A 72089-nucleotide genomic window follows, 5' to 3' on the forward strand; every position below is an offset into this window, starting at 1 on the left:
CTCACCTGTTCGCCTGGCACTGGCCCCCCTCCTGGCCTGATTAACCCGCCCCCCCCACCCTGGAACTCCCTAAAAAGGATAAAAAACATTTCGTTAAAAATCCCCTTAGCTTCCGCTTCCTCCACCTCTCGGGGTTCACAAACCCGTCATCAAGGCGGGCCCTTGAAAGAGCCGAGGGCCATGCCTGCGAGAGAGGGGACTCCCGCAGGCGGAGCAGGTCTGACCTCAAATAAATGTTGCTAAAAAACACGGTGGAGTCAAGGTGCTGCAGATGGTGAATAGTCAGTCAGTGGGCCAGGGTCTCAGCAGAAGGTGGAAGGCAGGGCCCTGTTTATACTTGGGTAAAGGGGGCGGAAAGTGACCAAATGTCCGAGTGGTGGAAAGATGGCAAAGGGTGGGTGGCAGTCCTAGATGGTCCTAAGTGGGTGGGAGCTCATAGATGGTAATCTGAGGTCCTCAGTGGGTGGGGGCAGGCGTTCTTGGCCCGGATGCCGCTCCGGCCTGTGTGTGGCCCTAATGCAGGGCTTCCGGCGGCCTCCGGTGCTCTGGGCCTCCCCCAGCCTCTATTCCACGTCTTCCTGCTCTCTCATGGCTCTCACCCAAAATCCTGGTGTTCCTGGCTCTCACCTAACGTCCTGGTGTTCCTGGCGTCCATGGCGTTTCTTTTGGCGTCCATGGCGTCCATGGCGTTTCTTTCGGCGTCTCCTGCTGGTGCCAGCGGGCCTGAGGGCACAGGAGCCGCCGGGGGGTATCAAAACCGCAGCGGAGCTCCCTGGCAGCGGCGTCGCTCCTCTCGCTCTTCCCACCGCCGCCGTCGCCCCCATCTGCATCGCCATTGCCAGCCTCTCTCTCTACGTCGCCGCGCGCCAACAGCTGACCAACAGCTCAGCCGGCCGCTGCTGGGCCACAACAGGCACAAAGGCAACTGCATGACTTGTGGCCAATCACTCTCTCAACCCTACAAAGCAGGCAATGGCAAACCAGGGTTAGAAAACCTTGCCAAGAAGACTGCAGGGACTAGTACAGGCAGTCAACAGGAGTCAACCCTGACTTAAAGATGTGAGATCATATGTCCGCACGCCCTTGCGCACAAACAAATACAGGTTTACTTTATCATGTTTATTAAAAATATGGTATGAATCTCAGCCAATCCCCTTTGTTAATTAGGCTTTCAAGTGGGGCAAACAAAATAAACATGATAAAAATGGATAAACTTGAATAAAGATATATAAGAACCCTATCTTAAATCTTATTATGGACCCCTGGCCAACGCCTTAATGCTAGGTCACAAAACTTTCCAACATTGTGAGTTGTGCAAGTCTTAGTCATTTATCTAACATTCAATTATTGCACCATCTTCTATCCCAGGGTTTTTCAAACTCGGTTTTGCAAGGACCCTAGGGTTCCATAAGAAATTGATGAGGTCCATAAGAGACTGCGGTTCGGTTGAATGCAGCTCAATTTTTGTCCCCGGAACTTTGCCTTTTGATCAAGGATTCTGGCAATTTGATTGTGTTTTTATAACCCGCAGGTTCCACAGCCTGAAAATAAATTGGATACTCCCTGCTCTAACTGACATGTTTGTTTGTACACTAATCTGTGTCATACTGGGTGATCAATTGTTGTCCACATCCAAATGCTGCACCAGTCTGAAAGCAGCTCAGGATTTCTGTGATCCTGTGGTGTTAACTTTATTCAGAAGCTGAGCAGGTTTATTTCTGTCTCCGGTTTGAAGCTATTGTGGAACTAAAAGTTCCTTTGAAATGCAACCCGTTCTCCAGTCTCCAGGAATTCTAGCCTCACTGTGGCTCCTGATCTTTGATCTTCACAGGATTGGGAAGCAAAGAATGTGGTGGCCTTTCTGTTCTCCTAACAGGAACTGTCACATCAATCAAAACAAGTAAGGCAGTCTTCGACTTACACTGGTTCATTTAGTGAATTACAACGTTCAAAAAATACAACAGCACTGAAAAATATGACTGACAACAGTTTTTCATGGGATGCTGCAAAGACCGAGTTACAGCCTTTTGCAGCATCCCGATGATCATGTGATCAAAATTCGGATGCTTGGCAGCAGGTTCATGTTTATGACTCACTATGCCCCAGGGTCATGTGATCACCTTTTGCGACCTTCTGACAAGCAAAGTCAATGGGGAAGCCAGATTCACTTAACATCTCTGTTACTAACTCATCAACTGCAGTAATTCACTTAACAGCTAATAATAATAATAATAATAATAATAATAATAATAATAATAATAATAATAATAATAATAATAATAATAAATTTTATTTGTTAGCCGCACCCTCTCCAGAAGGACTCGGGGCGGCGTACAATAAAAACACATAAAATATACAAATATAAACAGTACATATACATATATATATGCATGGAGGAGGTAAACAGATGAATAAAATAGAATTAAAATTACAATTTAAAATCCCCTCAATTAAAATACAAAATACACAATTACAAACCCGTCAGGAGCGATATGGTAAAATTATGGTTGAGCCAGGCCAGCTACTTGGAAGAGGTGGGTCTTGAGCTTTGCGCGGAAGGAGCGGAGGTCAGAGGTAGTCCTGATATCAGGGGGGAGGTCATTCCACAGGGCTGGGCCCGTCACAGAGAAGGCTCTGCTCCTAGGCGTTGCCCCCCAACACTGTCTGGTAGCTGTGGCAAGAAAGGTTGTAAAATGGGCCAAAACTCACTTAACAAATGTCTCACTTAACAACATAAATTCTGGGCGCAACTGAAGTCATAAGTCGAGGACTACCTGTGAACAAAGTAAAGAGGTGGATGTCTGAACATCTTAACCATTGCATTGTACTGGCTCTTTAAGACACGTAACTTTTTTTTCCCCTTTTACAGGAAGAAAAACTATATAATGTCTTGTTAGTAACCAACATCAAAATATACTCTGGACCTAATGAAAATGGAAAGAATAGAGCTTTAATGTTGCCTACAGGTCTTATTTTAGAATCATTCTTTTTTTTTTAATAACCGTAAATGGATTTAGCAGCCCATTATTTCTCTTCCTGGTAGTTAGTGAGCTCAGTAAATATGTAGACAAAAGACTTCAGGGATATGAGGTCTAATTAGATGAGCATTTAGAAAGCACAGAAATCTTCCCATAATAACTAGGACATTGTATCATACTATGATGTACCTAAATTAGAGTTACTAGTCTTCCACACTGCGGCATAGTTCTTGCTCTAAAATGATTTTGTTTTCTATGCCAATTACCGGTAGATTGTTTATTGGATTAAAGACTTTGGGCTTGGCTTAGATAATTTTTTTCTCCTAAATCGACATGATGGTTGTTCATATTTAGGTGGACATGAAGAATTAAACATTAAACAGACTGAACTGTAAGAAATACTGTGTCTAGTTCCTCATCCAAGATATTCCAAAACTTTGGGAAAAGAAAGCAAAAATAATACCAATAGTAATTGGTACTTGTGGAGCACTACTTGAACACCATCAGGACTGACAAAATTACCAATCGCAAAAGGTAGCTTTACTTGTCAGCTTACATCCTGTGATGATACCTTTAACACCATCAAACAGCAATATCTTTCCAGCCAAAGTTCTTGGGAATGACTTGATAGGTAGATAAAAATGCCAAACCTAAATATCTGGCTGACAGTGCAACCAACATTAACAATAATCCTGCCCATGGCTACCCCTTTGTGATATTTTGATGAGGTTGAAGGCTATGCTGGCAGTAACATATTCTACCAGAAAGGTCACTCATGTCAGACAAATCTCAGAAGAACTAGACCAAGCCTTTCCATTCACCCATTTACTGGGAAAACAATATTTTTTTTATATTGGATCAGCCATCACCTGTCAACAAGGACTGCACCAGATGTTAAGAGTTCCTGGGCATCTAGACAATTAGGGAATGGGACTCAGAAGTTATGTCTTGGCAACTAAGGCTCAACCCTGTGTGATTTGTTCAATGATCCATCTATTTTGGGGGTCTTTGGGGATATCCATAGTATACTATGGAGTTTTCTCTAACACTAAAGTTCAAATGTGAATATGTTTTCTGTGCTGCTTGCTCAAGTCCCAAGTCTCACTTTCACAGAATGTCAAAGGTAGAAACCACTGCCTACATGATTCTAATCCCAAGGCCTTCAGAACTGCTCTACCATGTCCTGTCAATTCATTTACTGTTGACAGTTCATCCTAAACATTGGAAGCTATTCACCTTTTTCAATATTTGGTCCCATTTTTTATTACAGGTTTCATTTTGATTACCGTGTTTCCCCCCAAAATATGACAGGGTCTTGTTTTCTTTTTACCTACAAAATATGGCTTGGGCTTTATTATGGGGGGAGGGTTTATTGTTTTGGGGTTGCCGGGTGGCTGCTCTCTTGCGAGCGGGCTCCCAAAGAGCCGGGCACAGCCTCATGGATGAATGGCTGTGTTGCGCTGTCGCAGCAGCGCAACACAACAGCCGTGAAGTGACCACGCTCATGAGCAGCCACTCGGCAAACCCGCTTTGCAGCCAGGCATAGCGCCATTCACTGACCTAGGGGTATCGCCAAGCCGCGTGAGCACCTGTTCGCTGCCGCCTGGCTCCCATGGCTTGGCGCCTTCCAAATGCCAGTGAATGGCACTCTGCACGGCTGGAGAGGGGTTGTGCGAGCGGCTGTTCTGCTCTCGCTCACCCGCCTCCCAGCCTCACGATGCATGGCCCAGCTCTCATTACAGAGCCAGGGCACCTCCGTCGCCATCCCAGCCTGGCTTTTTCCACGGCTTCCAACCTGAGTCTTTAGGCAGTGGCCGCTCTGGGCGCACGCTATATGGTTGTCGGCCATCTGCCTGCAGAGTGTACAACCAAAGAGCGTCCGCCAGAAGCGGTCACTGCCGAAATACTCGGGTTGAAAGCTGCGGAAAAAGTCAGGCTGGGAAGGCGGCGGCGGAGGTGCCCTGGCTCCGTAATGAGAGCTGGGCCATGCATTGGGAGGTGGGTGAGCGAGAACGGAACAGCCGCTTGCGCAACTGCCCTCTCCAGTCCTGCAGAGTGCCATTCACTGGCATTTGGAAGGCGCCAAGCTACGGGAGCTGGGCGGCGGCGAACAGGCGCTCCTGCAGCTTGGCAATACTCCTAGGTCAGTGAATGGTGCTGGGCCCGGCTGCAAAGCGGGTTTTCCAGGTGGCTGCTCGTGAGCGTGGTTGCTTCATGGCTGTTGTGTTGCGCTGTTGCGACAGCGCAACACAGCCATTCGCCCATGAGGCTGTGCCTGGCTCTTTGGGAGCCCATTTGCAAGAGAGCAGCTGCCCAGCAAACCCCCTCTTCAGCCGGGCACAGCGCTGCTCACCAACGTAACAGTATGCTGAAGGCGCCAAGCAATGCGATCACCTTTGCCTCCCCCCAGGTTCCTGCGGCTTGGCACCTTTGGGATACTGCTAGGTTGGTGAGCGGCGCTCTGTCTGACCGGAGGTGGGGGGGTTGCCCAGGGGGCTTATATGAAGGGGAGGCTTATATTTTTGCCCACCAGAAAAATGTGGCATGGCTGTATTATGAGGACATGTCGTATTTTCGGGGAAACACGGTACTAGAATGACTAGTGAGCAAGACTACCTGTGTTTCAATACAAAAAACAAACAAACCAGCCTTTGAAATGAACTAGTAATTATGGATATAATTATAAAAATCTAAGAAAATAGCTGTATTACAGAGTTTTCGTGGTGAGCAAATTATATCCAAATATTAACCTTTTTAAAACTTTGGTTCGTTATAGAAATTGAATTCAATCAATCCATTATATCTTCCTAGTCATCAATATATAGCATTATAAAACTGAAGGCAATCCACGTTTACTTTATTTGATTCCCACATTTCTGAGATTTCTTTTCATAATTTTAATTACAGAACTTCATTCAACCTGTAGTGTGCAATATGGAAGAGGCTTCTGTATGATCAATTTTCATGCTCTCTTGGGGTTTTTCTGGCAGACTAGAGTTGGAACACAGAGCTTTCCATCTATTGCAATAGTTTTCAAGCATGTCAGTATGATGCAGAATTGATCCATACAGAGAGATTGCTCAAACTCTTTCAGAAAATACAAGAGTTACATACAGCTTCCTTTTTGAGTATATTTTCATTGATCCTGAGTCCAATGGTGCTTTTAACACATTTTATTTATTGTTTCCGTCACATTTGGGATTTTGTCCTAAGATGGCACTCTAAAGGAAATTTCTCTCCAGTCTCTATTCTGGGTATTTTCAGCCTATTCAGGATCATTCTGTTTTTGTTTCAAGGAATAACAGAATAACACAATAACAGAGTAGAGGGTACTTGGAGGTCTTCTAGTCCAACTCCCTGTTCAAGCAGGAGAGTCTAGTCTATACCACTCTGGACATATACTGTATCTGTCCAATATCTTCTTTAAAAAACCCAATGACGGAGCATGTATAACATCTGGAGGGGAGCCATTCCAATGATTAATTGTTCTCACTGTTATGAAATTTCTCCATAGTTCTAAATTGGATTTCTTTTTGATAAATTTCCATCTGCTACTTTTTGTACTGCCCTCAAGTGATTTGGAGCATAGGTTGACCCCCTTTTCGGTGTGACAACCCCTCAAATATTGAAAAACGTTTATCATGTCACTCCCCCCCCACAACTAACCGTTTTCTTTGTTAGGCTAGAGCTAGACATATCCAGTTCCTATAACCATTCAGCATATGTTTTAGCTTTCAGCATCCTGTTGTGGTCTGCTGGCGGCCTGCGGAGCTGGCAGCAGAGTCATAGAGTGAGGAGGTTGGGGAAGAACATGGGCCAGTCCTGGAGCCTGGGGAAGGCTCGGATGAGCGCTCTGCGTTGGAGGCAGAGAAGGGACTAAAGCCATATGGGAATTATGTGCTGCCTCCGGAGCCTCCAGAGTTGAACATCAGCAAGGCAGAGAAACAGGGGGAGCTATTCCCAGCAGTGTGGTCAGGGGAGGCAGGGGAGGCAGAGCCTCACCGCTCTCATCATAAAAAAAAAGGGGGGGAAAGGGAAAAGGCGCTGAGGAGCCTCGTGGAATGGGACCACGTGTGCAGGAGGGAGGTGCAGGAGGTTCCACTAGCCTCAACCTCCCTCCTGCACACGTGGTCCCATTCCCCGCCTTCTGTTGGGTACCTAACCCCGGAGCTCATGGTTCCAGGGCGAATGCGCATGCGCAAGCGGCTCCCTTCCTCGCACTGAGCAACGGCAGGTTTACGGGAAGTTGCTTGAGAAAGCGGAAAGTGCGACGGACTTTTCGGACTGGCAGCTACTGTTTCCCTGCCAGCTCGCTCTCGAAAAGACCCTGGAAACCGAGTCGTGGCCGGTGCCTTGTTAAGAATTGTGCTGCTGAAAGAGACAGAGAGAAAAAGCAGATGTATTTTTTTTTTACAATTATTATTTTGTGATACGATATCGAATGTAGCACTTAGAAGGCCATGGCTGATTCCAAGAAAACCAAGCGGGGTCAGATTTGATTAATCTTTGGTTAGGATGGGGACCCAGGAAATCCTAGGCGGGGAATGGGACTACGTGTGCAGGAGGGAGGCTGAGGCAGTCTCAGCCTCCTGTACATGTGGTCTCATTCCCCACCTACCTGATGACATCACCAGCCTCACCAGCTATAAACCTCACCACACGTCACTGGTTCCCAGTGCACACATGCACAGAGCTGCCAGAGGCAAGAACAGTTAAAATAAAAGGGATGACTCAGGAGTAAGGCTTGGAGTTGATTGGCCCCTCCCATAGGACATAAAGGAGGAGCAAAGGCATATGAGCCTTTGCAGGAAGTAACTTTGTTAGTTCTGGTTGGTTTAAATTCTGAAGTTGCTTTTTGACTCTGCTCCATGTAGTCTTGCAAGCTAATTGCCAATTAGGTATTTGGCAGTGTTTCAAGGGAGATAAAGGTGGGTGCTCATCAGCCTTATCCCAAAAGACTTTGGCAGACTTCTGTTGGACTCTTTACAAACTACCTGTGACTCATTAAGGGTTGTGAATGAACATAATTCACAGCAATTGAAATAAAGAGAGGGTTTGGGGGACTAAGCATGTGCTTTTTACTGTATCAGAACACCCCCTAATATTATGTGTTGCTTTTCTCTGCCACGCTTTCTAGATCTCAACATCTTTTTTGTATTGTGGTGACCAAAACTAGATGCATTATTCCAAGTGTGGTCTTACCAGTGCAGTATAAAATGTACTAACACTCCCTGTGATCTTGATGCTATCCCTCTGTGGATTCATCCTAGGACTGTGTTGGCTTTTTTCATTGATGCAGCATACTGCTGGCTCATATTTAAGCAATGGCCCACTAGTACGCCGGACGCGTCGCTGGAAGGTAAGACGCATGCGCACGCTAGTTCATCTGGAGGATGCCGGGCCCACCACTGAGCTAAGAATTCAGCAAGGTGGCTAACAATTTGTCTGTAGGAAAGAAACATGCTGGTACCTGCTTGACTTTAGAAAGTAAGAAAGATAGCCTTATTCTCCTATAAATTAAGGCTTCCAGAGACTTTTGCCCAATGGATGTTTTTGTTTAAACAAGATAATGAACCCTTCTAGATAAAGGCTCAGTGCTCGTAAGAAGAAAATAAGCACAGCCCTGTTGAATCATGCCTGAAGCCAATCTAGCCTAACACCATCTAGAACAGGGCTCTCCAACCTTGGCAACTTTTAAGACTTGTGGACTTCAACTCCCAGAATTCCTCAGCCAGCAAAGGTTGGAGACCCCTGCTCTAGACGCCCCTCTGTTGGATAGCCACCAAATTACATGGCTTGAATTCATACTGCTGATTGGCAGTAGACTCAAAGGTAGATCCTTCTCATCAATAGATGTGGGGGAGAAACAGCAGAAAAGAGATTGTGCCTTTGTCTGTGGTTTTCCAGAAAGCATTTTATGACCTACTACAGGGTTTTTGTGTGAGGCAAAATGCTGGACTAGACAGACCAGCTTCTCTTATGTTCTTAAGCTCCATATGATTGCCTGAGCTCAATTGCAGACATGTAGAAGTATTGGTACATCATTTTTTCCTGCCGTGTTATAGGAAAGGGATCAAGGTGACTTTTGACAAATTAAATACAAAAGTGCATACCACGGCATTCTGGAGACAGGAAGGTCAAGAAGAGATTCCTTTCTCTTGAGAACAGGTAAATACATGGCTATTTCCTGTATCAATAACATTGCTAACTGCTAAAAATTGGTAAATCTGTCAGTATGAGTTGTTTTATATGCGCTGCATCCTAAACAACGAATCAACTCAACATAAAACCACAAACCACGTCAATTCCTAAAAGAACGCATCTCAATGAGAAAATTGATGTTTTGCAAGGCAGCTAAGGGAGGCGTAGTTTATAAATACTGAATACCATTAATCAAATACATTTGAACCCAGCAATAGTTTTAACCACAGAAGCCAAACCATTTTTTCTTTTGGACTGCTACTGGCATTTTCAGGATTTAATGCTTAAAGTAGGATCATTGATAATGTCCCAAATGGGTAACACTTAAGTTCCTAAAATATAAATATAATTCCTGAGTGCCCATGAAGTATGAGCACTTTGCATAGAATAAAAGACATTGCAATGCCAATGGTGAGTTATGTTAATGGATTAATGGTGCTAAAAAGGTTACATGAGATTTATTAACCATCTCAATGGATTCACATGCTTAATATTTATTAGTCAACTGGTTACCAGCAATTTAGCATTGATGTATTTGTTAGCATCACTGCTTCAGCTCCAGTGGTGGGTTTCCATTTTTTTTTACTACCGGTTTGCTCGTGCACGCATGCGCAGAAGCGTCCTAGCGGGTGGGCGGGGCCTCCCACTGCCTCCCCTACTGGTTTGCCTGATCCGGGCTAAACTGGGAGCAACCAACCTCTGTTTGGCTTTACTGTAGATCATCATGTATTAGATTCTCAAAGAAGCGCAAACCCTACTGTAAACTGCACGTGTGAGGGACCTAGGTTAACCCATCCATTTACTAACTCCTGTCCTAGGTCAATGGATTTTGATATAAAAAGATCTTATATCTTAGAAATAAGTGCTGTCTACCTATACCCTCTTTGTACCAACTTTAAGTTGAACCCCGTCAGGAATCCAAATTAGATATCTTTCACTCATTCACTCACTATATAAATTGGAGCTTTATTGTTCTACAGTACAAAGCCCTAAAGCTATGAACACAGAAGAGATTCTCTGCCAAGAAGTTTCAATTCTAGATGGATGAAGTGTCTGAATGAATAACATAGGAATTGTGCGAAGCGTCCTTCAGTTTCAAATATTATTTTAGAAACTTTATTTGAATGCCTATGGAGATTCTCAGCCATCCAGGTCCTGGTTGTCTCAAAGATGCTTTTTCAAGAAGCAACTGCACTTTCTTGTTTTCCTTTGAAGATGTTTCGCTTCTCATCCAGGAAGCTTCTTCAGCTCTGACAGAACTGAAGAAGCTTCTTGGCTGAGAAGTGAAATGTCTCCAATGAAAAACACGAAAGTCCAATTGCTTCTTTAAAAAACACCTTTGGGATAGAAAGTTAGTTGCTTCCTAAAGTTCAGTTAGTTGTGAATAGTTCTAAAACAGTGGTCCACAACTTTTTTGGCACCAAGGAATGAAAGACAATTTTTGTATCGCGGGGGGGGGGGGGGGGGAGAATGGCTTTGGTTCCACTCGCTTGCCCAATGCTTACATCCGGGTGTGATGTCCCATGCCTAACAGATCCATGGCCTAAGGGTTGGGGATCCCTGCCCTGAAAGATGGTACCATATTGTCTTGCTTTTAGCATTTTCAACATGTCACACACAAATCAACATGTCACACCCAGGATAAGAAGGGCATTTTATTTTATGCTCATACCCTATACGAAATAATTTTCTCCCACTGATACTAATTAGAGGAAAACATCTGACAAAATAATTGTAACAGATTCCACATACTATCGCTGGCTGTTCGTCTCTGAACATAGAAAGGGAAGGAAGTACCAAATCAGTTTAGCTATTTCTACTTAGCTTGGTTAACCATTTGTCTGAAGTGGTGTAGAGTTTTTTGCCTAACCAGGGGGTTGGACTAGAAGACCCCCAAGGCCCCTTCCAATGCTGTTATTCTGTTATTCTTTTGTTCCAAATTTCAGTAATTGTAAAATTAGATACATTACCTGTTGTGGCCCAACAGTGGCCGGCTGAGCTGTTGCTGGAATCTGACAGCGATGAACACTATGGGACTGCCTTGGAGGCTGAGGAAGACTCTGGGGGGTGTTCGGAGTCAGAGCAGGGACTAGAGAGGCCTGTTGGCCACCAGATTGCATCTGAGTCAGGGAGCAGTGAGGAGGAACAGAGGGAGACTGTCCCTGACGTGAGTATGCGTAGGGCTGAGAAGAGGAGGGACCACTTTGGAAAAAGGCTCATAGAAGGAAATAGGAAACAGGTGGCTACTGATTGGCCCCTCCCAGAGAGCTTATAGGTGGGATGACGGGAGGGGAATTTTTCAGGAAACAACAGTTTACTAATCCAGGTGTAGCAAATGTTTGAAGAATTCCGTGAGTTTCAGCCTTGTTTTCATAAAAATAATTTTCTGGGCTCCTAACCAAGGGGTTGCTTATCTCCCTCCTTAGTCGTGGCAGACAGCCAAGCCTGGCGTCAGTATAAATTAGAGGCTTGGGACAGAACATTACCAGAACAAGAAAAGCAGAAGATTGTAGGATTTCATGACAGATAGTGACATTTCCTGTTTTCCGTTTATGCAAAGAAGAAAAACAACAGCTTTTACTGAGGTACACTATTAGCCAGTCTATTTCTGTGATACACCTTTAATACCTATGTCAGTGAAAATATTATTTTCAAAGTTGTTAACTATAAATAACATATTAGCAAAAACCATGTAGAAAATTAATTGTTTTATGACGTAAGTAGGTAATTCAGTACTAGCGCACTGAAATTTTGGGTGAGTTGCTCTTTTGGTAGAAAATTAGTATAATTATTTCCTAAAAGCAGTGTTCCCACTCTAAAAATTAACGTGTGATTTGAAGGAGATGTGAAATAAAGTACAAAGAAGATTCTGGTTTTCTTTTTAGTAAGAAGAACTTGGCAATTATTTTGTGAAAACGGTAGTAGGTTAGCCCCCCTTTAAAATCTATAATTCAAATATTCAGACTACTGTTTCTGAATGGCTGCTTATAGTATTGCCAGCATGGGAACATTTTATTTTCATTTCTTTTATCCTCACGATTCCTGTACTTATGACCTTGTGAAAAGATTTCATTGCTATATATGGTTTTTATGTGCACAGTAGCAGCTTTTAGAAACACTTTAAACTTAGTACAGTATGTGTTTCCTGCAGTCAGAAGTGTCTGCAGTGGATCAAAAAAGTTAGAATGGTTGAGTTAGCCTGCAATATTGCATTCTGACCACTGGGCCACCATGCCTCCAATATAATATAGGAGATAATATATTAAATTAAGATAAAACCATAATAAAATCACCATAATGGTGGAGCTATAGAATTGCAATGGAATAGATGTTATCAGAGGTGGGCTGCTATGGGTTAGCCCGGGTTCAAGGGAACCCGTCGTTAACATTATGGCTGGTTTGGAGAACCTCCACATTTCACCCCTAGCTGCCCCCCCTCAAGATTGTCCACACAGCCCATTTTGGATACGAGGTAAGTGAAGGACCCACGTGGAGGCTCAGGAAGGGGTAAGTTCCAGAAGGCCGGAAACGTGCCGTTTCCAGCCTCTGGAGGGCCTCTGGAGTCTGGGGAAGGCAAAATGGCTCCCCCTATGGTACAGGAGGCTAACTAGGCTATGCCTGCCATGGTTACGCCCATCCAGCAACCAGGCAGAGAACCCGTTGCTGAAATTTTTGAAGCCCACCCCTGGATGTTATGCTTCAATATATAAGGAAGCTAACCATCCAACTGCTTCTGATGAGATCATCCTAGGTGCCTTGAAATTTCCTGAGGAGACATTCTTGAACTATATCCATGTGAATTATAACCAATGTAAAAAGGGGCAAAGGTTGGATTATGTGGCTGGGGCTGTCATGTTTTACCTCCCTCCTTGTGGACACCCTTGTCTATGGTCATTGCAGATGGTACAAGGAGCAGCTGTGCAGGCCTCAGACAAGATCAAGCTGCTTTTAAGATGCTGCCCCTTTAATCTTCATTCTCCCCTGGAATTCAAATCACAAACAGCTGTATTGTTAATTTCCTAAAGTAAGCCAAACTGCATTTTTTTCGTGCAAATTCATAACAGAGGGAAATAAGGATTGTGTCCCACAATGTTTGCAGGGGAAAGAGGGAATGACATTGAAAGACCGGAGGAAGAGCGGCTGCTAAGCCAATGGTCAGATAAGTGGGGTTTGAGCCTAGGCCAAAGGAACTAGTTTGAGTAAATCCCTCAGACAAGCTCTTCCTTAATTCACAGGAATATTAAGTGAGGAAAGGAGAAGCACATTCAGGCTCAAGCAAGATACTGTTCTCTTTCTCAATCTTACTTCCTTATCTTCAAAATATACTTTAGATAGAAGCAAGACTCTTCAGTCCCCATCTGTATCTTAATACACGTACCTTTTATTCAATTATAATTAATGTTGTTAATATGCATTGTTAACTGATATAGTGCATCCAAGGCAACAACTTTATGCATATTTTATTGTTTTCAGCAGAACATTCTATTGTTCTTAAGTTCAGCAGAGGGGGCACGGTGGCTCAGTGGCTAAGACGCTGAGCTTGTCGATCAGAAAGGTCGGCAATTCGGCTGTTCGAATCCCTAGCACCACGTAATTGAATGAGCTCCCATTACTTGTCCCAGCTTCTGCCAACCTAGCAGTTCAAAGGCATGTAAAAATGAAAGTAGAAAAATAGAAACCACCTTTGGTGGGAAGGTAACAGCGTTCCATGTGCCTTTGGTGTTTAGTCATGCTGGCCACATAAGCACAGAGACATCTTTGGACAGTGGTGGTTCTTCAGCTTTGAAACAGAGATGAGCACCGCACCTAGAGTCAGGAACGACTAGCACATTTGTGCGAGGGGAACCTTTACCTTAAGCACAGCAGTGGATCCTCTAACAAGATGAATTGAAGCGGGTGTCAAACTTGATTGCGTCACGGGACATATCATGACTTTTTTGCCTCTGCGGAGTTGGGATGGGCGTAGCCTGCGCATGATGCATCTGCCCACGGGCCGCCAGTTTGATACCCCTGCATCTAGTATTAAGGATTATTATTAGTACTGGTCACTTGTTTTTAACAGGAGTGAGCAGTGAGGTATCCAAGTTTGCAAATGGGAGTAAGTTCAAAAGCAAAAGCGAGGTTATAGCATGAATTGTTTTGCCTTAATGTTCTTGCTATACACTGCAGGCATACCTTCTTTCAAGTTAATTAATTTTTCTCCCTTTGCAAGCTTTGTATTGTGGCTACTAAATATGTCGAGTCCTTATTGGGCAGTTTTAGGCTTTGTATATCCCATGTATATTCTGTTTGATAACGGAAAAGTATCTTTCTTGGAGTATCTACAAATGTGTTGTGATATAGTATGCTTTGGCTGAAAGGTTCAGTTGATTGTTATTAGGGTTTCCTATCTTTTTCTTTCCTTCCACTAGCTAGCTTTCCATGATTACTGAATATGTCAGTCTTTGATTTTTTATGCTCCCATAGAGTTATATTTATAATTAACCATCCTTAGTCCTCCTCGTGTTGGAGCATGAATCCAATGGCACTGACTCTTCAGCAGCTCATGAAATATTGATCTCTTTGTCTATTACTCTGTCTGCTCTTTGTCTGAAAGATAACCAGCTGAGGTTATTTCCTTCTGCCTTCCTTCCCAGGCACTAATACACAGAACCCATGTGTTGACTTTCGCCAGGATAGGATAAAGTTATCTAAGAGGTAGACTATGTGTTCCTTCTAATATATTTCCTGTAAATAAATCTGCCTCACTGTTTGACTGAGATTCCCACTTTAAGAACGTTAACATGCATATAACATTCAAAACTGAAACCCTCCAAATTTAAGCCCAAGGCCTATAGGGGCTTGCAAACATCCTCAGGCAACCTATATTTTAGAAGTGAAACCTGCAAGCATAAATAAATATCTAGGGAATAAATTTCACTTGACACAATATCGCATCTCAAATAAATTTCCCAGAAATACATATAAAATAAACTAATCTATACATTCAATGAAGCATTTGAATGCAAGTATTCATAAGGGGACACGGTGGCTCAGTGGCTAAGACGCTGAGCTTCTTGATCAGAAAGGTCGGCAGTTTGGCGGTTTGAATCCCTAGCGCTGTGTAACAGAGTGAGCTCCCGTTATTTGTCCCAGATTCTGCCAAACTAACAGTTTGAAAGCATGTAAAAATGCAAGTTGAAAAATAGGGACCACCTTGGTGGGAAGGTAACAGCGTTCCGTGCGCCTTCGGCATTTAGTCATGCCGGCCACATGATCACGGAATTGTCTTCAGACAGCGCTGGTCTTCAGTTTTGAAATGGAGATGTGCCCCTAGAGTCAGGAATGACTAGCATGTATGTGCGAGGGGAGCCGTTACCTTTACTTAATATATATGCAATATTTTGATTAAATGTTTACCACTATCTAGAATTAGTATATTGCTGAGATGTACTGCCTATTCGCCCAACCACTCTGAATAATCACAACAGTGATTAGAGGGTGGAAAGAAACAATTCAAACAATCCATGTGTCACATGCAGAAGATGGGGGGGGGGAGGGATGGAAGGAGAGGGAGAAACAGAGAATCCTGCAAGTTGCATATAAATATTCCTATGCAAAACATGACTATAATGCAGACATACCGTATTTTTTCGGAGTATATGATGCTCCGTTTTCCCTCAAAAAAGAGGCTGAAAATCTGGGTGCATCTTATACACTGAGTACAGCATTTTTTTGCCTCCTGAAAACCCACTCCCTTCGCCAAAATGGCTGTGAATAGCCTTTAAGAAGCTTTCAGAGTGCTCCTGGAGGCTACGTAGGGCAGAAATGAGTGAAAAATGGGCTGTTTTTTGCTCAGTTTTGCTCCCCCAGCCCCCAGGAGCACTCTATAAGCCTCCTAAAGGCTATGCGTGCCCTTTTTTGACAAAAAAAAAAAAAACAAAAAAAAAAAACAACGGCCCGTTTTTGGGAGGTCTGCAGAGTGCACAAACTTTTTTAAAAAATTTGCCTCTTCAAAATCTTGGTGCGTCTTGTACTCTGAAAAATACGGTACTTCTGACATCTGATAGCAATGTTATTTTTGTACTATTTTTTTCCCCTGAAAATAATTTCTCAAATTGGGCTCCAACTTGCGCAGAATTTTATTTTGTATTTATTTTATTCTCAATATTATGAATTGAAATGCAGTGAAAAACACTTTTTTTTTTGCACAGGCCAGCTTACAGAGATAGAAACTTGTATAGTACTCCTGATATTTTGACTATTTGTGCTAGCCCTGAAACATATGCCTGTTATCAGCCTTTAGGAGTGTCTTTTCTGTAATCTGGTTATTATCTTAGGAAATTCTTCTACAAGTGCTAATACACTTGGCATGACGGCTTTAAGAACCCTCTTCTGGTTCCCACATCTGTGAAATGTACTCTTGAGATAATCTATCAGGCCACTATACATATTTCATACACTAAACTTTCTTGTAGTATTTTGCCTTTGTTTCATTTTAATTGCTGACTTTTTTATATTTATCAATTTTAATATTTATATCAGTTTATTCCTGTTTTCTTATTTATAAACTTATTTGACAATATTTGCTACTTAGATTGTATATGCATTTCCATGTTAATATCTTTTAAGTTCTGAGAGCCATCTTTTCTTTGGGCATCTACTTAGTGTTCATCTTAACTCTAAATCTATAGTGGTCAATCTATGGATCTTAGATCGCTGATGGCGCATGAGGATACAAAAGGAAAAATATCCCTTGAGTCAAGTTTCCATGAAGCTTTCTTCCTTAGTTCATGAAAACTAGACTGAAGGGATATTTTTCTTTTTGAATTGTGAACCATCAGCGATCTAAGATCAATAGATTGACCACTCTCTTCTTCTTTACCCAACATTGAAGCATGCGATCACCTTTTCTGTTCAGGACTCAAGCCATGTGGTCCTGTCCACCATTAAACCATCTTTCCAAGCAGCCTCCATGTCTCCAGTGTCTTTTCCCCCACTTGGAGCTGAACCCAGGAGGACGTTTCTTACAACAGGTCTACATAATGTTCATATTAGTATGTAATGGCTGTCAGAAACAACACGGAGCTATAGACACACTCTTAATACTGTTTTTTAAGTTACGAGATTCTTTAAACTCATCCCACGTGTTTCGTCATTGCTTTATTGCTAGGCTGAGAAAGTATGACGCGCATGACTAGGAATTTTAAAAAAGGAGATCCCTCACACTAATTCGATCGCTACGCTCATCCTTTCACTCCTACCGCCGCATGATCCTTTTTAACACCCTAAAATTGGAGCAGACCGTCAGCGTGTGAGTTGTCCCGGGCCGTTCCCCATTCTTAAAGTATTAGCTAGCAGGAAAGGAAACAATCTACAGATCTTCTGCTGTCCTGGCCCCGCATTTCTTTTTTTACAGCATCCGGTTTCTTCATCCCTCAAACCACCCGAGTGAGTTAGAAAACCGAGAGCGGAGAACGTTTCTCCCTACTTTCGCGTGCTTTGCGCATGTGCACTCCCGGCACCCAGTCCGGCCTTCCTGGAACTGGTTCCAAAAGCTCTCCTACTACGAAACGGTGATTCCCACGCCCGGGCAAGTGTGAGCATGCGCATACTTCTTCTCCCTCCCCCCCCCCCCCGCTTGCAAAGCTTCTAAGGGAGGCCGGGGCAATTGCTTGTAGCTCCTCCTTTGTCGAGAGCGTGGCGGCCTGTGGGTTTTGGAGCCGGCTGTGAGTAGGAAGGGATGCCCTTTGGCAACCGCAGAGGTAGATGAAGCGGCTGAGCGCCGGGGAGGAGCGAGCGTAGAACTATCGGAGGCAGGAGCGGTGCCAGGGCTGCTGCTGCGGGTGGGGGAGAATCTTGGCTGGGACTGGGAGATGTCGGGTACCGGGTGGGGCATTTCGCTTTCTCCTAGAGTAGGGAGTGGCCATAGTTTCCCCAGTAGTGCAGAGGATTGGTTGAGCAAGTTTGGGGTGCGGTGGGAGAAGGAGGAAAGAGAAAATGGGGCGCCACGTGTTGGAAAATGAGGCGGGTTTTTTGCAAGGTTTCTTTCAGACCCCTGTGTTCTCAGGAGGTTAGGTGCTTGTAGGTCCATTGTGTGTATATGAGAGAGAGATGAAAGAAAGGAGATGTTGTGAAAACCTACTTGCAATATTGCCCAATCTACCTATTGAGCTTGGGGTTTGTAGGGGCATTATTGAAAGGGCCTGGGCTGTATTGGTTTCTTTATATTCAGACACTGCTTTTTAAAAATCGGGGATAGGTATTTTTACAGAATGAAATGTGTCTCATGATGTCTGAACTTGGGATATATTTGCAAGTAATTGGGCCAAGGCCTTTTTAGGAATCATTTCACAACAGTATATGGAGATTGGTTGTGTTAATCTATGGCAATAAAAACAACAAAAGAAAAACATGGCATCTTCAAAACCCAAACACATTTATTATACTCATAAGTACATCTACTTGGATAGTCTTCTCAATTCATACTTCACTCCTGGTGATGAAATGACCACATATGTGAACATCACTTGGCCAAAATCTGGAAGTGGTTTGTTGTTGCCTTTTCTTTTCTTTTATTCTTTTAAACATTTCCCAATCTAGTCTACAAACTGGATTTTCTGGTGGTCTCCATCAGTTTACTAACCATGTTTGATCGTGCTTATTTTTTTCTGAGCTGAGGTCAGCCGCAATCTGCTAGGTGGGTTGGGTGGACACTTTAGATGGGTGAATATTTATATGGGAATTCTGGTCACCTCACAGTTCACCTGTGTTACACTGATGCTATATGGCCTGCTCTAGTTCCCAATTGTTTTCTGGGTGCAATTCAGGATACTGGTTATCACTATTAAAGCTACTGCCTGGCACCAACCAGGTTCTTTGCAGGATTGCCTTTCTCTGAGGGAACCTATCTGTGCCACCAGGTTGGATAGGTCAGTGGTGGGCAACCTTTTTTTTCAACTGAGCCAAATCTCGCCAAAACCACGATTGAAATTTACTTTGAGAGCCACATTTTTAAAACCGAAAATACATAGGATGGTACACTGTTTTTAGTTTCAATAAGTTTTTATTGAGAATATTCTGCATGCAAGTATCCACATAGGTCGGGAGGATACAAATAACACAACTAATAAAACAAAAACTTTAGAACGATATTATTTATCGATAACGTTAAATTCCGTAAAATTTGCCTTACAATGTAGAGAAAATTACATCCTGACATTGACTGACAAAGTCACAACCACTAATGTGAACATTGGCCTTGCATTTCCTTGGATAGTTTGAGTAAGTCAGGTTTGTATGTTGTTGTTTTTAATTTCATCTCTCTCTCCCACTTTCTTTTTTTCTTTTTCTTTCTCTCTCTCTCTCTGGCTCTTTGTCTCTCTCTCCCTCCCTCCCCCATCTCTGTCACTCTGTGTGTGTGTGTGTCTGTCTGTCTGTCTCTCACTCACTCTGTGTGTGTGTGTGTCTGTCTCTGTCTCTCCCTCTGTCTCTCTCCCCTCCCTTCCTCTCTCTCTGTCACTCTGTGTATGTGGGTGTGTCTGTCTCTCACTCATTCACTTAATCACTCACTCTGTGTGTGTGTCTCTGTCTGTCTATCTGTCTCTCTCTCTCTGTCTGTGTGTGTGTGTCTGTCTGTCTGTCTGTCAGTCTCTCTCTGATTCCCTCCCTCACTCCCTCTCTCTGTTCCTCTCTCTGTCTTTCTCACTCACACACACACACACACACACACACACTGTGGTCACCTTGTTGAGTGTTCCAATCACATTTGAAACACTCAACAACTGGCCTGCATTTATGGTATTTTGCAGCATTCTGCAGTCATAGGACCAAAATTGGTTGTCACTCGCCCGGGCTTTTGCAGAAGCTTCCCTCCGAAGCCCGAGAGAAGGGAGGGGAGCGGGCACCCGGCACACAGAAGAGCCGCATTAAAGGGTGTAAAGAGCCGCATGTGGCTCCCGAGCCGCGGGTTGCCCACCACTGGGATAGGTGAATGCTCCAGGCCCTTTCCTTTGAATGCTGCCATCTGGTGGGTCCTTGGAGGCATGCCTTCTCTGTAGCTGGCTCTGACTCTGGAATAGGCTCCCACTGAGATTCGCACCTTCCATCCCCAATATTGTTAGCCTTCCTGAATGCTGGGAAGACTGAGCTAGGATGGGGATGAGCCAATGAGTATGGAATATGGGTTTTCATGGCACCATGGAAGGAACGATACAAAGCATTTTTATGTTGTTTTAATGATTTTGTTGTGAGCCACCTATGTCATATGTCTCATAAATACATACATTTTAATTCTATATTACATATCTCAGGGGGACATCCTTGAGCAAAATATTTCAATAATATTTCAATGGAAGCAAGCCGAATTAAATTTATTATGAAAGTTAATCCTATTTTAGCTTATTAACACATAGGTGATAAGAAGCCTGCTACTTTACTATTTTTTACCATGTTGCAGATACTGTTAAATCCAATTTATTGTGTTTTACATTTTCATAGAGTAAGCATATTCTTCTACAAAGATGAAGTACTCTTTGGGCAATTTATTTACTTTGATGGTTATGAGAAACTGAATAGTAAAAGGAAAGAGCAAAGGGAAATAAAATGAAAAAGATGTTTTATACACACACACACACACACACACACACACCACATTATATATATATAATCGAATAACAGTTTTGTGAATGGCCACTTTTATTGGCAATTATTATTTGATCTTTTTCATTTTATTTCCCTTTGCTCTTTCCTTTTACTGCTCATTTTCCCACAACCATCAAAATAAACTCCTCAAAGAGTACTTCATTTTGTAGAAGCTTACGCTATGAAAATGTAAAATATGTTGAATTGGATTTACAAAGTATCTGTAGTATGGTAAAAATAGTAGAGAATCATTTTTGTAATAAATTAGCTTCTTTCAAAACACATTTTGTGCTTTAAGCCTATTAGTTACGTAAACAATACTAAAATGAATTGATTTTTATTTTTAAAGGCACCATGCTAGAGGTGTTTTGGGAAGGCTTCTTTGGTACCTATTAAAAGATGGTATCTAAATAATAATAAAAGGATAAGAAGAAAGGATGAAGAAACTACAGATGAATGAACGATTTAAAAATTTCATGGAGGTTAGGGCATCGTTAATTAAACATAAATAACTGCATATATTGCTTTAAAAGACTAAAAAAAAATCAGAAAAATCATTACACTAAATTAATGAATATCAAGAACTGATATAATACAATATAAATCACCTGGTAAAATTTTGTGTTGGCTATGTCTTCCAGTAATGGAATAAAATTATCTCCAATTTTCTCAATGGTATCTTGCAAATCATTTGGATTCCATTTAAGGATATATCATTCTGAGAATTTCAGTTATATTAAGGGTTTTCTAAAGGTTGTGGCTAATCCTGATGTTTTCATTGTTTCCAGAAGTCTACTTTGACGAGGCCCAATAATAGTTCGGACCTGAAGAGTTTCCTTAGTCCCATTATGGTAAAATGCAAAGAACATCCAGTTGTTTGTTTTAGAACTATTAAGATTCACTTGGATGTTTTGATGTTTTCCTGTTCCATGTTATTATTATTTTTAAGTTATAATTAAGCTTTTTGGGGGGTGGGGTGGGGGAATCTGGTAAATTTGTGCTGTTATTCTTTCTATTCTTAGAGATGATTCCCCAGAGACTACTACAGTTGAAGGTTTATGACACATAGAAATAGAAATCCTAACCAAAACTATTTCACTTTCTTTGGAGGGAGACAGATAGACAAACAGACACATCCCCTCCATTCCAAGGACATTGTTTTGTATTCCTGAAATACCACAACAGTGAATATTCCTTAAGTCTGGCCAACAAAATGTTAAATTAAACATCAAAGGAAGAGGAAGAATTGTCATATTATCACATTATAATGTGTGTACCTTGTAAATAAAAGGCAGTCAATAAATGCTATAAATACAGACTTCAGCTTGCTAATATTCTTAAATTATTCCTAATAGTTTATCTAGATTTGGGGTTGCTTTAGCTAGTAAAAATATAACCTTCAAGGTTAACCATGCTTTGGAAAACTGCAAATCATTATTTTATTGTTTTTCTTTGAGCTGTGCAACCGCAGTCAAGCTTCGTATGTCTCATTTATCAGACTATTTGTTATCCTTTCCAGCTGCTTCATGTCTGGTTTTTAAATGTGACCAGAACTGAATGTACTCTTCCAGCAGAGTTTTTTCCACTATAAAGTAAAGCGAGAGAAGCAATTTCTGTGTCATGCTTGCCTAATACCTAACCATTATAGTGTACCTTGGCAGTAGATGTGTTTGGACATCATGAAAACTATAAACCTCTGGTGTTTAAGTATGATTAATAGCTGAAATTTTATAAACTCTGCATTTTACTTATCCCTTCAATAAATTTCATGCAAAAATCCTCAAGCAGGTTTAATGAACTCTTTCTCATGATACAGATATTAGAGTAACACAGATAATGCCTTGGCTATAGATGGTAGAGCCCTAACTTTTTCTGCTCAACAGTTGTTTCTGGAATCAATTTTGTATGCTTTTTGGAGTAGGTACAGGTGTATCTAGGGCTTGCGATACCCCATGTATGATAGGAATATTATGAGTTGTAGTCTAAATCTGAAGGGTAGTGGATTGGAAACAGCTGGTATATGTTTAATTTTTGTTTTTTCTGACCAGTTGGCTGGGACGATTTAATAGGTGAGCTTGAAAAACAAGTTTAAGGCAGAAATACTGTATTTTTCGGAGTATAAGACGCACCGGAGTATAAGACACACCAAGGTTTTGAAGAGGCAATTTTTTTAAAAAAGTAGGTAGGTAGATAGAGGAATAGAGAGGAAGAGAGAGAGAAATAGAGAAAGATAGAGAAATACAATAGGTAGGGAGGGAGAGAGAGAGTGTGTGTAGGTAGGTAGGGAGAGAGATAGAGAGAGAGAAATAGAAAGAGAGAGAAATACAGTAGATAGGTGGGAGGCAGAGAGAGAGAGAAATACAGTAGGTAGGTAGGGGAGAGAGAGAGAGTAGGTAGGTAGGTAGATGTTTCCAGGTGTATTTATCCATGTGCTGGAGAAGGAAATCGCTGACAATCTGTAGCACCTAAGACTTTGTTTCTGTTGGCACAGCACTTGATCAATGTAATTCTCATTAATCAGTTAAAGAGCTTTCCAAAGGGGGGGGGGGAGTTTTTGCACTTTGCAAACCTCCCCAAAACGCTCCGTTTTTCATGAAAACGGGCCCATTTTTTTTAAAAGGCATGAATAGCCTTGGGGGGCTTGCAGAGTGTTCCTGTGGGGATGCCCCCCCCCAAAATGAGCAAAAACAGGCCCGTTTTTTGGGGGGGAACGGGCCCGTTTTTTGTCAAATCAATTACATGCATAGCCTTATGGAGGCTTATGGAGTGCTCCTGAGGGCTGGGGAAGACAAAAAACAGGCCGTTGTTTGCTCATTTCTGTCCTCCCCAGCCCCTAGGAGCTCTCTGAAAGCCTCCATAAGGGTATGCACAGCCATTTTGGTGAAGGGGCGGGGCTTCGGGAGGCAAAAAAATGCTGTATAATGTATAAGACGCTCCCAGATTTTCAGCCTCTTTTTTGAGACAAAAAGGTGCGTCTTATACTCAAAAAAATGGTACTTATTTGAAACAAACCTTTTTGAATTACATGGGTCTTATTTCTCAGAAATGAGTTCTCTCACCCCAGTCTCTAAAGTGCCATTGAATTCCAGGGTTTAGAAAATTTATCATTCTTTATTCAGTTTTCCAATAAAATGTATACAAGTGGGACTTACAAAGCAAGAAAATGATTATCCCAAATAAATGGTTTTTTCATGTTGGAATCATTTTTATAAAACTAAATAAACACAAGATTTGACTATTTTAAATCAAACAAAACGGTCAAGTTCTAAAAAAGATTGAGTGGAAAATGTGTAAAGATAAAACCTGGCAATGAGTTTAAAACAAACATTAAAAAAAGAAACTGAAGGCTTTATTTTGCTGTTTAAGAACAAGCTATTCAAACTAATGCAATCAAGGCCAGAATTGAAAAATCATTAAATGATTCAAAGTGCAGATTGTGCTAAGAGGCAGAAGAAACTATAGATTATATATTCAGCTCATGCAAGAAGATTGCACAAATTGATTATTCACAACGTCATAACTATGTCACTATGATTCTCTTGAACACCTCTAAAATTACGTGCCAATGAAAAATTGGTGGAAATATATAGTTTAAAAATAGTTGAAAATGAGTAGGTTAAAATATTGCAGGGTTTTCAAATAAAAAAATGATAAAGTCTTGGCTGACATCAGATTTAACTCTAGTTAAAAAGAAGAAACTATGGATAATTGATGTGGCAACACTCCGGGAATAGTAGAATTAAAAATTAAGAATTGAAGTTCACAAAGTATCATGATCTAAAAATCAGGGTTGAAAGATTATGACATCTTTCAACCTGTGGCAGTCCCAGTGGTTGTCAGCACACTGGGTATCATACAAAAATATATTGGACAGCATTTAGAAAATTTATGCATTGACAAAATTTCCATCTGTCTGTTACAAAAGGTCACTCTGCTTGGTTTGTACATATACTGAACTGGATATATTATGTTAACCTCGGTTCTTGGGAAGAATTTGATGTGTATGAAGGCCAATACCAGTTAATAAACTGACAGCTATGGTTTCACATTGTAATGTATTTGATAATATTTCATAGTCAGCCAGATGTTTAGACTGGATTTGGCTTTTTTATCTAGGTCAGTGTTTCTACTCCTGACGAATATATAACATGAGATAACGAAGAAATGAACAGGGAGGGGGTAGAAACTTTGTTGTCGGTCTACTTTATATGTGCATGCTGTATATAGTAATTCTGCTACAACAAACAAGTCATAATGTTTCTACTCCTGACGAATATATAACATGAGATAACGAAGAAATGAACAGGGAGGGGGTAGAAACTTTGTTGTCGGTCTACTTTATATGTGCATGCTGTATATAGTAATTCTGCTACAACAAACAAGTCATAATGTTTTGTATAGATTAATAAAGAGCAGATTTGTTTCTCAACCTTGGTGACTTTAAATCCTGTGGACTTCAACTCCCAGAATCCCCCAGCCAGCACAGCTGATCTAGGTCATTGTAAAGGACTTGATAGGTGGAAATAAATGCAGTCTAAATTTGGCTGACTGTGCAACCAACTATAAATAAGCCAACTAGATAGATTTTCTCCATGACATTCTGTTCCCAACTTGGCCTTTAGGTTTTCCAACAATGTGTCCATTGCTGCTGTAATTTAGTCCATTCACATTATTGCTGGTCGACTTTTTCTCTTTCCTTCCACCATTCTCACCATTGTAGACTTTTCCAGAGAGCTAGACCTTCACCTAATAGTCCTCGACTTACAACAGTTTGTTTAGTGACCTTGTAAAGTTACAATGATACTGAAAAATGTGCCTTATTACCTTTTTTCATAATTATGACCTTTGCAGCATCCCCATGATCACATGATAAAAATTCAGATGCTTGGCAACTGGTTTATATGACCGTTGCTGTGTCCCAGGGTCAAGTGATCCATTTTTATGACCTTCTGATAAGCAAAGTCAATTTGGAAGACAGATTCATTTAACAACCAGGTTACCAACCTATCAACTGCAGTGATTCACTTAACAACTGAGGCAAGAAAGGTAGTACAATGAGGCAAAACTCCATAAACGTCTCACTTAACAACAGAAATGTTGGGCTCAATTGTAGTCGTAAGTCAAGAACTACCTGTATATCATATGCATAGTATAATATTTGAATCTGGCCATTTGTGCCAAGACTAGCTAAAAGCTGTTAACTGATATTACACATTGTTGTATATATAATAAAATAAAATTTATATGCTGCTCATCACCCAGTAAATCTGGGTGGTTTACAATTGTTAAACCACATTTAAGAATGCCGCTTTGATTGAACAAAATTAAAGGGAAGAAAGTACAAGATAGTACAATGAAGGCAAAGAAAGGATACCTGGAGGGGAACCAAAAGTCATCCTCATCAAAAGCCTGGGTGAGGAGCCAGGTATTTAAAGTTATTTAGCCAGGCATTTAAAGGTATTTAAAGGAATAGTAGTAGATAGGAATCCATTTGAATTTTGCGGGGGTCCTCATTCCAGAGGGCTGGTACTGCTACAGAGAAGTCACACATCTGGAGTCCTGACAGATACCATTGTTTATTTGATGGAACCCAGAGCCTGCCAAACCTGCTAGATCACTGACTGGGCAAATACTATGGGACACAGGTAGTACCCGAAGTGACCATGTTGGGCTTTATAGGTGATGGACCAGCACCTGGAATCATGCTCAGAAGTTGAAGTCTTTGTGTTTATAGTATAGGAATGTATAGGTTATGTTATCTCAGTAACGTATAGAATGCATATTTGAAATAAATGGAGAGTATGTTTGAGAGATATAGAGCAGTTGAAAGATCAAGTAATGTGATGTAGAAGTTAATTGAAAATGTTTTAACTCTCTTCTGGAATTTGTGAACTCTTAAAGTATAACTATTATAGTCTCAAATTGTTGCCACCCCCATGGAATCATGACTTGACTAATACAGTTGTGTTGTCACTGAATATGGCTAACAATATTAAGGATATCTACTCCTGACGAATATATAACATGAGATAACGAAGAAATGAACAGGGAGGGGGCAGAAACTTTGTTGTCGGTCTACTTTATATGTGCATGCTGTATATAGTAATTCTGCTACAACAAACAAGTCATAATGTTTTGTATAGATTAATAAAGAACAGATTTGTCATCTGTTATATCTCTTGTTATAGGCCAGAGTGAGCACAGAGAGAACTAATTGGGAGAACTAAACAGAGACTTTTTTGTTTACTTTCAGGCACAAAGTAATCCTTCATCAAGTTCATTTATGAATGAAACATGTTGCCAGGCTCCACCAGGCTTCTATTCAGTGAAACCCATCCAGCATAAATCAGGTATCTGCTTTGAATATTAAACCACTGAGCTGAGATTTATTTCTTAGGCATGTCTTTCTCTTTAAGTGTTCAAAATGTTGACCTTAGTGTGGAATTCTTGGTGCTATTAGTGCTTGGTTATTGCAGATGTTCATTCCCTGTTTAGGTAACATCACCAGTGCAAGTAAGTGTGGGTTTGCTTCCTATTTATATACAAAAGCTTGCTCTATCAGAGTTGGTAAATGCTGGAAACTGTGGAAACTTATTCTTTAAAAGATATTTGTTTCTGATGGCATAGATCAGGAGCGTCAAACTCAAGGCCCGCGGGGTGCTTTGATCTGGGATGCTCTGAAGACAGCAAAGGACTGGCCTGTGGTGCCTCTGGCAGCAAAAACGGGCTCCCGGTCTCCATTTAAGGCTGGGATGGCCTCCTGCAACCTTCTGCCTGTAAAAACGGGTTGCAGGAGGCCATTCCAGTGAAAATGGAGATTGGGAGCCTGTTTTCACTGGCAGAGCACTTGGGCTGCCACAGGCGCCCCCGACATGAGTGATGTCATGCTGCCTATGGCCACGGCCTCCCTGGCCCCCCGAAGTCAACACAACCCTGATGCGGTGCTCAATGAAATTGAGTTTGACACCCCTGGCATAGATTGATATAAGCTTAGCAGTTATCAATATATCAATTATTTATGCTTCAAAGAAAGTTTATTCAGAGATATAAATATAGTGAAGACAGAGGATGCAAGACTTCTCTTTGCCACCCACACCTTGCCCAATATTTTCAAGAATACCAATTGCATAAAATGTACAGGTAGTCCTCAGCTTATGACCACAGTTGAGTCCCAAAATTTCTGCTGCTAAGGGAGCCATTTGTTATGTGAATTTTGCCCCATTTTGTGACCATTCTTGCCACAATTGTTAAATGAATCACTACAGTTGTTAAGTTAGCAACAGAGTGGTTAAGTGAATCTGGCTTCCCCATTGACTTTGCTTGTCAGAAGGTAGCAAAAGGTGATCACTTGATTCCAGGGTGCTGCAACCATCACAGATATGAGTCAGTTGCCAAGGGTCTGGATTTGGATCATGTGACCATGGGTATACTGCAGTGGTTGCTAAATTCCTGTACTGCAGAAGCCCAGATAACCATTAGATGGCAGCAGAGAGAACCAAATGGTTCTCCTGTGCTACAAACTAGAGGCCAAGGTCTGCTAAATCAAGTCTTCATTTTGTATGGTTCTGCCTTTTTAGTTAAACCTTAGCTAAATCAGTGGGGCATTAATTCAGCAAATGATAGCATAGCAAAAATAACTACTGTGTTTCCCCGAAAATACGACCTGTCCCGAAACTAAAGCCTTGCCACATTTTCCGCATGGGCAAAAATATAAGCCCACCCCCGAAAATAAACCCCCTGGACAACCCCCCCCTCCGGCCAGGCAGAGCACCGCTCACTGACCTAGCGTTATCCTGAAAGCGCCAAGTCGCAGGAGCCGGGGAGGGGGAGAGCGTTCACATTGCTTACCGCCTTCGGGATACTGCTAGGTTGGGGAGTGGCGTTCTGCCTGGCCGGAGGAGAGAGTTGCCGGGCAGCTGCTTCCTTGTGAACTGGCTCCCAAAGAGCCGGGCACAGCCTCAGGGGCGAAGCAATCATGAGGTAAGTATGCTTACGAGCAGCCGCCCGGCAAATCCTCTCCAGCCTGGCAGAGCACCATTCACTGACCTAAGGGGTATCCCTAAGGTGCCAAACCATGTGATGCTCTGCCCGCCCCCCAGCTCCCACGGCTTGGCACATTTGGGATACCCTCTAGGTCAGTGCATGGAGCTCTGCCCGGCTGGAGAGGGGAGCTGCGCGAGCGCCTGTTCTGCCTGCAGCCTCACCAAGCCCTTGCGCAGCTCTATCAGGGCACCGCCGCTGCCCACCGCTGCCTTGCTCCAGCATAACTTCCAAACTCCAAAACTTGGGGCCGAGTCTTCCAGCATCGGCCGCTCTAGGAGTGCTCTCTATGGTGGGCCGGCTGCTGGAAGACACTCTGTCCGGAAGGCTCTCTGTCTGGAAGACTCTCTGTCCGGCAGCCGGCCCACTAGAGAGAGCACTCCTAGAGCGGCCGATGCTGGAAGACTCAGCCCCAGGTTTTGGAGTTTGGAAGTTATGTTCGGAGTGGGGTAGCGGCGGCCAGCGGCGGTGCCCTGATAGAGCTGCGCAAGGGCTTGGTGAGACTGCAGGCAGAACAGGCGCTCGCGCAGCTCCCCTCTCCAGCCGGGCAGAGCTCCATGCACTGACCTAGGGGGTATCCCTAAGGTGCCAAGCCATGTGGAGCTCTGCCCGCCCCCCAGCTCCCGCGGCTTGGCACCTTAGGGACACCCCCTAGGTCAGTGAATGGCGCTCTGCCCGGCTGGAGAGGGGATTTACCGGGCAGCTGCTCGTGAGCATGGTTACCTCATGGCTGCTTCGCCCCTGAGGCTGTGCCCGGCTCTTCGGGAGCCAGTTCACAAGGGTGCAGCCGCCCGGCAGCCCTAAAACAATAAGCCCTGCCTGATAATAAGCCCAAGGCCATATTTCGTGGTGCAAAAGAAAATAAGCCCCTGTCGTATTTTGGGGGAAACACAGTAAGCATTGTAAGATTGAGGGGTGTGAAAAGAAGGGGACAACAATGGGCAAGAGGAATGAATGTGTTCATTGCCATGCAATGCTGGAAGCATTGTTGGTTGCTTCTGGGCATACAGGTCAGACTTGTGGACAGTTGTCCATACAGTTTCCAAGAGCCAGCCCCAACACAGTCCAGATGAGACTCTACTGATGTCCTTGAGTTTACTTAGATATTTTGCGAAGATGAATAGAGATTGCTCCTAGGCTCATTTAATATAATTTTAAAGCAATCCTACTACAAGATAGGTTAGAAGGGAAGGTGCTATAATTATGGCAAAACAATTGATTGCCGTCTTACACATTTAATGGCAAGGTCATTCTGTTTCATTCTAGCAGAAAGTATGTTAGGAGAGTATAGGTTATAAAAGGATATGTCTAGCATTTCTGATTAAAACCACAGGTAGAATAAATAGCAAAAGTAACACTTGTTTTATGGCTGTCTGAGCACAACTTGGACATAGCAATGAGTCAAGCTTTTTTTTTTTTTTTGGTGTGAAAGAAAGCTGTTTAACCTTTGATGTGTCAGATGGGAAAAACTGATTGAAATAGCCTCTACATTGGCTCGCCCAATACAGATACTGTAGAGAACAAATACATTTCTTAACAGAATAACAGAGTTGGACGGGACCTTGGAGGTCTTTTAATCCAACCCCCTGCTTAGGCAAGAAACCCTACACCACTTCAGAGAAATGTTTATCCAATTGCTTAAAAACTTCCAGTGTTGGAGCATTCGCAACTTCTGGAAGCAACTTGTTCCACTGATAAATTGTTCTTTCAGGAAATTTCTCCTTTGTTCTAAGTTGTTTCTCTCCTTGATTAGTTTCCACCCATTGCTTCTTGTCCTACTCTCAGGTGATTTGAAGAATAGCTTGACTTCCTCTTCTTTGTGGCAGCCCCTGAGATATTGGATCACTGCTATCATGCTACCCCTAGTCTTTCTTTTCATCAGACTAGATATACCCATTTCCAGCAACCGTTCTTTATATGTTTTAGCCTCCAGTCCCCTAATCATCTTTGTTACTCTTCTCTGCACTCTTTCTAGAGTTTCAACATCTTTTTTACATCATGGCGACCAAAACTGGATGCAGTATTCCAGGTGTGGCCTTACCAAAGCATTATAAAGTGGAATTCATGTGATCTTGATTCTATCCCTCTGTTTATGAAGCCTAGAACTGTGCTGCACACTGCTGGCTCATATTTAAATGATTGTCCACTAGGACTCCAAGATCCCTCTCACAGTTCCTGCTATTGAGCAAGGCACCACATATACTTGTATCTGTGCATTTTGTTTTTCTTACCTAAATGTAGAACCTTACTTTTTTCACCATTGAATTTCATTTTATTAGCTAATGCCCAATGTTCAATTCTGTCAAGATCCTTCTGTATCTTAAGTCTGTCTTCTGGAGTGTTGGTTATTCCTGCTAGCTTGGTGTCATCTGCAAATTTGATGAGTTCCCCATCTATTCCTTCGTCCAAATCATTGATGAAGATGTTGAAGAGTACTGGGCTTAAAACAGAGCCTTGGGATATCCCACTGCATACTTCCCTCCAGATAGATGCAGTTTCATTGAGGACTATACGTTGAGTGTGGTTGGTCAGCCAGTTACAAATGAATCCGGTGGTGATGCTGTCCAACCCACATTCTTTTACTTTATCTAGTAGTAGGTTATGGTCTACCTTATCAAATGCCTTACTGAAGTCCAAGTAAACTATATCGGCGGCATTACTCTGGTCCACTAATTTTGTCACTTTGTCAAAGAATGCAATAAGATTAGTCTGTCATGATCTGTTTTTCACAAACCCACGTTGGCTTTTGGTTATTACTTTATTTACTTCTAGGTATTTGCTGATTCGTTGCTTGATTATCTTTTCCAGAATCTTCCCTGGTATTGCTGTCAGGCTGATAGGTCTGTAGTTTCCTGGATCCATTTTTTTTCCTTTTTTGAAGATGGGAACTACATCAGCTCTTTTCCAGTCCTCTGGAGTTCCCCGGTGCTCCAGGATCTTTGAAAGATATAGTTCAGTGGTTCTGAGATCTCATCTGCGAGTTCCTTCAGAACCTTGGGGTGTAATCCACCTGGTGTTGGTTTGAACTCGCCTAGGGTAGACAGGTGCTCACTTACCATTTTCTTTCCTATTTTAATGTGTGTTCCTGATCTGTTTTTTGTGGTGCTGTTTTTGATAGGTTGGACTGTTTTTTTCCCTTTGTACAAAGACAGATGCAAAAAAATGAGTTAAGTAGTTCTGCTTTCTCCCTGTTGCTTGTCACCTTCTTGCCACTTTTCCAGCAATGGACCAATTGTTTCCTTGCCTATTTGCTTGTTTTTAACATGTTGGAATAACATTTTTTTGTTATTTTTACTTTTGTTGCAAGCCTTTGTTCATTGTGAGCTTTAGCTTTCCTCACTTCATCTTTGCAGGCTTGGGCTATTTGCTGATATTCTGCCTTAGTTGTGTGCCCCTCTTTCCACTTTTTATACTTGTCCTTTTTGTCTTTTAATTTGTCAGAGTTCTTTATGCAGCCATGCTGGGTTTTTTTGAGAGCTGTTATTTTCTTCTTCATTGGTATTGTGCTAGACTGGGCTTTTATAATCTCATTTTCAAAATTTCCCAAGCTTCTTGAGTTGTTTTCCCCTTGAAGATTCTCGTTCATGGAATCCTTCCCAAGCTCTCTCTAAGTTTATTGAAATTAGCTCTTTTTATAGTCCAAGACTCTAGTTCAACTTTGTTCTATTGCTTGTGCTTGCATCATGTTGAATTCCAATATTATAATTGCCCCCAAGGTTCCTGTAGCTTCACCTTCTAAAATTTCATCATTTCATTCTTGGACCAAGATTGGTCCTGTAGCTTCACCTTCTAAAATTTCATCATTTCATTCTTGGACCAAGATTGGTCAGAACTTAATAAAACAGTAAATTCCTGAGTGGACAAACTATTAACTTGGTATGGGAAGTTATTTTTAATTCACTTAAATAAATAATTCTTTTAAAAGTATGTTTGCTAAAAACTTCTTTCTTTTCTCCAAATAGACCTCAAAATGCTAGTACACCTTTGCAGTTCACTAAACTTTATAAGTAGTAGTCATTCCATAAATATAACATTTACCTTTTAGAAATAAAAATATTAAGGAGTTGTAAAAAAATCACATCTGGATTTATTCTGAAGGCTATTTAGTGCTGTAGAAAAATTAGAATGAAATCAAAATTATTGCATGTGGATCCCATAAACTGGCTTTCAGTTTATGCTTTGTATCAAATGATGGTTTATTTTAATTTGGTTTACTGAATAAGCTGGTTTCCTAGATTGACAGAATATAATATGCCCAAATCAACCAAATAAGTCTTTGTACAGCATGTTAAGACACTCATTGTTTTTTAGTTTTTGATGAAGTTATTCACATGTATTTTATCCTACATTTGATAAAAAATAAATAAAGAAGTGATACTTAATTCCTCCAATTTGTCTACAAAGATATGACAATTTTAAAAATACTTGTAGAAATGATGGAAACTAATCTTAAATCAGTATGTGGAAGCTTTGTGTGCTTATATGAAGGAAAATCATTCTCTAGCACTTTTATGATACTCTTGTGAGCATCAGTAATGATATTAATTATAGCTTCAATCATAAATCAAAAAGCACATTGAGTTATTATTGTTGACTACTGCAGCACTTCATATTATTGTAGACTACTGCAGTACTTCATTCAAGTTGAATTCAGTATTTTTAAAATGGAGACAGGCCTTCAAAATACAAAAAAAAATCAATTCAATGGACATGCAGCAAAAATTACATTTCTCCACATGGACGAAAGTCTCGTATTATACCATTAACTTAAAAAATTCAGAATCAATTGACAATATATATAGCTGATGAGAGCTAATTAGCTCGAAATAGATCTATACTAGTCTCCCTTTATTTGCCATCCTCCTGGGCTTTTATGAAAATTTTATTTACTATATACTAAAGTAATATTTCTGCTGAATGGATTTTTGCATTCTAAATATCTTTTTTTAGTGTCCTGCTGATTTTTCACACTGTCTCTTTTATTTTTTAGCTCCATTGCTTGGTATTGATACAACCTGGTAAAAAGCCATTCCTTCCCTCGCCCCTCCCCTTCCAGGAATTATGACTTATTATTTTATAGTGTCTGAACAAAAAGGTCCTATACTTAGCTTTAACAATTGAAATAGTGAAAATTAGTGGTAAAAAAGCTATTCTAAATGGGCCTATGATGTGCTATGTGGGAACCCCATATTTTGTAACATTTGTACAAACATTTTGTACATTGTTTTTTATTGTTACTTTTTTCTTGCTGTGCCCCTATACCTTAAAAATAGTATTCCTTGGATATAACCATAAGTATTATTATTATTTACTTTGGGTGAGAAAATAAATTTGAGAGCATTAGAGATTTAAGAGTCGGAAGTCATATTACTCTCTCACATATTTGCTGTAAACAAACACGTGATCTGCTGTACTTTTTTTGTTGTGTAGAGATCAGCAGCAGCCAGCCTCTTCCCATAGAAAATGGTAAAAGGAAAAAGAAAAAGCGGACAAGGGCTACAGATCATTTCCCTGGAAGGTTTGAAGGTTGGATTTATAACTGCTTGGATTTTTGGGGGGATGTAGTTTTGATTTTGGGTAGATTTGTTTGCTTGTCTTCAATCCTGTATGGTAGTCTTAGGAATACTGTGAGAGTATTGCACTTTGATTTGTAGTGTAAATCTGTGTTTCTCAATCTCAGCAACTTTTAAGATGCAGGATTTCAATTCCTCAAATCCTCCAGTCAGCATGGCTCGCTGGGGAATTCAAGATTACACATCTTAAAGTTGGAAGTACTGGGTTAAAAGAACAACTTCTTACATTTCTCTGCTTCTTGTACATTGTCCTTGTTTGGCTTTGCTGAAGAAGAACAAAGTAGAGATACTCCCTGTTTAACAACAGCCCTATTTAGAAACCATTTGAAATTGTGACAGTGTTGAAAAGGTAACTTTATGACTGGTTCTTGAACTTACCACTATTACAGGTTACCGTATATTATCAGCATTCAGGTGCTTTGCAACCAGCCCACATTATGGCCATTGCAACATCCAGTGGTCCAGTGATTGTCACTTGCAAGCTTTGCATCCAGCTTTCAACAAGCAGAGTCAATGGAGAAGTTGGCAGTAAAATTGCAAGCGATATCTCAATAAGTGATTTCCTTATTGACCATAGCTGTACTGATGTTGAAAGTCCTTTATGGGAAAGTGATATTTCACTTAATCACCATATCACTTAGCGACAGTTGCTGGTCGCAGTTGTGGTCATTAAGTGAGGACTACCTATAATTGAAATTCACATTGCATGATTTCATATTTCATTGGTATTATTCCAAGATCATTGAAAAGGAAGAACCATTAGCAATTAAAATTTAGAAGGTAAAATAGAGAGGATCACAACCTTTCAGAAGTGATGTTTTCCACGTGAAAAACCGATAAACTTTTCTTCCATGTTGTCTTTAATTTCTTGATGAACTTTTTCTTGTTTAGTAGCAACTATGTTATCGGCACTAAGTTTACCCAATTGTCCACTGTTAATTCCCTCCGTATATGGGATTATTATTATTATATCTTTTATTCATTAAACATGAAACGCAGTCAACTGAACATTTAAACATGTATCACAAATATCATAGACTGGCTCTGATGGTTGATATGGGTTGCTGCCAGCATCCTAGGTATCAACCAAGTATCTTCTTAAAATTTAAGTTCCTAGTAGTGCAGTCTTTTGCAGCTCTGCTGGTTCTACAGCAGGAAGCTGCAACTTCTTGATGTATTTTGCAAAATTCTTGGACATGGTACCAACTGCCCTGATGACAGTGGGTACCACTTTTACATGTTCTATCCATAATCGCTTCTGCTTCTTCTTATTACTATTATTCTTCTTATTACTATTATTACTATTATTATTATTTGGCAGATTTATACAAGCTCACTGCAGAGATGCTTGGTCAGGGCTCCTATGCCAAGGTTCAAGGAGCAGTTAGCTTGCAGACTGGAAAGGAATATGCAGTTAAGGTGAGGAAAACATCACAATTTTCCTTTTGATTAAGAGCATTATTGCTTAAAAATGTGATTTCATCTGCGAGAACCTATAAGAACCCAGTTACTAACTTCACTAATAACTAGTTCAGAGGTAGGGAACTATGGTCTTTTATGACTTATGGACTTCAACTCCCATAATTCCTGCCTTGAAGTTCTTGATTTGAAGCCCACAAGTCATAAAAGGGTCATAGTTCCCCACCCAATACTAGTTCTAACCATTTTTCCCCCTTCAGCATATTAAAATGAAAATATTGTGTCAATGGTAACATTTGGCATCATGCTAAATTTTCTACTTCCGCAGCAGGAATTTCCCTCACTTTTCCTCCCAATGCTTCATGAAGGCTTCTGAAAGCTCATCTGGAGGGTGTAGGGTTGAGTAAACGTGTAACATGGTGCAAGAAATGATTTTGATCTGTCAATAAAACCCAATTTTGGCAGGCAGGCAGAATTGGATATAATGCAATATTCATTCTGCTAGAAGTTTTTCATTTTTAAAAATTTTCTATTTTTGCAACAGATAATTGAAAAAAATCCTGGACATAGTCGGAGTCGGGTATTTCGAGAAGTGGAAACATTGTATCAGTGTCAGGGCAATAAGTAAGTATTATAGTATTAATAAAACCTTGTATATTAAAAATTCCACAAAATAAGATTGGCAGCAGTTGTTTATTCTTGGTGTAGAAAGCAGAGATCAAATAACATCCCTCGCAAATTATGTGTAGAAAGCAGAGATCAAATAGGTGTAGAAAGCAGAGATCAAATAACATCCCTCGCAAATTATGTTGATCAAGCACAAAGGATAGACTTGAAGCAGTTGCTTCTACCAAAATTGTTCAGTTCCTTTTGGCTCCTACATATTTATTTAGTAATGCAGGCTTTGGAATGAGAGAGAGCGCAAGACAATTGAATTATTTTTCATATGTATGAAAGATACTGATTGATTTTAAAATCAGTCATACTGATGGTTTTAGGATTAGAACAACGTGATTATTGTTTATATGAAAACATCAGAATATTTCAAATAACACTTTTGGGCATACTTGTGCACTTTTGATGTACTAAAAAAATAAGACTTAGCATGATCACCTGTGCCTTGTTTTTAAGGAACATTTTGGAATTAATAGAGTTTTTTGAAGATAGCGTAAGGTACTACCTTGTGTTTGAAAAACTGCGAGGAGGTAAGTATTTATTCCCCTTCCTTTGCCTCTACTCTCCCAATTTTGTGATAACATTGACCCTGCCTTAGTTTAATCATTCAAACTTTTCACAGAAATACGTAATTTTATCTTACGTTACATAACACTTGGATTTTCATTCATAGCCTATTTTAAAGAGTATTATTGTACTCCTGTATGAAGCTGAAATATTATCCAGATAATATTGGGATGGTTCTTAAAAAATGAATTGAAGTCACTCAGAACAATTACATTATAGTAAAGGGCAGAAGACCTGTGTTTTTTAGTGTTGAGAATTGGCCACAGATATAAAAAAAAAGTTAGGAAACGGATAATGCATCCCTCTTTGCAGTGAAAAGTATGATATACAATTTCGCAGTAAAAATCTGTACATCTAGATATTCAAAATTTGTTTTGGTGGGGGGGGGAGTTTCAGAAAATATGAACACACTAAACTTTTGGCCTTTCATTCCTGATTAAAATAGCAAACTTGTATAAACAACTTTGGAGTAAATGTCACACTTGTTTCTGAAGAAAGACCAGTCCGCATGGTCTGTAATCTGTTGAGCTGTGATGTGTGGGCTGTAAAATCAATTTCTCTCCGGTAATTACCTTTGCTACTATTTTTGTTGAGATAGAAACTTGGGCAATTTAGTTGTCAGAAATATGTCTATACTTATTATAGAGTTTGGTGTCTTCAGTTGTTTTGCCTGCAAGCATCTACCTGTCCTCTTTCCTCTATAGGCTCTATCCTGACTCATATACAAAAGCAAAAGCACTTTAATGAGAGGGAGGCCAGCCAGGTGGTGAGAGATATTGCCTGTGCATTGGATTTCTTGCACACAAAAGGTAAAAACATACACATTCCTATTTCCAAGCTCACTAGCCACCAGCTTTCAGGCTAGGCAAGGTTTGCTTGTATACTTAAAAAACCAGCATGACATTAAGTTTACTTCTGTGTTTAAGCCTTTTGAATGTCTTTTTCTAACATAATAGCATAAGGATTTTGACACTCTGGTTGCTGACTTTGAGGTACAGTGAATGAACATAGTCCCTATTGAGCTATTACACAGGAACAATGATTCATTTTTTAAATATTTTTTTTTATTTTCAAAACAAACACAACACATCCTTCTTTACATACTGTAGAAAGTGTATCAGTTGGTTACAAAAAGGCTTTCGTGCATCTCTTCCACAATCAACAAACATAATTCATATTAACTCAAGTATTTTAATTCAGATATTTATACATGTTACCATCATCATACCTCCCATTTTCATTTGACTATAATTGTTTAAACGTCCTTCATCATAAAATATACCAAGATTTAATACATAACCACATAATGGCATTTCATTTACTATTTCTAAAATCCTCCAATAACACTGAATCCGTATATCCTATTCTAGCTAAACATCCATAATATTTAACAATAACATTTTCTAATCATTCTTTCCAAATCACTGTTTACAATTTACATCCAATTTCCTTATGTTGTACCCATACCTGTATATACGTTATCATTATCCCTCCTTTATTTAACTGTATCATAACATTTTCCCCCTAATAATCAACACTTAACTGTATCTAATTTAGTTCTTTTTAATTAACCTTTATATATAATCCAAAACAATTTCTAATCTTCTTTTCATGGGTACCATTCAGTATTCATATCCCATTATTATTTATGATAACACTACACATTGTATACATTATTATCATTATCAATTATTTATTTAACTATATCTATTGTGACTAAATTTCACTAAGTTTAACTAGTTTTAAATTATACTCTTCCATCTATCAACCTGTATCTTTCCAGTAGCAAAACAATCTCATATCTTCTGCCATTTGTGGTGTCAGTCCTCTAATCATCTCCTTAATCAACTTTGTATGGACTCCTCTTAGCAACTCCTTGCTTATAACATCTCTCATGTAATTTCGATGCCCTTCTTCTGTTTCCTTAATCAGCTTATCTTTGATTGTCGGTAGTGTTATCAATGATATTGCTAATAAAATTTCTCTCTTTAAATCCATAAATCCTTTTATTTTTTCTTCTTCTGTATCTTGCCATCTAGGGTAGGTTTCCCCTCCATTTAATTCCTCTTTCAGTATTCCACTCTTTCCATTTTTAGAGACAAACCAATCACCATAAATATCAGAAATTTAAATTTCTTTATATTCATTTTCCTCTTCGATTTTTAGGATTTTAACCGCCACTTTTTCCACTTGATAAACATCTTCAACTTCTTCATCATAGTTTGCTGTTAGATGCACTAAAGTTTCCAACTTCTTCTCTATCCTCGCACGTGTGTTTGATAATTTCTGTATTTCTGAGAATATCTTTTGCAGACTTAAAACTTCTTTCTGCTGTTGAAATTGTGCCATTATCTCCAGATAACAAACACTGCTGCTCTAGCTTAGAAGGTTTTAACAAGATTAAGCATAGATTCACAATAACATTTTATTTTCACCTTTCTCTGGTTGAAGATATACTTCAAAGGGACCTCTGTATGCTTTTCTTCTTATCACTCTCTACAAACAAGCAGTGAGACCTTGAAGTGCCAGGCCAGGATAATCAGTGAGAAAAGTAAAAGTGTTTCATTTCCAATACACAAACCTCCAGCCTGCGAGTAGCAGTGTTATTATTGCAATGTCGTAATTTTCTTTGTTTCTTTTTTGTATTTCAAGTTTAAAAAAAAGTCAGATTCTTGAATGAATTAGAAGAACACCACAGTAATGAAAGAGGAGAATTTTAGTCCATAGATTACAAAGAACAGTAAAAGAAAAAAAAAATAGAAGAAAACTTAATCCATTCGTTTTAAAGGGCTTGCATAAATTCCATCAGTGAAGATAGCATTTAAAAAATAAGATAACCCACTGTCCAAAACCATTCCAAATTTAATTTTGCCACTTATTTCTTCTGTTCTCCAATTTAAATTAATTTTAAGTTTTTATAGGCAGTCTCTTTTAAAACGGTAAAAATTCCTCACCAGCTGGAAACACTTTCTCTTTCCGTATCCTTCCATTTTGGAGCCGCCCTGACTTCATCAGTCTAATGGCTGGATTTTTTGTTGCCGGCTTGAAGAACTTCTCTTGGATCAATCAGGGACTTTGCGATGTCCCTGAGAACAGCAAGACGATGTCCCTGAGATCAGCAAGACGTATTCTTCCTGTTCACTGTCTCTGTGGGACGGTTTAGGTCCATTTGCACCACCCATGGCAAAAGTATCGACTGCGATCTCAGAGCATTGATATCGCACGTCGTCTCATCGCAACATTGGCTCTTCCTCTCCCAATGATTCAATTTAAATGACACTTATAGGGGATTTGGTGAAGATGAATAATGCTCATATTAACTATGTGCTTAAAGGTGACCCACATGCCTTGTATACAGATACATTGCAGTATGTGTAGGAGGCTGGGCAACAGATCTGGGTTATGAAGTAGCATGGGTGATTTTTTTTAATTAAAAACTACAGAATTATGGTTACCATAAGGTTGTAAAGATTTTTTAGTTTCAGGTTTTCAATCCATTTTTACAGTCATGAGAATGGTACAGTAGTGCCACACTGTTCGTTAATAATAAACATTTAAAATCAATACAACAAGCATACGTAATAGAAGTAAGGATGATTGGGGAATTAGAAATTAAGTCTGATAAAGGCAGGCAAAAGGAAATAAGAATTGCAAAGAAAAGATTCTGGTAGAGTTTTTCAAATAGCTAAGACTGTCACACAGAAAGTCAAGACCTGCACCTGGGATATGGAACAATGGATTTAAGGTTTGGGAAGGCAGAAATACAGCTGAATATTAGAAACAAACTTCATAAGAATATGAGCAGTTTGAAAATAGATCCAGTTACGAAGGGAGGTAGTGGCCATCACTCTGCTAGATGTATTTAAGTGCAAACTAGACAGTCATCTGTTGGAGAGCCCTTAATTGTATAAATGGTCATTTCTAATGCCACGGATCAAAGTAATGTAAGTTTTGCTCACCACTTTACCGTGGCACTTAATGATACCGATGATAAATTCAAATTTTTAAAAATTGTTTACCGTATTTTTTGGAGTATAAGATGCACCTTTTTCCTTCAAAAAAGGCTGAAAATCTGGGTGCGTCTTATACATGAAGACAGCATTTTTTGCCTCCTGAAACTCCGCCCCCTTCAGCAAAATGGCCCTGCATGGCTTTTAGAAGGCTTTCAGAGAGCTTCTGGGGGCTGGGGAGGGCGGAAATGAGCGAAAAACAGGGTCAGTGCAGTTACGGGAACACTGAAATTACAATGTAAATTACAAGGTATTTTGAAGCCAGCCTGCCCCCTGCCCTCCATTATCATAGCTTTTTCTTACCAAAAGCAAGCACCAATGGCCTATGTAGTTCAATCCCAGCCATCCTATAAGAGATTCTTTGTCCCTAAATAAATCCGTGTGCCTGAGTTCGCTTCACTGACACAGGCTGCTATTTGTGTGCAGAAATATTAACAATTGGGCAATACAATTCAATTACCCCATTATCTTCTGGTTAGAAGCAGGGCGCCCTTTTGTTTCCCAACTGAACAAATGCTTTGGTCAAAATTCTGAACAAAGAAAACACTCTTTTTGAAGACCTACACATCCTTATACATGTCTAGTTCCCTTGGAAACTTAAGATTCATAGGTTTTCTTCTCACAGTTGTGAATACGCAATCTGTGGGTGAAAATGCGAGTCAAGCACTGACTTTAGAAGTGATGTCACTGCCCCTCAGGACTCTTTAGAATTCTGGTTTAGCTTGAGAAGGAGCCAGTCACTGCTGGTATCCGTGTATTGACAACACGAAGAGATTATAAAGGGAACATATTTTATTGTTTGTTCTTTAAAAAATGTACCAAGTATTACAAGTATACACACATCTCTTATCAAGAGCTATAAAAAAATAGTTCATTAGCCAATACATTTCATTTTGTGTGTCATAAATGCTTCTTAAATGCCTGGATTGTACTATGTAATTTGTGGGCATTCAAGATTCATGTGAAGGTATTATTTTAATGCCATTATTCTAATGCATATTATTTCTCCTGTACAATTATTTGGAAAACATCCAGGAATATTTCATGAAGTTTGAATGTAACTTTAAGAGATGATTTAAGTGCAATGGAATTAGTAGCTACTGCATATGGTTATGGATATGACTCATTGTCTTTCTGTGTTACTTCTTAGGTATCGCACATCGAGATCTAAAACCTGAGAATATACTCTGTGAATCTCCCAATAAGGTGCGCCTATGCTTTACAATTCTACCTGTTTACTTTTCATTAGGTTTATTTCCTCAGTGATTTGATTTGCATGTGTTTTTCCTTCTTCCTCCATTTCAGGTATCACCTGTAAAAATTTGTGACTTTGATCTTGGAAGTGGGGTGAAACTCAACAGTGCATGTACTCCAATCTCTACTCCTGAACTGACTACTCCGGTACGTAGGCTCCTGTATTTTGGAAAGGTGGGCTATGATGTGAGAACAGAAAGCAACAATTCACTATGTTGTGCTGTAAAGTTGCTTAGATGCACAATCTAGCTGCCTTTTACTTGAATTGCAAAAAGTGAAATATCCAGCAAGCTGCATTTTCCAGACAATATCTTGCTATTTTTTTGTTTGGGATTATAGATGATAATATAGATTACAGAGTAAATTTCAAGTTTGCAAATAACTCTAATAATAAACGAAGTTGCATTTCTCAAGTTTGAAAATTATAAGAAAATAGCTGCCAATAAGATTATGGAAATCTTGACATTAGTCCTAATGTAAAGGATCATTGGGCTAATCAGGCTTTTGAACGCATGCACTGAAATAAGCCCTCCCCTGAAAATAAGCCCTCCCTGAAAATATTGCAACACAGCAGCAATCATGAGGTGACAACGCTGCCAGGTTCCTGCACCTCAAAAATAAGACCTCCCCGAAAATAAGGCCAAGTGCTAGATCTGATACATGATTTGATGATAGGCAGATTGAAGCGGAAACAAATGTGGCCTAAGCTGGATAAGCATTCAGTTTTACATACTTCAATGTCAGGAAAACATTGTTCCACAAGATTCCTTGAATGGATGCAAAGTTTGCCAGAAAAAGGAATTGCTTTGGGCAATTCCATCCAGTAAGGGGCAGTATAAGAAAATTAGTGGAATCGCACCAGGAAGCAGGAAACCTAAAGATTGCTGAAATTGGTAGTATGCAAAAGCAGAATTACATATATATCAAGTCCCTGGGAGTGTACACAAGAGAGTGCAAATAAATAAGAAAAATTATAAACGGACTGATTTATTTTCTTAGATCATGTTTATTCTTTTGTAGCCAACAAGACTTGCATGTTTAACGCTGTATAATAGGACTGATTGAACAGTCCTTTTGCAATGTATTTCAGATATTTTTTAGCATTGAAACTACTCATGTGATTATTGATGGTTAACCTAACAGCCCTCATATTCACATGCCAAATTCCAAAATTATGGCTTGTCCATAATTTTAAATAAATAAAACCATTATCCAGGCTAGGTAATCAAATTGCTAGAGAATTAAGAAGAGAGAACATGAAGTGTTATTTTCAAAAACAACATATATCACATAATCAAATATATTGGGCACCTCAATCTCAACAATCTCAATAATTGCACATTGGAAGGATTCAGATTTTGCTTTTACTAGTTTTCTTTCTTGTCATTGTTTAGTTCAGTGTTTTTCAACCTCAGCAACTTTAAGATGTGTGGACTTCAACTTCTGGGATCTTCAAAGCCATTGAGGTTGAAAAACACTGGGAGCAATATGCTGACTCTGTCAACTGCTTAGAGAGGGCTGTAAAGCACTGTGAAGTGGCATATAAATCTAAGTGCTGTTGATATCAGATCAGAGGTGGCATTCAACCGGTTCTCTCCGGTTTGGCTGAACCAGTAGAGGTGGCTGCGGGAGGCTCCGCCTGCCCCGACGTAATGCACGAGCACTGCACTCGCTCACATTTGCGAACCGGTAGGGAAGGTAAGTGAATCCCACCGCTGTATCAGATGGTTGCAACACATGGTATGGAATCCTGGGTATAAGTTCCCTGGAACATGGTTTACTGTATATGTTTCTCCAAAACTCCTTCTAACTTATGACCAAGCATTCAAAGTTCAAGAGATATTAAAATTTGGAAATGATGAGTGAATATGAAACGGTACTGGAATAAGTCACTTCATATTGGACAAGATGTTTCAAAGAGAGTTGCAAGAATGTTAAACTATATATTTAAAAGAGTTTTTATGTATTGCCTGACCCAACGCATCCCAGAACCTGACTTGGGAGGTTTGGGATGATAAATGGGTATAGTTGCATTTAATTAAAATCTGCAAGGTTAAGTTGTATCTCCAAGTCAACTGTTACTACGCAAAAAGCATTATAAAATACAAAAAGGAATTTTAAAAGCATATATTCAAGTACTCTATACCGAGACATCTACAAATTAACATTCTCAATTTCATTTATGCTTCCTCATAATCCTTGCTGTTGCCCAGCACCTGTGCTATAGTTTATTGCCAGGGTTGTGGGAGGCAGACCAGCAATTTTATGCTTATTTCCATAAAGTGTGAAATGCTGCCCTCACTTAAAAAAAAGGCTTTAAAAATGTTCAGTTTGTATTGTGCTACAAAATATGAATTACATTTACACTACAGCGTGCTTGGGTCTGGGAATCTCTTATCTATCAGGGTTAGACTGAATGAGTTGCGTAGACTAAATTTCCAGAGAGATAACGGCTTTGTATGAATGAGAAATAATAATCCCGGTAATAATCCCAGTAACCCAGATAATAATCCCAGTAATTTGTATAGAACAGATTAGATCAGGGGTGTCCAATTTTAGAATCTATATATGCTGGCTAGGGAATTCTGGGGATTAGAAGTCCACAGATCTTAAAATTGGCAAGATTGGATATCCCTGCCTTAGATCGTCCTCTCACCTCGTCTTCCTCCATTCTTCTGAACTTCTTCAGCATCTGCCAGTATGCTGCTACTAAACTGATACTGATTTAAAATTAACAGCAGCAGAATTTCCTGCATGGGGTTTAATACTCTCCCAGCTTTATGGGGAAAAAATAGTCACTCCAAACAGCTATGAGCTGTTACTACTCATATAATTTGTAATACAGGTAGTCCTAAACTTATAATCACAATTGAGCACAAAATTTATGTTGCTAAGTTGAACATTAAGTGAGTTTTGCCCCCTTTTACGACCTTTCTTGCCATAGTTGTTAAGTGAATCACTGCAGTCGTTAAATTAGTAAAATATTGTTAAGTGAATCTGGCTTCCCCATTGACTTGGCGCAAAAACTGATCACATGAACCCAGGACGCTGCAACCATCATAAATACGAACCAGATGCCAAGCATCTGAATTTTGATCATGTGACCATGGGGATGCTGCAAGAGTCGTAAATATGAAAAACTGTCATAAGTCACTTTTTGTAATGCTGTGAACGGTCAGTATATGACCTTAACCATGGGTACTGCATGCAGGGTTTTGGGTGGATCTGCCTTTCCAAAAAGAGTTATGTGTTAACGGCACAGGTAGCCTCCCTTAATGACTACAATTGGAACTAGCAGATCCATTGCAAAGCCCTGTCGTCATTAAGCAGAAAATTGTATGATCACATTGGGCTTATGGAATCACTTCCTCTCCAGCCATGAAATGAGTCACTGTGGTCGTTAAGCGAGATATCATGTGACCACCAAGTGCTGCATTACTTCCAGGTTTCCCACTAACTCTTCTTGTTAGTAGTGAAACATGTGAATGGTAGTCCCATGACCACAGGATGCTGTGAGAGCAGTCAACGCAAGGGGGGTGGTTACAAAGCTGTTTTACTTGACACTGTTTGAATGGTCACTAAATGATGCAGTCGTTAAGCAAGGACTACCTGCGTTGTGAATGCTTCCTTTTCTGCAACTGTCTGATATGAGTTCTGTCTCTTGCTAGTGTGGGTCTGCAGAGTACATGGCACCAGAGGTGGTGGAAGTCTTCACAGAAGAAGCCACGTTCTATGACAAGCGATGCGACCTGTGGAGCCTAGGTGTGATTTTGTATATCATGCTAAGTGGCTATCCTCCATTTGTGGGTAATTGTGGTACAGACTGTGGCTGGGACAGGGGAGAAGTCTGCAAAGTTTGTCAGGTAATCAGTATATTTTGGACATGTAATAATGTAGCACAGAGGTGAGGAGCCATGATCCCTTTATGACTTAAGGACTTCAACTCCCAGAATTCCTGGCTCGGGAATTCTGGGAGTTGAAGTCCACAGGTCATAAAAGGGCCATCGTCCCCTACCCCTGATGTAGCAGGTTTAATTGAGCTTCTTTAAAACTATTCAGATATCCTCTGAGACATCTATGGACTTGAAGAATGAAGGCAATTAAGGCCATTTTCAAAACGGTTTCAGTTTGAATGTATAACTTCATAATGAATGTGAAGGTTTTATATTCAGATCATGTTCTCTAGTCTTGTGTCCTTAAGAATTGTACTAAAAGTATATTTCCCATGATTCCCAGTTTGTCCTCTGTTGCATGTAGAGGGGGAACAATATTTTTTAAAAAACTGTAACCCATTTAAAAATATTTGCAAATATAGTTAAAAATATATTCGGAGAAACAGTGAAATGCAGTTTTCCTTAAAAGCTAAGGAATTTAAATGCAAAGATATGGCAAAAATATTTCCAAAGTTTCATCTACATAGTGGAAGGCAGTGGTGGGGAGCCCTAAAGAGATTTTAAATAAGTTACATTATTTTGTGGATCAGAAAAAAAATGAAATTGTAATTCTGAACACTCAGCCTTTGAAAAAAACCCAATATACTTCTTTTCCCCATAGAGTAAGCTTTTTGAGAGTATCCAGGAAGGCAAGTATGAGTTCCCTGACAAGGATTGGTCTGGCATCTCCAGTCAAGCCAAAGATCTCATCTCAAAGCTCCTGGTCCGTAATGCCAAACTGAGGCTTGGTGCTGCCCAGGTTCTAGAACATCCCTGGGTACAAGGTGTAAGTGGTGCCTTCTATTTCTATATGTCATTGGTGCATGTGAACCAAATCTTACAAAAGAACATAATTTGGAAAACTGCTGTCACATTTATGGTGGGGAAAAAAGACCTTGGCTAAAAATGTGAACACAATGATGCTGTCTTAAACCACATGAATCCAGATCCCTAATGGCTTGTGATGGTATAAACAATCTCCCAGTTCAGAGTTACTTAACCTGTCTTATTCTAGTGAAGTAAAACAGTGGGTATGTAATTGGTTTCCTATATCTACAAATATTCTTTATTACTGAGAACTTAAAAGCTTTCCTTTGAGAGTAGCAAAGGGTTGTTTGCTGTAATCAAATCCGAATTTTTTTACTACCGGCTCTGTGGGCGTGGCAGGGGAAGGATACTGCAAAATCTCCATTCCTACCCCACTCCAGGGGAAGGATACTGCAAAATCCCCATTTCTCTCCCCACTCCTGGTGGAAGGATATTGCAAAATCTCCATTCCCACCTCACTCTGGGGCCAGCCATAGGTGATATTTGCTGGTTCTCCGAACTACTCAAAATTTCCCCTGCCGGTTCTTCAGAACCTGTCAAAACCTGCTGAATTTCATCCCTGGTTGTTTGGCACTAGAACAGTGGTGGGCAACCTTTTTTTTCAACTGAGCCAAATCTCGCCAAAACCACGATTGAAATTTATTTTGAGAGCCACATTTTTAAAACCGAAAATACATAGGATGGTACACTGTTTTTAGTTTCAATAAACTCTGGCATTTGAAGCACGCAAGTCTTAAAGCTGTCAAGTTACAAGATCCTTGCATCCCTAACCCTTTAGGAAAAAAACCCCAAGGGGTCTTCAAACCTGACAGCTTGAAGACTTGTGGACTTCAACTCCCAGAATTCTGAGAATTGAAGTCCACCAAGGGCATCAATCATATTAGCCCAGGGATCTGCAAAATTGGCTCTTAAGACTGGTGGACTTCAACTCCCAGAATTCTGAGAGTTGAAGTCCACCAAGGGCATCAATCATATTAGCCCAGGGATCTGCAAAATTGGCTCTTAAGACTGGTGGACTTCAACTCCCAGAATTCTGAGAATTGAAGTCCACCTGGGCGGGCCTTGCTCCCCCATTGGTGGAGCCCCAAGAAGCGAGGAGGGAGAAAAAGAGACGGAGGCCCCCCCCCCGCCCCCTCCCAGCAAAAATCTTATCAGGGAGCCGGCGGGCAGTAGCAAATTAGCCGATCACGCCACGTGGGCAGTAGCAAATTAACCGATCACGCAGCGTGATCGGCTAATTTGCTACTGCCCGCCCGGCTCCCCGGTTAGATTTTTGCTGGGAAGGGGCGGGGGGAAGCTCCTTAGCCTCCGTTTCTTTTTCTGCCTCCTCGCTTCTCGTTCCCGCCCAACTTCAGGATCCTCCCTAATCATTGTGGGTCGAAAAGAAAAAAGGGAAAGGAAGAGCCGCATTAAAATGTGCAAAGAGCCGCGCGTGGCTCGCGAGCCGCAGCTTGCCGACCACTGCACTAGAAGAACCAATTTCTGTTAATATAAATATATTGTACTTTAATGAACATTTCTTTGGACATTGTAATTGCTAATATCTAGTTAGCCAACATAACATCTTGCTGTTAAAATGTGACTTATTCAGAAAAGTGTTCAAAGTAAATGAACTGTGAAGTATTGAGTATCCTTTGATTAGTAAAGATTTTCTTTGGGGTTGTTTCGCTTACACCGCAACTTTTTTGTGGCTTTCAGCACGCTTCTGAAAAAGGATTACCTACACCCCAGGTTCTTCAAAGGTAAGCTTTTCTGTAAGTTTGTCACAATGAATTGAAAAAGTGATTAGAACTGTTTCCAATCTTAGCATCATTAAGATGTGTGGACTTCAACTCCCAGAATTCCCCATCCTGCCACACCGCTTGGGGAATTCTGAGAGTCAAAATCCACAAGTCTTAAAGTTACAAAGGTTGAGAAACACTGCGATGGATCCATTTTCTCAGCCAAGTTGAGAAACACTGGCTTAGAAGATAGATCCATTGCAATCAGAGGAATTTTGAGAGAAAGCGGCGGGTTGTATTAATTGGTAAAACGTTCCCAGAAAACATTGTTTCTTGGGTCTGAAGAGCCATTAATTGTTCCCATCACTTCTTGTTTGGAGATGAATCACAAAATTAACTTGGTTATAAGGAAGATAATGAAGAGACAACTTGTGCTTTTTTGATGGGCTTCACAATTAGATTGTTAGTTCCTTTGGTATAAACTAATTTTCTTTTCTCAATTCTCCTGCAGGAACAGCAGCACAAAAGACTTGACTCTTTTTGCCGCTGAAGCTATTGCTCTGAACCGCCAACTCTCCCAGCATGAAAATCAACTCAATGAAGAACAGGAAAGCCTCACACAGGCCATATGCTCCATGAAGCTTTCTCCTCCCTCTAAATCCTGCCTGGCCAAACGTAGAGCCATGGCCCAGGCTAAGAAATCCAGTGACTTCCAACCAGCTCCACAGGCAGCTCTTTAATGTACATTTTATGTTTCTTAATTCAAGGGTAGCTTTGGTTATAACTGGTAAGGTACTCATCACCGATCAGTATATTACTACCCTCTTTACAACAAAGAAACTTTAGAACAAAAGTTGGAGGAGAATGACGTAAAGGACAGCTTCTTTGGAATTTTTTTTAAACAAATACATGTTTTGAATTCTGTGAAGTTCTTAGATGAAATTGCTGCTCTGTTGCAATATAACAAACCACTTAGGCAATATTTGCACACTCCCGTCCAAAACCAGAGGATACATCTCTGATGCCAAGCTTTGTGACTAATAGAACTCCGAATTTAAAGGGTATTGAGGGAGCTTTCAGTACTTTTATCGCTCCAAGTCCCTACTTGCAAGTCACAAACAATTGTAATGAGTTTTGTTTAGAGAAACTTCATTATTCTGCTTTTTTTAAAGCTTTCTTTGTCTGTTAATAGTCTATCGTAAGAATGAAGGTTATTTAATCTGGAGTTTCTTTTTTTCCTTCCTTCCATCCATTAGAAAAGGTATAGTATATGAAAATGCAGTGATAATATGAGGCGTTTTTTTTTTAAAGAAACTACAAAAAAAAAAGTGGTGACAGATCTCTGAGCCAAAAAGCTAGTAAAACATGATCTCCTTCCTTGCACTTTGGCAGAGAAGGAAGCACGAGCCTCCATTTCACTATCTCTTTAAAGTAAGGAATGAGCTCATTTAAAAAATACCTCCTTGATTTGTTCCCATCCTGTAAGCATGGAACCAAGAGGGGGGTTTGGTGCCAGTCCATCATCCTTGGTCTTTTGAGTCATCATTTGAACCATTATTCCGCATCTGCTATTGGAGACCATCGCAATTAAGATAATTACCTCCTGTTCAACTTGAAAATAGAGCAAGTGGCTGACACATGCACTCATATGCAGCCTTTTCTTTTTCTGGTCACCTTGAATACTTGAGGAAAAGCACTTAATTGATAACTGTGGAATATTTAAATATGTGCCATTTTGATCAATTTTCCTATCTCTGTAGCAAGCAGCTAGATCCATATAGAGCTGGATAAATCGGCATGGACTTAGAGTGGTTCTTGCTGTTGAGGCATATATTCTATAGTTTATCTTATCTAAGGACAATAAAAGTGAAAGGGGAGAAAGGGATTTTTTATAGCCAGATTTTTCCATTATCGTTTGCAAATAATTGCTCATGCGATAATGTTAGGCCTCTCTTACACATTTAGAAAGAGAGAGAAATGCACACACGTATACATATATGCATCAATTAAGCAGTCTTACATCTTGAACCTTGGATGACCTAGTTCAGTGTAATGTTGGATGGCAAGACAACTTAGGGCTACAAAGTCAGGTTTTTATTTTATATTAAATACAGTGTACAATTATGGTTAAGTTTAAGTGATCACCCAGGGTTACAATAGTCATTTTAAACTTACATTTAGGAATTGAACATCTTACAAATCCTTGGAAAGCTATTCATTTCATGGAAATTCATTAAAAAAATAAAAGTTGGAAATTTAGTCCAGTGCGTTACATAAAACAGGAATTATCTAATATTTGAAGATCAGTATTAATGCCTACGGGAGTAGGAAGATAAATCCAACAACTTTAGAAGGATACTAAGGTTTTCCAAAATTTGCCAAAACTTCATATTCTGCCTTTAAATATAATTTCTATGTTTTATAAACTTTTAAATTAGTAGTGATGATAAAAACATGTAGAATGGGTGCTGCACTTAAAAGTTTTTATATATTGTACATTTAATAATGTTGGTTTTTAAGTTACTGTTAAATTACTGTTACATTTATAAATGTACTCCATGGTTAACTGTGAAAGCATTGGATAAACTCAGGAAACTCAGGAAATATCTCCATATGACATCATTGCAGTGTAATGAAAATTAAATTTGTCTAATTTATGAAGTAGTTTGCTACCTTATTGATCTGTACAGTAAAAGAAGCACCCCCTTTCACAATTTGGAATTCAAAGGGTGTGTTATATTATGGACACTAACCTTTGCTTTTACAGCACTTTGCATCATGTCTCAGAAAAGCTGTCAACAATTCTGGCCAATGATTTATGCCAGAGTTGTTGCTAATATTAAGATCAAAAAGCCTTTGTAAGTGTGTGAGGCTGTGTGTTGCGTGTGTGTGAGAGAGAGAATGAGAAAGACTCAGCTAAGGGTTTTTTGGGATAGTGCTAATTCTATATTTATTGTATGGCACATTCACATCACATTTAGATAAAAACACAAGATAATTCAAAATACAGAATGTAAAATCTAAAATATTATAAATGAATGTCTAGACTACAGATATAATTTTTAATTCTATATCAAAGCATGCATTTTGGAAAAGAAACGCAAATAAAACTAAAGTGACATGTAGTTAGGTTTATCTAATAGCTTTCGTTGTCTCTCAAGAGGCTTTCAAAACCATTAAGCTTACTTGGGTTTCTTCTTAGGTTGTGACAATTGCATACACTGCAGTGTTCCTACCCTGATTTAGATATTATAGAATAATTTAAATGATATAGAGTTGTAAAGATTGTAAAAAAATATGTAGTCCAACCCTCTGTGGATCCTAGCCAGTGGTTTTCAGAGTTGGCAGTTTTATGATGTGTTAGACTTCCACTCCCAGAAATCCCAACTAGAAACTCAAGTTTGCATCTACCCTAAATCTAATTCCTTGAAACTAACCTTATGAAGCAATAAAGAATAAGTCTATTACTCCTTCATCAGACCTTCAAATACTTAACTGACCATTGTCATATCTCAGATCTCTTGTATATTAAACACATTTAGAATCTTGAATTATTCTTGATGCTGTTTAATTTCTAGATCCTTCAATATTTTGCTAGTCTCAAAATTTGCTCCAGTTTGTGGAACTGGTAGCGAGAACTACATACAGTTTTTGAAGTGGTGTCTAAAGGATAGAGCACATTAGAACAGTTCTTCCGTGAATTGGATTTTAAGTTTTTGTAAGTATTTAACAAATTGTTATGCCTTTTTTAGCAAGTGCATCAAGTTATTGATGCAAGTTTAACTTCTAATCAATTAGAACAGCCATATCCTTTTCAAAACTCAGTTCTCCTTCCTATACTTGCCTTCCATTTTTCCTATTCAGATTCAGAACTTTACATTTTTCCTGATTAAATCTTTTCAAAAAGCTAAAGACAGTGATAAGTCACAGTGGCAAACAGTGAAAACACGATGCCCCCCTAGCATTTATAACACTTGAAGAAAACATGGTTCACTTTTAAAATACATGTAGATCTTGTTACAATACAATAGTAGAGTTGGAAGGGACCTTGGAGGTCTTCTAGTCCAACCCCCTGCCTAGGCAGGAAACCCTATACTGTTTCAGACAAATAGCTATCCAACATCTTAAAGACTTCCAGTGTTGGGGCATTCACAACTTCTGGAGGCAAGCTGTTCCACTGATTAATTGTTCTAACTGTCAGGAAATTTCTCCTCAGTTCTAAGATGCTTCTCTCCTTGATTAGTTTCCACCCATTGCTTCTTCTTCTACCCTCAGGTGCCTTGGAGAATAGCTTGACTCCCTCTTCTTTGTGGCAACCTCTGAGATATTGGAACACTGCTATCATGTCTCCCCTAGTCCTTCTTTCTCTTAAGCTAGACATACCCAGTTCCTGCAACCGTTCTTCATATGTTGTTTAGTGACTGCCTTGGAGAGCAACCATTCAATTACAGTGCTGGTGAAAACAACTTAGCAACCAGCATTTATGACTTTTGCAGCATCTGTCTCAGCCACGTTCACCATTACAGTCAGTACAATATTTCATAGTACTATGTCTTAACCATTCAGCTCTTCTCCATGGCCTAAATAAGCTACCTAGAGCTGCTTTTCTCCAGAGTACATCATGTCCCTTAAAAAGAGTGCTAACCACAAGTTAACAAGTTCAGGTTTGTGACTTTAATTAGTTGATTAGAATCTGCAGGCTGCCATCTGCTGCCTGAAATTGACAAGCTCCTCATTATTTTCACACTAAAGGCTTTGCCTCCTAAGGTATTAGTTGCTTGAGGCAAACAGCTGGAGCTAGCATATTCCTTTCTTTGTGTAATCCCACTGCGTTCCTGATTACTTCCTAATAAATCCTTCCCCTCTAATGAACGTACATACAACCATTAATTCCCTTCTCGCTAATTTTCTCAGTGCTGGAGTGAGAATTCCAAAGGATGCAGAGTGGGGTAAAAGTTCTGTAAGATTTGCCCTTTTACCTGGTTTCCCTCTGACTTGAGTGCTGGAAATCTTTCCCTGCCGTTTGGGCTCACCTGCCTCTGGGGGTCATATCTGACAATGTAAAGCAGGGGTGTCAAACTCACGGTGTCACATTAGCAAAGGATGTTTTGTGACATTTTTCCCATTTGTGGAGCTGGGGTGGGTGTGGCCTGCATGTGATGCATCTGGCCTGCGGGCCGCCAGTTTGACACTCCTGATAAAGTGAAGAAAAGCTGAAGTAAAATTGTAAGTCCAGTTGTGGTCACATGATTTTTCACTTAGTGACAGCCTTCCTTAATGACCAGATTTTACATTAGGTAAACATTCCCCTCACATGTATGTTCCCGACTCTAGGGGGCTCATCTCTGTTTCAAAGCTGAAGAGCCAGCGCTATCCGAAGATGTCTCCGTGGTCATGTGGCCGGCATGACTAAATGCTGAAGGCACACAGAACGCTGTTACCTTCCCACCAAAGTGGTTCCTATTTTTTCTATTTGCATTTTTACATACTTTCGAACTGCTAGGTTGGCAGAAGCTGGGACAAGTAACAGGAGCTTACTCCGTTACATGGCACTAGGGGATTCAAACCGCTGAACTGCCGACTTTTCTGATCGACAAGCTCAGCATCTTAGCCACTGAGCCACTGCATCCCTTTACATATGCATACATTAAATTAATTAACAAGTGTACAGATTTATAACAATAGTACTAATATACTAACAATAATAATGCTAACATACTTTAAAGTTAATAGCAATCCCGATGTCAGCCAAATGAACTTGTGTCTTGATGAATTCCAAACATTAAATATTTGAGAATACCTACAGCTTTAGACAGTAATACTTATATATAGAGTAAATCAGTCCCAAATAATAGTACAACAGGGCAAGACAAAGCCATATGAACTAATGTTCTAATTCCTGAGCTGCACCTCCATCAGCAAAGTAAATATAACCATTATCTAACATGTCCAATAGATGTGAAATACCCTTTTGCTACATTTAACCTTATTTTAAATCAATTTCACATAGTTTCTGGTGACCTACCACTGATTTACTGAAATGACACATTTTGTTCATTATTACAGGAATCACATAAATAATACCAATTTCATCAACTTATTTCAACTTCAAATAGCATTACTGGGTGGGAAACCACAGTTAATGTCTCCAAAATTACCAAGTATTGTAGAATTTTGGAAGCAGCAATAGTATCTTGGAAAAAATAAGCAGAATGATGTATTTAAAATCAGTAAGCTGCCGGTAAGCCCTCTGAGGCAAATAAAACTTTTTATTCCATAAAAGTTCAGAAACTCTTTTGAACTGCACTGTTAAAAATAATAATGTTAAGAATGATCTAGTTGATCCCAAACCAGCTTAGATGTGTTTAATTTTGGGTTATCCCTTAATATTGTAGGTAAATAAATCAAGATAATACCTATAAACTATTATTTTTTAATATACAGGTAGTCCTCCACTTATAAAAGTTCGCTTAGTGACCATTTTAAGTTACAATGGCACTGAAAAAAGTGACTTACGACCGTTTTGCAGTATCCCCGTGGTCATTGACTTACATTCAGATGCCTGGCAACTGACTTATATTTATGATGGTTGCAGTATCCTGGGGTCATGCAATTATCTTTTGCGACCTTCTGATAAGCAAAATCAATGTGGGAGCCAGATTCACTTAACAATTGTGCTACTAATTTAACGACTACTTAATTTTTTTTTCACGTAGCAACATAAATTTGGGAGTCAATTGTAGTCCTAAGTTGAGGACTACCTATATATTGTGCAGAATGAAGTGCAAATATAAAACAGTTCCCTGCAAAATCTGTGTTTTCAAGTAGAACTGAATTCTGATATTCATATTTCCATATATATAATTGGAGCTAAGATAAATGACCAGTGATAAACGTATATGCATAGAAAGATAATTCCACAGAGTATACTGTATTTTTATATATAATGTCATTGAATAAGCATTTGAAATGCAAAGATGATTTAAGGTTGACCATTTTTACTGTGTGTGTGCATGCATGCAGAAGTCCTTTGCAGGCCATAAAGTACCCTTTCTGAGGCCGTCATTAATTCAAATCATCATTAAGTAAATGGTTATAAGTCAAGGACTACCTATAAAACCCCCAAATCAAAACCCACCTGAAAGTCATCCAAGGAACTATTCCAACAGGCTTCTCAACATCTTTAAGGTTTATAGTTTATTTTTATTTCAAACATCAGTTAAAAATCTGATATTCTTAGACATTTGGCAGCCCTACCTATATGCTGAATGCATAATAAACAGTTAAAATCTTAACATCCATATTTATAAAGAAACAGGTCTATAATTAGAGTATGTAGTAGAATACCTGCCCAGTTTAAGAATAGCTATTTGCCTTATTAAAACTAAAATATATTTATCTTATGAAAAATCTTAACCATACCCAGCTACTAAAATAGAAGAAAAAAACTCCAGCATAATTTTCATACTGAACTATTGGAAAACCATCAGAGTCAGGAATCTTCTCTGATTTTATAGATTTAACTATAATGACAAAACCTTGAAGCACAAGAGGTACAATAAAATTAATAATCTTGTTTGATAAATAAGATAGATACGTTCTCTGTTTTAAAAAAATCCATATTCTTCTGTTGATGTATAATTGCATTATATGATTAAGGTTAACACAAAATAATATCACAATAAATAATAGAATAGATTTAAATGCAAATAATTGCTGATAATTGGATCTGGAATACAGATTCCCTTTTGTACCCCAAATAGCTGGTACTGCATTGTGTTCTTTAAATTGCTTATGCATTTGCTCCGGGGGTGGGGTGGGGGTGTCTATGGTTGGATGCATTTGTTCCAGGGATATGGTGCAAATTAAGGAGTACCAAAATGACAATAAATATTAAATGCTGACAATCATTTCAACAATCAGCTTAGGAAGTCTACTAATTAAAACAGAAACATTTAGAATTTTAAAAACGGAATGGATTGCTTACAGAAAAAGATGAGCCCTTTCCAATATTCGTCTTTTGGCGTTTCCCCCCCCCTTTCTTTCATCCTGTCTAGCTAATGTCAGACTAGGAAGGTGAAACAGCCAACCTGACTTATTGCTTTCTTTTGATTCTAGTTCACCCAATGAACCATTCATCGGTGAGGTGAGGTGAGTTTTGTTCACCACTGAGGTGAGCGAGAGAAACCAATAAGCACTGCAGTTCACCCTGTTGTGATATAAAAATTCTGCAGTGTTCCTAAATGGCTACTTTTATCAGTGCCCTTAGGTGGATAAATCAACCGCTGATGGAACTCTTTCTGATAACTAGTCTGAAAAGAATCCATCTTAGATCTGTGCTGGCATTATGTTTTCAAGGCATCTAATTATGTGAATGATATGTAAAAGGGAGGTTTCTTTGAGGTTTGGGGGAAGAATCCTCCCTGTTTAATTCTTAGCACTTATGTTTTTTTCTTGTGGACCATTCCCCTGGTAAGGCATAAGCATCTAGGTTGGTTTCTTTAGGAACATGCTACCATGGCAACCAAAGGTTTGACAATTCTGAAGAAACGTATGTTGGTGCCCACTTGAAAAGCTTCCCTTGTATGCCTTGCTTTATCCCTTATTTCTTACTAGTTGTTACTAACACAATATTGAAGAGATTGTATGATTATTTTTCAGGTTCAGATTCGGAAACTTGCAGGCTTCTTTTCCCTGAAAGGCATCGTCAGGAGACAATGGGAAGAGCCAAATAAAAATACAGGGTTCACAATTCACTTGAGCTGAATGGTATTGTGTCAAGAGGTTGCTTTGTGCAGAGAATACAATTTAACTGAGGGGCATGGTGTGTATGTGTGTGTGTGAGAGAGAGAAAGAGAGAGAGAGGAGGAGAACTTCTGGATACTGTATATATTTTAACTAACATTGCTTTATTTTTTACGTAGTCAGTTTCATCTTACAATATCAAATATGGACTGTGGAATATATTGAACTGACATGTGTTAAATAGAATTTGAGATGACCTGGAATCAATCTACCTACCTACCTACCTACCATCCATGCATCCATGCATCCATCCGTCCATCCGTCTATCTATCAATGGCTGAGTGTGTGTGTGTGTGTGTGTGTGTGTGTTTTCCAGCATAACTCTGGAATGCCTAGAGCAATTTCAATCAAATTTGATACACAGATGACTTATTCTCTGGAAATAAATACTGTAGGGAGAACACACCCGGGGGGGGGGGGTATTCTGTTACAGTGCAGCCTGTTGTGCCTTAAAATGGCTCCTACTGTTCTGTCATAAAATGGCTTCTGCTGTACAGCGCAGTGGCTTCACGGTACTCCACAAGGGAGCTCCCTCTGGTAAGGGGGAAAATCCAACATTAGAAATTACATTTGGTCCAGACATTTTCCCCCTATAAATAAATACCCGGGCAATGCCGGATTATCAACACTAGTTATTAATAAAATAACTACCCAGTAAACACCTAATTTGATCTCATCAGTAGTAGTGCACCATCTGGTACATACAGGTAGTGCTCAACTTAAGACCACAATTGGGCCCAACATTTCTGTTGCTAAGTGTAACATTTGTTAAGTGAATTTTGCTCTATTTTACAACCTTTCTTGCCACAGTTGTTAGGTGAATCACTGTAGTTGTTAAGTTAGTAACACGGTTGTTAAATGAATCTGGCTTCCCCATTGACTTTGCTTGTCAGAAGTTTGCAAAGGGTGATCACATGGCCTCCTCAGGACACTACAGGATCATCTGGGGATGCTGCAGTGGTTATAAGTTTGAGAAATGGTCATAAGTCACTTTTTCTCAGTGCCATTGTAACTTTGAACGGAACTCTTGTAAATTGAGGACTATCTGTATTTGGAACTGGCTTACTGACGAAGCAATGATAGCACATTGTGGTGTGTGCAACATACCTTCATCTCTCTTTTAAAGATTTAAAGATCACTCATGCAGGAGAACAAAATGGGCCCGTGGCTTTTTCCAATCTGTGGGTATATATGGGAACATGGAGCAAAATAAAGTTCTTTGAAAAAATAGTGAAAATCTTGCCAAGAAACTGCAGGGACTTGTCCAGGCAAGTGCTGAGAATTGGGATATGATTGAATGGGGAAAAAATACAATTCTTCTGTAGCAACCAAAGATTGAATTACATATAGAGTCCTTGAGGATTACCTGCATCCTGGTAAGATTCAAGGAGAGGCAGACAAAAGTTATGCTCGCCAACTGGGAATTTCACCAGAAAGGGATAGATGAAAATAATCTGCATTTCCCTGTAAAGAGGGTAAAAAAGAAATACAGTGGGGCAAAAAAGTATTTTGTCAGCCACCAATTGTGCAAGTTCTCCAGTGGTGGGTTTCAAATTTTTTTGGAACCTACTCTGTGGGTGTGGCCTCCTTTGTGGGAGTGGCTTGCCGGCCATGTGACCTGGTGGGAGTGGCTTGGCAGTCATGTGACCAGGTGGGCATGGCTAACTTGGAAAATGTGGTGAAACTCACTTAACGATGCTCTTGCTTAGCAACCAAAATTTTGGGCTCAATTGTGGTCATAAGTTCTTTTTCTTTCTTTCTTTCATCTCTCTCTCCCACTTTCTTTTTTTCTTTTTCTTTTTCTCTCTCTCTCTGGCTCTTTGTCTCTCTCTCCCTCTCTCCTTCTCTGTCTCCCTCTGTCATTTTCTCTGGGTGTCTATCTGTCTGTCTCTCTCTCTGTATCTCTGTCTCTCTCTCCTCCTTCCCCCATCTCTGTCACTCTGTGTGTGTGTGTGTCTGTCTGTCTCTCACTCACTCTGTGTGTGTGTGTGTGTGTCTGTCTGTCTCTGTCTCTCCCTCTGTCTCTCTCCCCTCCCTTCCTCTCTCTCTGTCACTCTGTGTATGTGGGTGTGTCTGTCTCTCACTCATTCACTTAATCACTCACTCTGTGTGTGTCTCTCTATCTTTCTCTCCCTCCCTCCCCCTCTCTGTCTCTGTGTGTGTGTGTGTGTGTGTCTGTCAGTCTCTCTGATTCCCTCCCTCACTCCCTCTCTCTGTTCCTCTCTCTCTCTGTCTGTCTGTCTCACTCACACACACACACTGTGGTCACCTTGTTGAGTGTTCCAATCACATTTGAAACACTCAACAACTGGCTTGCATTTATGGTATTTTGCAGCATTCTGCAGTCATAGGACCAAAATATATGCTTTTAACCATATATTTTGGTCCTATGACTGCAGAATGCTGCAAAATACCATAAATGCAGGCCAGTTGTTGAGTGTTTCAAATGTGATTGGAACACTCAACAAGGTGACCACAGTGTGTGTGTGTGTGTGAGTGAGACAGACAGAGAGAGAGAGAGAGAGAGAGGAACAGAGAGAGGGAGTGAGAGAGGGAATCAGAGAGAGACTGACAGAGTCTGACAGAATCAGAGAGGTACTTTTAACTACCTGGCAGCGGCGTTTTTCCTTGGGGGGCTCCTCAGAACATCCCAAGACTTCGGAGGGAAGCCTCCAGCCCGGAGCAGGAGCAAAGCCCCTTTTCCAACTGGCCTTTCCTCGCTTGGAGGGCTTTGGAGGGAAGCTTCTGCATAAGCCCGGCCGAGTGACAAGTTCCCACCGTTACGAAGCCTCGGAGGCTGTAATTTTCTGAGCTGTGCGTGTGCGCCTGTTTTCCACGGCATGGAGCAGCAGCGAGGTTTGTGTGGCCGGCAATCACTCCAAATGCCATCCGGGAAGATGAGGAACGTGAGGGGGGACCGTTGACGGCCTCCGCAATCATCGCTCGCCTCGCAGAGCCTCGCTGCTGCTCCACGCCGTGGAAAACAGGCGCGCGCGCACAGCTCAGAAAATTACAGCCTCCGAGACTTCGTAACGGCGGGAACTTGTTGTCACTCGGCCGGGCTTATGCAGAAGCTTCCCTCCGAAGCGTTCTGAGCCTCGGAGGCTGTAATTTTCTGAGCTGTGCGCGCGCGCCTGTTTTCCACGGCGTGGAGCAGCAGCGAGGCTCTGCGAGGCGAGCGATGATTGCGGAGGCCGTCAACGGTCCCCCCTCGCGTTCCTCGTCTTCCCGGATGGCATCCTGAGTCATTGCCGGCCACGCAGAATCTCGCCGCTGCTCCACGCCGTGGAAAACAGGCGCGTGCGCACAGCTCAGAAAATTACAGCCTCCGAGACTTCGTAACGGTGGGAACTTGTTGTCACTCACCCGGGCTTCTGCAGACGCTTCCCTCCGAAGCGTTCTGAGGGAGGAAGGGCCAGTTGGGAAAGGGGCTTTGCTCCTGCTCCGGGCTGTAATTGCGCCTATGTTTTCCACGGCGTGGGGCCGCGGCCAGAAGACAAGGAACAGCAGTGGCGGTGGGGAGTCAGCCCCGATGCAAAAAACGCCAAGGGGGCGGGGCAGGAAATTACTTCCGGGTTCATTCTTCAACCGGATCGTGCGATCCGGTGCGATCCGGTAGAAACCCACCACTGAAGTTCTCCCACTCAAAAAGATGAGAGAGGCCTGTAATTGGCATCATAGGTAGACCTCAACTATGAGAGACAAAATGTAAAAAAACACACCAAACAATCACATCGGCTGATTTGGAAAGAATTTATTTGCAAATTATGGTGGAAAATAAGTATTTGGTCACCTACAAACAAGCAAGATTTTTGGCTCTCACAGACCTGTACCTTCTTCTTTAAGAGGCTCCTCTGTCCTGCACTCATTACCTGTATCAATGGCACCTATTTGAATTTGTTATCAGTATAAAAGACACCTGTCCACAACCTCAAACAGGCACACTCCAAACTGCACTATGGTGAAGACCAAAGAGCTGTCAAAGGACACCAGAAACAAAATTGTAGACCTGCACCAGGCTGGGAAGACTGAATCTGCAATAGGCAAGCAGCTTGGTGTGAATAAATCAACTGTGGGAGCAATAATTAGAAAATGGAAGACATACAAGACCACTGATAATCTCCCTTGATCTGGGACTCTCACCCCATGGGGTCAAAATGATCACAAGAACGGTGAGCAAAAATCCCAGGACCACATGGGGGGACCTAGTGAATGACCTGCAGAGAGCTGGGACCAACGTAACAAAGGCTACCATCAGTAACACACTATGTCACCAGGGACTCAGATCCTGCAGTGCCAGACGTGTCCCCCTGCTTAAGCCAGTACATATCCAGGCCCATCTGAAGTTTGCTAGAGAGCATTTGGATGATCCAGAAGAGCATTGGGAGAATGTCATATGGTCAGATGAAACCAAAATAGAACCGTTTGGTAGAAACACAACTTGTCGTGTTTGGAGGAGAGAGAATGCTGAGTTGCATCCAAAGAACACCATACCTACTGTGAAGCATGGGGGTGGCAACATCATTCTTTGGGGCTGTTTCTCTGCAAAGGGACCAGGACGACTGATCCATGTACAAGACAGAATGAATGGGGCCATGTATCGTGAGATTTTGAGTACAAACCTCCTTCCATCAGCAAGGGCATTGAAGATGAAAAGTGGATGGGTCTGTCAACATGATAATGATCCCAAAAATACCACCCGAGCAACGAAGGAGTGGTTTCGTAAGAAGCATTTCAAGGTCCTGGAGTGGCCTAGCCAGTCTCCAGATCTCAACCCCATAGAAAACCTTTGGAGGGAGTTGAAAGTCCGTGTTGCCCAGCGACAGCTCCAAAACATCCCTGTTCTAGAGGAGATCTACATGGAGGAATGGGCCAACATATCAGCAACAGTGTGTGCCAACCTTGTGAAGACTTACAGGAAATGTTTGACCTCTGTCATTGCCAACAAAGGATATATAACGAAGTATTGAGATGAACTTTTGATATTGACCAAATACTTATTTTCCACCATAATTTGCAAATAAATTATTTCCAAATCAGCCAATGTGATTGTTTGGTTTTTTTTTTTTTACATTTTGTCTCTCATAGTTGAGGTCTACCTATGATGCCAATTACAGGCCTCTCTCATCTTTTTAAGTGGGATAACTTGCACAATTGGTGGCTGACTAAATACTTTTTTGCCTCACTGTATGTGGCCTAAAAACCATTCCCTCTGAGGGCCTATGTGTTGATATAACAATCTATTTGAAACGCCTCAGCAAAACAGTCTAGGATATTTCGTGCTATTTAGCCAAAGTAAATGTATACAGAAGCTTTGAAATAGTTTACTTTATTGTCATTGCACCTCGTACAATGAAATTAAATGCCATCTTCAGGGTACATCATACATAAGAAAACCATAAAAATAAAACAAAAACACACATCCTTCACATTATATACAATTGAATTGAAAACCCCTGGTACTGCATTAATATTACACTATACAGTAGAATTCAGTATAGTTACTGCTCTGGGATAGAAGCTGTTTTTCAGCATATTTGTCCTTGCTTTTATTATCCTGTACCATCTGCCAGATGTAATAGTTCAAAAAAAGGGTGAACAGGATGAGATGGATCTTTAAGAATGCTTTGAACTTTCTTAAGGCAGCGGAAGCTATAAAGCTCTTCCAAAGAGGAAAGAATGGTCCTCTGGGCAATGATGTTAACCTTCTGGAGTACTGTCCTATCTGCTACATACAATAGCAATAGAAGACAGGTAGAAAGCTGGTGCATACCAATTTGAAAAAAACCTCACATGTTATGCATTAAAGAACCAGCCTTAGACTGATTTGAAAATCAATATCTCAGATCCACTGCTTTAGAACATTTCTGGCACGTTCAAAGCCGCCTGCGCAAGGGCTCTCTGATGAGAGTCCTAGGGAGTAAAGTTTGCCAATAGCTTTCTTTTTAATCATCTTGACTTAAAATAGTCTGGAGGAACCAGTGGGCCTAAATCACACTGATGATATTACCTAGGAGGGTAATGAAACATTTGCAAACAAGATGTTCCACAAACAAGAAAGGTGCATGTCGATTATCTTCTGTTCAGATAAACCCATTCCAAATGGCATGAGGATAGATTGTTACAGAGTAAAAACAGTGGATCATTATTTAAAGGGAATCTATTCTTTATGAATAAAAATAGACATCTTGGAGGAATAAACTAGCTTCTTTCTTTCAAAACTCTGAAAATCTTATGGTTTTCTCTTTTTAGGAGCAAGTCTGCTTCTAACGTAGGCCTGGGTATCCCTCCCAAAAACCACAAAGAGTTTTCTCCAAGTTTTATAGTTCTACCTTTAAATCAAAGTAATAGTTTTTACAAGTGAGGATTCAGGTATATATTTCTATGTGGAGTTCTATCCCCAGGATGTTTTTCTTAGTTACTTCTTTCTTGCATTTTTAATTGCTGTTGATGTTTCTTTTTAACTACTCTCCTACTGAAATAAAGCAATCTGCAGGGAAAAGCCAGACTTTGAATGCTACCTAGTTAAATTTTAATTATTGTCCTTTTTGTGCACAGAAAATCCCACGCCTGCCTTGATGTGGCTTTTTCTTTTTCTTTTTTTTGGTCAGGAATCAACTTTAGGCTTGGGGAAACCCAATGTTCAAATGCCCCATGAGCCTTGAAACACCTTGGCTAACATTGTTTCATGTGCTCTCAAATCAGTGTTGATTCCTGGTAACTGGTCCCTGCAGTTTTTTGGGGTATTATTTTTCAGAAGTGGTTTCCCACTGCTTCCTTCCTAAGATTGAGAGAGAATGAGTGGTGGACCTTACCCCAATCCTAAGAGGTCCGTAAAGGGGGCGTGCATAAGGCACCAGCGTGCCTAATGTCCCTGCCCTACTGTCCCCATCTATTTGTATTCATTTCTTTCGTTTATAAATATGTATATTTAAACATGTACAGGATAGCAGGTATGAACATATATTTATACCTGCTATCTTGTACATGTTTGACAAACTAATAGATACAAAGATCACCCAGCTGTCTAGGAGCTTGAGACAGGAGAACTTACATCTCCTGGTTCCTAGGCTGGTACCTGAACTCCTGCCCTTCCTGCTGTAGGAAGTTATCACCCAGCCCTCTCCCAGAAAAATGAAATATCCTAGGAAATATTGAAAAGGCAGAATATTTCTCTGGATGTGAAAAGGAAGAAATATATTATAAAGAAAGAATAGCTCCCTGTAGCTTCCTGCCCATCCTCCTTTGTCAATGAGCCATTAAAGCCTGAGCTAGTTCACTTTACAGAATAAAGAGTTCTCCCCTTCAGCTCCAGAGTGATGGGATTAAGGCATGATAATATTGGCCCTTTACCCAACTCCCCACATGGCATCTGAGAACTCAACCAAACCTGGATTCAAAACCCAGCCTAGAGAGTTGCCCCTGCATGGCTCCATGGGAGTCTGACAACCAATCAGAAGACAAGTTCAAGATCAAAGGCCAGAGAGGGCATAAAACCAGCATTGAAGCATGTGATCACCTTTTCTGTTCAGGAACTCAAGCCATGTGGTCCTGTCCACCATTAAAACCATCTTTCCAAGCAGCCTCCATGTCTCCAGTGTCTTTTTCCCCACTTGGAGCCGAACCCAGAAGGACATTTCTTTCAACACTGGCTAACATTGGGAGAGTCAAAATAGAGATGGACCAGAGACCAAAACATGGTGTCATGAACTGTCTATAGAAAAGACAGAATAAAAAGATAGCATACAATAAAATGTTACATTTTCAGAGGGTCATTTGAGGCATGTGCAAAAGCCCCATCTGTAATGTCTGTCCTAAATGACAGTGGAAATTTATTGACCATAATACATTATAAACATTGTCTTGCTGCTGCATTAGTCATTAGCAGAACTCCTTCCTTCCTTCCTTCCTTCCTTCCTTCCTTCCTTCCTTCCTTCCTTCCTTCCTTCCTTCCTTCCTTCCTTCCTTCCTTCCTTCCTTCCTTCCTTCTCTCCCCAGGGAGTAAGAGTATATTTCAACGTAGAAACCTGATCCAAGTAATCTTGCCTGATTTATTGTTATGTAACAAGAAAGGCAGGAGTGTGGCTTTAGAGTCAAGGCAACCTATTTTTAGATGTTGTTGCCTGAAGACCTATTGTATGACTTCATTAAAGACTTGATTAAAGAAACAGTCTGTTCTGCAGGAGCTTAGCTTATTATATGAATTACTGTCCTATACCTTAATAACCATGCATTATGAAAAAACACCTGCAATCAACTCCTGTGTTGATGACGACAAAGTAGTCATCTTTGTGTATTTTCTTCTAAGCCTGAAATTCATTAGCATGTTAACATTAGGGAAATCACTACATTTTCTGCAATTTTTCAGAAGTTTTTCTTTCATTTCAACCCCCCCCCCCCCCAAAGGCCAGCTTTTCATATCAGGCCACTATTAATGTGGTTATTCCTGTTGGAAGAAATGTCCTTCTGGGTTCAGCTCCAAGTGGGGAAAAAGACACTGGAGACATGGAGGCTGCTTGGAAAGATGGTTTTAATGGTGGACAGGACCACATGGCTTGAGTCCTGAACAGAAAAGGTGATCACATGCTTCAATGTTGGTGGAGAAGAGAAGGGAAGGGAAGGGAAGAGAAGAGAGTGAAGAAGAGCTTGCAGGGCTTTTTATAATCTGCTCGGCCCCACCTATCTGTTTCTTGTTCCTGTGTAAGAAATGTATTCTGATTGGCTGTCAGACTCATATGGGCCCATGCAAGGGCAACCCTCTAGGCTGAGTTTTGAATCCAGGTTTGGTTGAGTTCAGATGCCATGTGGGGAGTTGGGTAAAGGGCCAATATTATCATGCCTTAATCCCAACCCCCTGGAGCTGAAGGGGAGAACTCTTTATTATGTAAAGGCCTTCTTAATGGCCCATTGACAAAGTGGGTGGAGGCAGGAAGTTACAGGGAGCTATTCTCAATTTAAAACATGTTTCTTCCTTTTCATATCCAGGGAAATATAATATTCTGCCTTTTCAATATTTCCTAGGATATTTCATTTTTCTGGGAGAGGGCTGGGTGATAACTTTCTACACTCCTTTGCACCCTAATTCACTCACTTTATATCTTTACTGAACATGGGTTTGTGGACTGTTCCTCTCTCAGCCTTGGGAAGCAGGCAATAGCAAGGCACATCTGAAAAACCTTGCCAAGGAAACTGCAAGGACTAATCCATGCAATTGCCAAGAGTCAAAAACTAATTCGAAGGCATAACAATAAAATGAAAAATAAGGCTGATAACTTATAGTTATGGTTTTCAACATTTTGTATTTAGCTCAGACTAGTATTAAAGATACTATCCTAAAATTTGTGCCAACAGTGGCAATGAGTCTAATTGCATACATTTTTCCAATAACAGAAGAAGATGAAGAGTTATTGTAAATCACTCATTCTTGCCCTTAATCTGTGGGTCGAAGCTTAATTGAGAATCTAAGGACAGATATCAAAGAACATCAAAAGAGATAGTAGGACAAATAATAGTAACAAATCTTGAAAAAGGTTTGTTCAGAAATCACACCTACCTGTTGCAGTCTCAGGTTCATATGACCCCAATCAGCCAGGATTCCAGTCTTGTTGCCCCTGACATTTGAGACAAACTGGTGCGGGGAGGTTAGAGTTTCCCAAACATACAGTACAAGAGAAAATTTAGGTTCCCGTTTCTTTAAAAAATGAAGTTGATCTGTGAAGAATGAATGCAATCACCGGGATCAGTGTGTTTTAACCTCCTTTTCTTGGCTCCCTTCTCCATTATCCACACTGTCTGTATTGGCATCTCAATTAATATATTGCTTTCTTGGGAGGAAGACTCTTAAAGTATTTATGCCTTCTTGGTTGCTAAATACCCAATTTCATTAATGTTCAGAAAGACAGAGAGAGTATTGGCTGGGGGTGTAAAAACAAAATCCATTCCAGACAAAACAGTATGTGCATAAAGAACACAAAGCAAAACAAGGAAATATTGACCATATGCCTATATTGGTGCTCCTGTATGAGTTCAGCAGAATCTACAGGGCCTTAATAAATTGGTGCTGGAATGGAATGACCGTATTTAAAAAAAAATCTTTCTTGAATGTAACAAGAGATTAGGAAAAAAGAACATGCTTCAATAGACATTAGAACAGAAGAACATGCTTAGAAAAGAAGAGACATCCAACACAGGAGCCTTGAGTCTGGAAGTGACCCCAGATTGCATAGCAGATCTGTCTGAGGAATGGCTACCTCATACAGAACTGAAGTACCAATAAAGTACCATATCTGGATGACAAACAATTGACCACTTGACAGTAGCAAAGAGATTCAGAAAAGGCATTATATTTGTTGCCATTTATTGGTTATCTGAATTTTTGCAGTCTGGATAGGGTAGCTCTAAAACAGGAGTGTCAAACGTGCATCATCACAACATCGTCAGATGATGTATCACAACTTTTTTCTGCTTCACTAAACCGGGTGTGAGCATGGCCAGGGCATGATGCATCCGCCCTGCGGGCCGCAAGTTTGACAGCCCTGCTCTAATAGATCCATCTCAGTGAATGCTGTTTTATATCTAAGTTGCCCAAAGCACGTGGGTATCAGAAATTAGACAGGGTTGACCCTAATTGGCATTTAGGTGGCATTCTCAAAGAAATGCCCAACCTGAAAGCCAGTTAAGAAAAAAAACACCCCTTTAGAAGCAGTGGCAAACAACTTTACATTTCAGCTAAAAAAATTACATGGATACAGCTAGGAAGTCAGCAGGAGCTAAGCTCTTTTTGCAGGAGAGTTGACCTTTTCATTTTTTTAAAAAAGGTAATATTTTGCTAAACAATTGCACTATCGTGATTTATTGCTAAACATTATCCTGAATTTATGTGGCAATACTTGTTCTGCCTGAAGCAGCAAAACATCTCCAAATAAATCTCGATGTTTCATTCTGTTGGGTATGAAAAAGTTGTTTTGAGGGGCAAACACAAGAGCACCTGCTGTGTGTGATTGTGTGTGTTTAAATTAAAAGTAACTGCAACTGTAGGATCAAAACCCAATTTTTTTGTATGCCCGGGGAATGTAAGATAAAGGCATGGGTTGTAATAGCAGTCATAGATGCAATCTTGAAAGTTTTTGATCCACCACTCCAAATGCCCCTAGGTCAGGGATGTCAACCTCGTGTTGTCATATGACACATCACAACTTTCCCCCCCTTCACTAAACCAGGCATGGGCGGGGCCAGTGTGTGACACATCTGCCCTAGCTAAAGATAATATTAACGAAGGCAATAATTTTCCTCCCATTCAAAACATACTAGTTTTGTTTTGATTATTGAATCCAAAGGACATTGTATTTATATTAAAAAATGCACTGATTCTCTTGCTTGAGTAAGACAAGAGACAGCCTCTTCAAGTACAACTCAATACTCTATACACCCTGGGGATCAAACACAACAATTGGAGCTGCATGTAAATGAACTTGAACTTTCTAGAGGGAAATCTTTTAAACTGCTTTCTTAATATGGAGACAAAAGTTAACAAAGCTTCAGCCCTTCCTGACTTCTCATCCCAGCAGATTGCAGACTCAATAATGAGTTTCTGAGCACACCATTTTCCATTCAGCAGACTGAGAATTGTGTCTGGAATATATGCAATACCTTAACAAAATCTTTAAATGTGAATGATCAATATTATGAACTAGGTGTAATAACTTCGTAAAATAGATTTGGATGTTCATTGCAATAAGTGCAGCTGAGTTAAAAACGTAAGGAAATGGCTAAATTGACGATCAATTATCTGTAAATAAGATTTCAAACACTCAATTTTGCTTCACTTGATGCACCACTGATTCAAAAAATAGGGATGGCAAAATATGACCAACCACTAAATGGCAGTATGTTAGATTGGTGGGAATGTCTCTTCACTGACATCTGGTGAATATCTGGACATCCAGCTTTTTTAAGTGCAATGCAGCACAATATTCTCCCAATTTCTATGGTTTCCTCCAAAATTATCTACTTTTGCTTCAGGCAAGAAAGCTAGCAAGGATATCTGGAATATCTATGCAATATTTGTCTTTAATATGCTTTTGAAATCATAAGTAGCTAAGATACAGGTTACATTAGAAGACAATCTGAATTTCTGCATAGGGTTATTTAGTGTTTGGAATGAAGGAATGATCGTGTCTTGGTTTGCATGAGAGTGCAAAGACTGTTGTCACCTTTAGAAGTTGGTTTCCCAGCCTTGGCAACTTTAAAATATGTGGACTTCAACTCCCAGCATTCCCCAACCAGCCATGCTGACTGGGGAATTCTGGGAGTTGAAGGCCACATATTTTAAATTTGCCAAAGTTGGGAATGACTACTATAGAATAAGCTTATGCAAGTCCCCTTTATAGCCTTTGTTTTTTAAATATATATTTTTATTTTCAAATAAACACAAACACAAACACACAAAACATATAACATAAAAACCTCTTCAACTGCATACAGTGTGTCGATTGGTTACAAGGTCTTTCTGCGTCCTTTCCATAGTCATCACTTGAGCTTTATCAAAAATCACATATTGTCAATCAAGTATCTTTGTATACATTATTATTATACTTCATTTGTTTGATTATCACTATTGTTTCTCCATTTTAAACAAGGTATTCTAAATATGTATCCATTTATATTATAATGATTCATTATATCTTCAATATATCCAATAATAAAGAATTTTTTATAGCCTATTCTAAGTCATTCTATTATTTTAGCATTGATAACATTCTCTAATAATTTTCAATTCCATGTTTTTTCCATTATTAGTATCATCAATCTAATATACATGTATACAAATTGTTATAATTGTTAAACATCCATTAAGCATAGCTATTATTACATCCTTTTTATACGAAACATATTAAATTTGAAGTAAATTTATATTATGGCATTTCATTACATCATCCTGAAATCATCCAATGATATTACATCTTTATATTCTATTCTATGTAGAATTATTTATCTTTTATAAAAAGGTTTTTCAACATCATCTCCATCATCCTCACCTATAGTTTGTATAAAGTTTCACATTATCAATCTAGTATATATAAATTCTTTATTATCATTATTAATCATTTATTTGACTATAGCTATTATTACTTTGTCTTATACATAGTACTCAAAATGTAGCTACATTTAACTAAATTTTATTGTGACATTTCATTTCATCATCCTGTACCCTTCCAGAAATAATGCAGTCTAATATCTCTTGCCATTTGTAGAATCTGTATTCTAAGTGTTTTCTTGATAAGTCTTATGTGGACTTCTCTTGACAACTTGTTATCCATTGCATATCTTATAAAGATTCGAAACCCTCTATCTGTTCGTTTCATCAGCTTGACTTTTGTTATCGCTGGTGCTTCTGCCAAAATTACTCTCATTGTTTCTGCCAAATTTTCTGGGATGGCCAGGGCTTGATGACACGACATACAATCTTGGGGCTCCAGGATTGCTGTCGATATCTCTGTTGCTGGACAGTCCTTTTTGGATTTAAACCGCTCTGAAGGAATGGGGATAGAGAAGAGCATGTCCTGCTGATCTCAGGGACATCGCAAAGTCCCTGATCAATCCAGGAGAAAGCTCTTTTTGCTGGCTACAAGAGAAGCAGCCAAAATGACTGCAGAAGGTTGGGACAGTCCCCTGAAATGGAAGCAGAACAGGAGAGACAGTGTGTCAAAATGGTGAAAAAAATCCTTATTATTAGAGAAGAGAAAACCCAAAAGACTTAGAGTTAAAATAAAATTGAAGACAGAAGGAAGTAAGCGGCGAATTAACCCTGGTTTAAAACTATTGTGTTATCTTTTTCTCTTTAATTTTGTTTGTTTTCTATGGATGGACTTTTTACAAATGCCTCTTACTTTTAAAATGGACTGGTCTCCCCCCCCCTTCTTCCTCTATACTTTTTCCATTTTTTGTATTTGTGGATTAAAAGTTTCTTTCCTTGCAAGGCTTGGCCGGATCGTAATCTTTAAACATTTTTTTTCTTCTTTTCCGGAGTTTGGAGCTTAGAAAGAGAGGCAAAAACAGAGGGAAAGGATGTAACACTGCCATCTAGAGGCTAGGGGCTTGGCAACATCTGATAATAGAAAGCTATTGATTTTGTTTACTGAAAGGGTCAGTGGAAAACGTCTTGTTTATACAGGTGTTTCTTTGAAGGAAAGAGAAAGATTTGACCTGAAAAACTTTACTGAATTTGTTTGAAACCTAGCAAAAGCCTTGGATGTTTTAGTGGCAGTGTTTATAACCTGGAAAAATGGCCCAATATGAAGAAGAAAAGGGACTAACATTGCAAAGAATTATGCTAGAAATTCAAAAAGTCTTAATAATCACAGAGAGAATTGAAAAGAGACTTGAAATTATAGATCAAAATAGAAAAAGTATGGAGGGAAGAGTTGAGAATACTTATAAAACAACAATGAAATTTGAGGACAGA

At 40.0% G+C, this 72089-nt stretch overlaps 1 protein-coding gene and 1 long non-coding RNA gene across 3 annotated transcripts; one reads left to right on the plus strand and one right to left on the minus strand.

Annotated features, from left to right (window-relative positions):
* The first annotated feature begins 17347 nt into the window (after nucleotides 1-17347).
* MKNK1 (MAPK interacting serine/threonine kinase 1) lies at nucleotides 17348-51473 on the plus strand. Of its 2 annotated transcripts, none has more exons than XM_081946510.1 (13): nucleotides 17348-17472; nucleotides 27055-27151; nucleotides 34272-34367; nucleotides 35736-35833; nucleotides 36378-36457; nucleotides 36965-37038; nucleotides 37780-37884; nucleotides 42236-42291; nucleotides 42391-42486; nucleotides 46008-46202; nucleotides 46894-47058; nucleotides 48798-48841; nucleotides 49332-51473. In XM_081946510.1, the coding sequence occupies exons 2-13, from the start codon at nucleotides 27085-27087 to the stop codon at nucleotides 49558-49560; spliced, it is 1305 nt and encodes a 434-aa protein (XP_081802636.1). In that variant the 5' UTR covers nucleotides 17348-17472; nucleotides 27055-27084; the 3' UTR covers nucleotides 49561-51473. The 2 variants fall into 2 exon arrangements, with proteins under 2 accessions (XP_081802636.1, XP_081802635.1); XM_081946509.1 differs by lacking the exon at nucleotides 17348-17472 and adding an exon at nucleotides 21544-21652.
* Nucleotides 17844-21663, minus strand: LOC309388829. The gene is made up of 2 exons (XR_014174848.1): nucleotides 21604-21663; nucleotides 17844-17936 (listed from the first exon to the last, which is right to left on the minus strand). It is a non-coding gene; the product is annotated as an uncharacterized lncRNA (long non-coding RNA).
* Nucleotides 51474-72089: the final 20616 nt, after the last annotated feature.

The sequence above is a fragment of the Natrix helvetica genome (genome assembly GCF_964273705.1).
Source record: "Natrix helvetica genome assembly, chromosome: 3".
Classification (NCBI taxonomy): Eukaryota; Metazoa; Chordata; class Lepidosauria; order Squamata; family Natricidae; genus Natrix; species Natrix helvetica.

What these genes read in the sequence shown, in the direction of transcription:
- MKNK1 (XM_081946509.1), top strand. An exon ending in GAAAGGAATATGCAGTTAAG is followed by an intron (nt 35,834 to 36,377) that starts GTGAGGAAAACA and finishes TTTTTGCAACAG; the next exon opens with ATAATTGAAAAAAATCCTGG. An exon ending in GTTTGAAAAACTGCGAGGAG is followed by an intron (nt 37,039 to 37,779) that starts GTAAGTATTTAT and finishes TTTCCTCTATAG; the next exon opens with GCTCTATCCTGACTCATATA.